Consider the following 72,089-nt stretch of genomic DNA (forward strand, 5'->3'; position numbering starts at 1 on the left):
TTTTCAGTACAGGTTGATCCAATCCTGTTTTTACTCCCCTGATTTCAGGTTCTTATAGTCTTGATTTTCTTAGGGAATACAATAGGTAAATCAGAATAATTCCCAGCACAAAATGAAGTAAAACCAGGACTGGATTAACCTGTCCTGAAAATCTGGAGCCAGTTGGCAACCCTAGTCTTTGTGTGTTAAAGCTACGTATAATTATCATCAGCAGGCTACAAGTATACACAAAAGAAAGCTTTGCAGAATTCTAGCCCATGCTGCCAACATCTGGGAAGCAGGAAGGAAACTAACCGGCTAACAAGTAGGGATGTGAATTGTTTTCCATATCGTCTTAACGATAGAAATCGTGTGGCAGGGCAAGAAAATCGTCTTAGGCACGATTTTTTAGTTAAAAAATCGTTAAAAATCGTTTTTTCCGATTAGTGCGCACTAACTGGGAGTTAGTGCGCACTAACTGAAAATGATACAATTTGACACTTTTCAGGTCAGTTAAGGTCAGTTTAGGAATGAATATGTATTCCTATTGGCTGCCCTCTTATTTATTCATGTTACCAAGTTTCCTACTGACAGTATATGGGGGATGGGAAATGGAAACAGTTGGTAGCTTGACAAAACAAGTAATGTGATCAGTCAATGTGACTAGAACTTGTGCCCTAACCCTGATACCAGGGGTATTGTGATCTTCCTGCACACAGTGCCCTATCCCTATTAATACCAGGAGTGTTGTGATCTTCTTGCACACATCCCGATATCAGGGATAGGGCACTGCATGCAGGAAGATCACAACACTCCTGGTATTAATAGGGATAGGGCACTGCATGCAGGAAGATCACAACACTCCTGGTATTAATAGGGATAGGGCACTGCATGCAGGAAGATCACAACACCCCTGGTATCAGGGATAGGGCACTGTGTGCAGGAAGATCACAATACCCAGGAGGAGTGAGGGTCAGGCAGCTCCCCCCTGTCTGTGAAGCCAGCCTCTCACTAGTAATGCAGGGAGGGAGCTGTCTCAGACTTCACCATCCCCCCCCCCCCCCCCTTACCCACACACCATTCACTAGCTGGGACATGGGGGAAGTCAGGAGTGAGGGTCAGGCAGCTCCCCCCTGTCTGTGAAGCCAGCCTCTCACTAGTAATGCAGGGAGGGAGCTGTCTCAGACTTCACCATCCACCCCCCCCCCCTCACCCACACACCATTCACTAGCTGGGACATGGGGGAAGTCAGGAGTGAGGGACAGGCAGCTCCCCCCTGTCTGTGAAGCCAGCCTCTCACTAGTAATGCAGGGAGGGAGCTGTCTCAGACTTCACCATCCTCCCCCCCCCCCCCCTCACCCACACACCATTCACTAGCTGGGACATGGGGGAAGTCAGGAGTGAGGGTCAGGCAGCTCCCCCCTGTCTGTGAAGCCAGCCTCTCACTAGTAATGCAGGGAGGGAGCTGTCTCCGACTTCACCATCCTCCCCCCCCCCCCTCACCCACACACCATTCACTAGCTGGGACATGGGGGAAGTCAGGAGTGAGGGACAGGCAGCTCCCCCCTGTCTGTGAAGCCAGCCTCTCACTAGTAATGCAGGGAGGGAGCTGTCTCAGACTTCACCATCCTCCCCCCCCCCCTCACCCACACACCATTCACTAGCTGGGACATGGGGGAAGTCAGGAGTGAGGGTCAGGCAGCCCCCCCCTGTCTGTGAAGCCAGCCTCTCACTAGTAATGCAGGGAGGGAGCTGTCTCAGACTTCACCATCCACCCCCCCCCCTCACCCACACACCATTCACTAGCTGGGACATGGGGGAAGTCAGGAGTAAGGGTCAGGCAGCTCCCCCCTGTCTGTGAAGCCAGCCTCTCACTAGTAATGCAGGGAGGGAGCTGTCTCAGACTTCACCATCCTCCCCCCCCCCCCCCCTCACCCACACACCATTCACTAGCTGGGACATGGGGGAAGTCAGGAGTGAGGGTCAGGCAGCTCCCCCCTGTCTGTGAAGCCAGCCTCTCACTAGTAATGCAGGGAGGGAGCTGTCTCAGACTTCACCATCCTCCCCCCCCCCCCCTCACCCACACACCATTCACTAGCTGGGACATGGGGGAAGTCAGGAGTGAGGGTCAGGCAGCTCCCCCCTGTCTGTGAAGCCAGCCTCTCACTAGTAATGCAGGGAGGGAGCTGTCTCAGACTGGTATCAGGGTTAGGGCACTGTGTGCAGGAAGATCACAACACTCCTGGTATTAATAGGGATAGGGCACTGTAAGAGATGACTGTAGTAGATTGAATAAAGATCTGATGTTTCTGCTCTCCTCACACCAAACAAAAACAACACACAAGCAGAGAAGCCCTTCTTACAAAGCTGAGCTAGTGAGTTAAGTAGGAGGAAAAGTAAACATACTGGTGCCAGTGTGGCTACTTAAAAAATACACTTACCAACAATCAATTACATATATTTGAACTGTGAACAGTTCCAGCCAGGACCACCTTTCTAAAATGCACAGTGATTGGCAAATTCAACATGCACTAGCATTTCAGGTGCCTGCTAACAAAAATAATAAACAAACAAGTTCTAGTCACGTGAGTGCTGATCATTACATTACTTTTTTTGTCAAGCTTCCAACTGTTTCCATTTCACATCCCCCCAACCATATTGGTAACATCAATAGATAAGAGCACAGCCAGCCAATAGGAATACATACATACATATTCATTCCTAAGTGACCTTTACTGACCTGGGAAGTGTGAACACTTTGTTTCATTTTCTGTTGGTGTTCGTTAGTTTCCAGTTCCATTTCCCATCCCCCCAACCATCACCTCAGTGGTAACCTTGGTAACATCAATAGATAAGAGGGCAGCCAGCCAATAGGAACACATATTCATTCCTAACTGACCTTCAGTGACCTGGAAAGTGTTTATTTGTATCATTTTCAGTTAGTGCGCACTAAATCGAGTTAGTGCGCACTAACGGGGAGTTAGTGCGCACTAACACGATTTAATGATTTTTAACAATAAATCGTTAGAATTTCTATTGTATCGTGTTCTATAACGATTTAAGACGATATAAACATTATCGGACGATAATTTTAATCGTTGAAAAACGATTCACATCCCTACTAACAAGTGAAAATGCACAGCTAACATTTAATGAGATGATAGTCAGATAAATTGGCACCACATATCCAGATAGTTTTTATCTGGTTATAAAATGAAATTGCCCTTGTCATTTATCCAGTTACAGAGCTTTACCTCGTTAAGCCAATTAGGTGGCTATATTTAAATCTTCTTCAGATAAGTATATAGAACAGCTGGTTTTGGAGTTTTGAATAGCTGTTCAGCTGGTAAAGAACAGAAAGGCCCATAGGCTCCATCCTAGACTCCCAGCTAGAGGTTAGGCACAGACTTTATACACTAGCCATCCTGGTGATGACTGAAATACTGACGATGTGATCTTGTACTTTCAGGCCCAGGTACCAGACAGGCAAGAGATGGAAGGGAATATGCTGGATGTGGAAAGAGCTATACTTGGTTGAACATTCTGAAAATCTCCAGACTATGTGATATCACAGGTGAAACCAGCATTGGCTGCCTCGCATGAAATTCAGAAGAAAGGAAGTTTTCATGTTTCATTGCCCTAGCACTTGGAAAACAGAACTACACAGGTGACTCAAGGTCATGCAGCATCTCATTGCTTATTATGCCGAAGCCTTAGTTCCCTTGCCCATGCCATCTTTAGAGGTGAAAAATCTAATAGAGACCGAATGAGAGGGACACTCTTTTTCTGCTTCTTGCTGCAATGCCTTGCAGCAGATAGGTGCTTGGTGAGCACAATGCAAAGTATCCAAAGGAGTAGTGCAAGAATACATTATTTGTTGGATAGCAGGTGATGAGCTTGACCCAAAAGGAGGTTGAGATTTAGAAGGCAGCCAAAAATAAGTATCATAGTCTTGATGGCCACTCCCTCCACAAAGTATCATTGGACAAATGGACAGTAGATAATGCCTTACTTATTCCTATTTGTTGGTCCTTTCATTGTGAGCAATGACCTTGTTGTGCTGGTAAGCCTATGTTCTTCATCCCTTGCATACATATATTTTTCCATTCCAGCATGTTGCCTATACACTTACATAATGCCATATATTCTTCAACTCAGCACATGTCCTGCGTGAACTAGCAGCTTTAAAAGCTTGTCCCTGTTAGCATGTGCCCCTCTTTTAAGCTCTATAGTTGCCTTATGCAAAGATAAAATATGAGGTGCCAGAGACATGTAGGCAGCATGCAGGGACTGCAGCTGACAAGGATCTGATATGTAAAGGGCCCTTACATGAAAAGATTGTCTTGACTTTGTAGCTACTCTGAAAGTAGCCACTCAGGGATATAAGTCAGAAACTGAACACTTGCAAACATTGCATTTTACTTGGTAGAGTGAGCGGCTGTGACGGAATTAAATCTTGGTGTCCTTTTATTTGCATAAATGTCCCCACCTAACAGTGCAATGGTATACAGGTTTAGCGATGTGCATTCATTTTTCACAAATTAGACAATTTCAACAAAATTGTCTAATTCATCATGGTTCAGGAGAACCAAAAAACGAATGTGCGCTAACCATGCTCAATTTAAAATATTACTGCGTGCTAACTATGGTTTCAGAGGGGGTACTGGGCTTCATAGGGGGCTACTTTTACAATCCTGTCTGCGGACCCCATCCTGTGGACAGGCCCTCACATTTCCTCCTCTGCCAGGCCCAGCACTGCCGTCTTCATCGCTGCCCGGACTGCAGCCGAGCCGTGCTTCTTCTCATCTTCGCAGCCTGCTGCCGCTCCTCTCCTGTACGGCTGGTGCCGCGCCGCCGACTCCTCCTTTGGGGGAATCCCCTCGCTGGGATTCCTCCTTGCTTCATGGCCCGAACACTGCCGTCGGAGTCCTTCTTCGCTCCAGAGAGCCACCGCCGACTTCTCCTCTTCATTGGAGCCGGACTCTGCCCCAGTGTGGCTCCTTTTCAGCGCCAGGTGCTGCCTCCAGCCTGCTCCTTCCTTCTCCTTGCGGCAGGACGCCACAACAGGCCTAGCTCCGCCCATCTTCCTTCAGGTCTCCCTATAGGGGCTGGCTGCGCAGTTTTCTTCCCTTCTTAAAGGGCCAGAGAAAGGAAGCACTCCTGTGCCTCCCAGATGACATCTTCAGGGCTCTTCCTGGTCCTGCCCTTTATAAAGGCCCTGCTTCAGTTCTGCAGTGCCTTTGGACGGAGTTATATACTCCATGGAGCTTCTCCTTCGTCCGTGGAGTTCCACTGCTTGGCTGTTCCAACCTTTGGCTTCCCTTCCCATAAGCCTCGGGGTTCCTCGTCCGTATCCAGATGTCCCAGACATTCCTGATGCCCAGATATCCAAATGTCCTATTCTTCAAGTGATCCAAATGTCCAGACATCCTTCGTCCTGATGTCCATCGTCCTCTCCTCTATGACCCTTTGACCTCTTCTCGTCCAGCAGTCCCCTCTTCCTGGGTCCATCTGTCCATATATCTAGAGACCCCAATGTCCAGTTGTACTCTGCTTCTGAGTTCTAGATGTCCAGAGGTCTAGATGTCCAGATGACCTGTGCTTGAGGCATCCCCTCTTGCGTACCCTCTTCTCCTTTCCATGCATGTCCCGCTCTCCACGTGGTCCGCGACCAGCCTTACAGGTTGTGTAGGGCGCGTAGTGGGACAGGATGGTCAGTGACCAGTCCACATCGGGCTGTGTAGGGCACCATGTGGGACAGCACTCTCCCTCATCTTCAAGAGTCCTGTCTTATCCAAGTCTTTGAGAGTCTCATCTAGTCCAAGTCTCCAAGAGTCTCATCTTGTCCAAGTCTTCAAGAGTTCCATCTTCTCCAATTCTTCAAGAGTCTCATCTTGTCCAAGTTAAGAGTCTCGCCTTTTCCAAGTCTCCAAGAGTTTTTATCTTGCCAAGTCTCCAAGAGTTTCATCTTGTCCAACTCTGAGAGTTCCGTCTCGTCTCATCCAGTTCAGGAGTCTTCTTCTCGTCCAAGTCCCAGGAGTCCTAGTTCCCCTATGTACTCTGACTCTTTTACTCTCTCAGATCTAGAATATCCTACTTTGGTACCTTGCCTTGTTATTTCCAGCCCTCTGCCTCCATCTATCCTCACTAGTACGTGTTGGTTCAACATAGGGTTGACCATCCTCCTCCTGTGTTCTTGCTCCGCCCTTGCCTCTACTTGCTCACCTCCCTCAGGGTGTGTCTTGGGATACTTCCCTGAGTCATCTTGTGGCCCAAGGGCTCACTTTCTCTCAGGAGCAAGCGATAGTGCCTCTAGCCCTTCCCAGAGCTCACTGGGTGCATTCGTAACAGATGCTCTTTGCTTCTCTTGTGCAGCTTTGTGGAGTTCATGCCACTGTTGTTGGTGCCTTTCGTTCCATTTTTACAGTCTTGGGGTATTCGTGCTAGTCTTGCTGCTTCTTTTCTCCTGTGACAGTGCCTACTGCCTTGGGGAATGTCTGCCACTGCTGGTACCATTTTTCTCCCTTGCAGTTCCTTGGGCTCTTTATGCCACTTTTGGTGCAATGTGACATAGTCTTGATGTGTTGGTCTGCCTTCCCTCTTCTGATGATGTCTACCTACCAGATTCATTAGAAATGGTTAGAAAACACCAATTTGGGAGCCCAAAATAGGCTGCTTTGCTTCCCTTATTGACTAGAATGGGAAATGAATGCACGAATAAATCAAGCAAAATCTTTTTGTTTGAAATGAACCAAACAATGACTCTGACCTACAAAACAAATACATGAACCGAAACAAAACTTTTCTCTCTGCAGATCCCTATTATGCACAGTATTGAAAATTACCCTTTCAGTGTCCTTTCTCTTTCCTAGGCTTACTGGTGTGGGTGTACATGAATAATGGGTCTAGATACAGAACTCTTGGGTTCATGTGTAGATCCATATTGTGTATATTTGTGAAAATGGTTTATTTATGTTTATTCTGCCTTTTGTGACATTTCAAAGAATCACATTCAGGTGCTGTATGCAGTTCCCTATCCCCAGAGAGTTTATAATCTAAGGGGAACATTAACTTTAGGTTTTCTTCCATTTTGTGTCGGAGGGAAAAATGCTTAGTAAATTGGACCCTGAGGTAGTGGAGGGTGAAGTGACATGGCCAAAGTCACAAAGAATGTCAGTAAGATTTGAAATGTGGATTCTGGGTTTACATCCCACTATGCTAACTACTAAGTTACTCCTGCAAGCCAGAGAATTTTGAAAAAGAGGTAAGACTTAGAGGATGGAGCAGAGGGAGGCAGGGAGACATGTGGAAGTTGTGCAGTAGATAGAGTCTATTTATTTGTAACAAATTTATGACCTGCTTTACTACCGAAGCATTCGAAGCGAGGTTCAACAGCAGATAAAACTTTTCAAGTAATAAAACATAGCAAAGTCAGTTTTAAACAGACAAGTGTCGCAATATGCTATTGACATCATAGCATTTTCTCTTCAAAAACAGCCCAAAGCAGTTTCAAACAGAATTATTTTGTAACATTTTTCCCAGTGAATAGGTTAGAATAAAATGATGTCTAACATGCCTCACCTCCATTGATATTCCATCGGAGAAAAAGAAAATACAAAAGATACTTTTCCTTGCAGGTAAAATAATGAGAGCTGAGTTGAGCACAAGGGAGTTTGGCTAGATTTACTCCCTCCTTAGCTACAATAGAAATATTCTGGATATAAAACCTAGGGAGTTTAATAAAAGCTATGCATCTATATGGGTGCATAACCCTTTTGTGGAGGGAGCAAAAACAGAAAAAAAGCCTAATAATTTAAAACAAAGGTGCTACAACCAACTTATGGAAGCTTGCAGTGATCGCTCCATATAGTATAATGCTGAGCAATCTAGTACAGAAAGAGTAGGAAGACAGGGAGGCATATGGCTATCTAGGAGTATACACATTATATATTGTTAGATAATTATGCTTAAGTAAATCATTTAAAGATGGACATAATATACCACTACCTATACTTTTTATTTTGATAGAACATTTTTGCAGTCTATATGATATGATGAACAATCAGCTATGTGAACTGGTATGTATTTTGCAAAGCCTCAGTCATGGATTTATTTCTACCTCTGTTGAGGTAAGTTACTGGACTATTAAAATGCAGGCATCATATGGTGGTCTTTATCACCTGACTGACCATGAAGGAGGCTGCAGGACTTTAGCTCCTGTTTATAGTCTAAACAACTCAATACAGCCCTAGGTAGGGATTTAGCAGGTCACAGTTTACAAACTGGCAGGGAAACACCATCAAAGCTTGCTGAGACCTGCTAAATCCCCAATAAAACTACTTTCCTCAACCAAACCATTTTCCAATAGCCCTTTTTTAGAGAGAATTGTTTCTGGATCTTTCATGTTTCATTTTTGGGGATTCAGTGTTCAAACCCCAATAACTTTCATATTATAGATGAGTACCCTATCATTTGTGGGGCTCCCTCCTGGCCTGGTCTTTTTGAAACATTGCCTAAGTCGGGGGACCATGAAATTACTGACATGAATGATTTTGCTTGATGCTGACAATTTGAATTTTTTGCTTGCCTTTACATACAATAAAATCTTGACCCTTATGGGCATTATTTTGAACCTTTGATGTCCTTCCTCTTCTCACTGGCCATTCTTATTTGATGGTTGGACTTTTGCCTGTTATCATTTTTGCTCAGGTTCTACACATTACATCTCCCTTTGGAATCCAGTATACATGCATGCTAAAACTCATCCAGAGTGTCCCTTCCTGAGATTTAAGAAAACTACCTTTACAGCATCCCCAACTCAAGTAAAAGAAGTCAAATTCAGGAATGGAAGCATGCAGAAGACAAGATTCTTAATTACATTTCTATACATGTACTTTTGACCTTTAACCAAAGTTTTAAGCATAGCCATTTTGGGTAAGGGTTCTGCATTCCTTTCTCCAAAATCTTTTCCTTGCATGCATTTTTATTTCCAGTGGAAATTAAATAATTGGGCAAAAGATGTGTTATTATACTATTGGTCTTATTTTGAATTATTGTTGCATTATTTTATTTGTTTTGTGCATTAAGTTCCCAGTTTTAATTTTGTAACTCATTCCAAGCAATATTGTTGTCAATGAAGTAAGTAATCAATTTTAATAAATTAATTAAATATTTATTTCAAAATTGTGCGAATCCACTTGTAATTGTTTTAATGCTTTTTTAATCTGGCAGGCCTAAAGCTGTTGGGCAAATTTTCAAAGGGCCATATGCATAAAAATTGTGACTTATGCATGTGGCTGGGCCCTGTGTGCTCCGCATGCATTTTCAAAGGGCCCAGCCATATCGCGTAAGTCCCGATACGTGCAGAAGTGCCGGGCCCTTAAAATGGGGCGGGCCGGGGTGTGTGGTCTGGGTGGGGAGGGGCAGGGCGGAGCGGGATGGAGGCTGGCAAGGACAGCGGCCATTAGCCGCTGTTCCAGGGAAGCACACGCCAGCACAGAAGTTGCTTCTGCTCCAACGGAGCAGTAAGCAAAAAAAAACAAAAAAATGGGAATAGTTAGGGTTAGGTTAGGGGTCGGGGAGAAGGGGGAAGAGATAGGAAGGTTAGGGTTAGGGATACGAAATTTCCCTCCCAGTCCGTTCCTTAATTGGAGCAGACTGGGAGGGAACTGGGAAAAGCCCAATTGCATCGCCATATGTAGTTTACTAAAATTCACCCCCCTTGTACACGCCACCTGCACATGAGATTTTATAACATGTGTGCACCGGCACGTGCATGTTATAAAATTGGCGCATCCATGTGCATGCACCAGGAACTGCACGCACATGGACGCGTGCATGCTCCTTTTAAAATCGACCCCTAAACCTTTAATAAATCTTAACTGGTTTAAGTGACTGGCTATTCTAAATATTATTAATCTCTATATCGAAAATCAAAAGTTAACGCACATTTTGAAAGATCTGTGTTCCTGCCTGTCCTGTCACTTAGGAGATAAAGATCAAAACACATTAAAAAAGGAGGCTTAAAACCCTAAGCAGGATTACTAAAATAACACTGAAAAAGTGAAGTGTCTCTTGCCCTGAAATTCAAATTTAATTTTAAGCAGGAAGGAAGGATAACTGAACTGGCAACTTAGAAACATTGTTTTGCTTTTTAATGCCCTGTCCACTTCTAATAGTGCCTGATCGCCTAGCTCACTTTATCAGAGAATTGATCCATTTTACCCATTTCCTTGTTTTACTTTTGTGCTGCTGTTGCTTGAATCCCAAAATGAACAGCAATACATCATCCTGCTTAAACATCTGCTAGAGCCCTCCTCTCCTCTTAATCTGCCCAGATCCCAAAAGCTTTTTCCCACCTGCTATAGCACCAAATGCTCATTAAAGTCCTGCATTGTCCTTTCTCCCAGATTCTCAAGGTTAACATGCATCAATGACCATTATGAAGCAGGGGTTTTAAGAAAGTAAAAGCAGCCAGGCTTGGGGAAGAGGAAGAGAAGGGAGAAGGGTAGGAGGAAGAGTAGTGGGAAGCATTGGGTGGCATGCCAAAAAGGACTGGCAATGAAGTCTGCTAGAAATCTGCGGCCAATTTTCCAGTCAATACATGACTCATGGGGCAGAGATGCACCCGAAATAAATAGCTTCCCTGTTCCATCCTCAGCAAAAGTGAGAACCACACCCTCCTGTGGTTTTGTGTAGGGGCATTGTGGGTAGTATCTCTATAGCTGTCTGGTGGAAAAGTGCAGATAAATCTGGCAACTGTAGGGGAACTGGTATTGCAGGGAGAGGGAAAGATTTGTTTATTATTTGAAATACTGCACATTGTAAGTTGGAAGCTTTTCCATCTCTTTTTTTTCTTTTATTTAATCAACCTGTTCATCCTGTTTGCATCCTCAGATTCAATGCCAAATTGCCAGTGAAACATTTGATGCAGATAAGTGTAGGCAGCATGGAAAAAAAATAAGTCGTGACACCTGTCAGATGGTAAAGCTACTGATGACTCTCTCATCGATGCTGTTGTTGCTTTTTTTTTTTTTTTAAGGAAAGGTTACAACAGGTATTAGCAAAATACAGGGATCTCTATTAAATGTAAACATGTAAGTGAAGGTCTGACCGTTCACATTATACCTCCACCCAGCCACCCACACACACACAGGAATGAAACCGAAGCATGCAAGCATTCATGCACATCATTCAACCAGTCATGCTTAAATAAATCAAGACATGTTTTCAAGATGAAACACCAGTGATCTTACATTTCCAGTTCTACTTTCTGTCTATAATGGAGATGTTGAAATTGACTTTCTTTGTTGCTGCATTCACTCAGGTCTGCATTCAGAGTTTATATAATTCAGAGCTTTCCTTCAGCTTCCAAACAAGATTTTTATTTATTTACTTTTTTTTTTTTGTGCTGGAGTGGAAAAGTATTAGTTGGACAGTGACTGACTGGCTTGGGATTTTCTTAACCATAAGGCTCCACAGCATCGCCTATCTGCAGGCAAACACTTTGAATGGGGTTATTCGCTGTATAATTTAAATGCTATTGCTATTATCATTTAACTTTAACATAATGTATTGTCCATTTGTGAGTCATGAATGCATATATTACACAATAATAATTTCATTTATTGCTCGCTACTATACATACTTGCAGTGATATCCAGAATTTCAACTGGTAATCAAATATATTACACCTGTAAAATAAATAATCAATCACAAATATAAAATATTCCCTTAAGGATGAAACAAAATTCCTAAATGCAGTAGATATTGGAGCTGGACAAGTCAGATTTTATATAGTTGCTGCCTTCAAAAATTATTTTCTGAACTCACAGTTAGACATAGCTTAGAAATCTTACCCTGTTGAGTACTAGAACTTAGGATCTTTGTTATTTTTTTAAATATAAATTTCTTTTACTTAGGAATTTTACATATTTGTGAATCAAAAATCATTCAGTTTTATGAATGCCAGGGGAAAACAACATGGGAATCACTTCCTTCTGACTCACCATGTCACTCGTGTCTCGGAGTTCGTGGGATGTTTTGAACATCATCTATCATTTTTTCCATATCCACTTACTACTTCCATTCTCATGTGGAATCTTTATTTTTTATTCACTGTGGGGTTCATTTCACCTTAACTTTATTTATACTATCTTACGAGGTTTCTTTTTACACTGTTTAAATGATAACAGAGTAACTTTATGTTTGTAAAATTTAGGAAGTACCACACTGCGTTTTGAACAGAGAAAGCATCCTGAGGCTGAGAGGGCAGGGGGAAGTCTACTTTAAAACTCTTTCAATATTGCTTTGAGTAAGAGCAACATCTGGAACCCCATCATTCATTGTGCCTATAAGCTCTGCTCCTGCAGAGTACTCAGTCCTAGTTAACTCAATCTGCAGGAGCTAACTTGGGTGTGAATTTGTAAATCTCCCATTTTTATGTTTTCTATGGCTGTTTCTGCTTGATGTATATTATGTATTTTTTTTATCATGTGATCTGCCACAAACAATGAATGTATGTGGAATATAAATCTTTCAAAATAAATGAACATGGAATTTTGGAAAGAATACTGTAAAGGAGGTTTGTATCTTTTTCTGTCTCTGTCCATCTGAGGGCAAAATAACTCTTCTTGCTGCTTGTATTAATTTAGAAAACACTATGCCTGGGTTTTCACTATAATTTTCCATCTCTCTTCTAAGATGTATGTCTCTCAAACAAACGTTTCCTGCAACATTGCTTTATGTTGCATGCACAGGTGGTATCCCAAGAAATTGCTTTCAATATTTTGTTTTGGAGGTTATATGCAAAATCACAAATGTTCTCTATTTTGAATTGTTTTTCTTTATCATAAAACTCTTTCAGGCATTCACTAAGAGATTGATATTGATATTCAGTGCCACTTAGCCAGATAAGTAATTGGCTAATTGGCAGTGGCTGAAAATCTGGCAGCGTTTAGTGGCTGCCACTGATCTGGATAAGTACTTAGCCAGCTAAATGGTGGGCAGGAAATGGGCAATTTGGGGAGGGGTTTCTTATGCCAATATTCTGACTTATCCAGTTACATTAACTAGGGATGTGCAGAGCAAAAGTTTATGTTCATAAGTCCATAAGTCGAAAGGGGGTCCCATTTGCGGTCAATATGGACATATGGAGAATTCCGTAAGTTGAGTCTATGTCCATATGTGCAAATAAAAATTTAAACCCGTCACCCTCCTTAATCCCCCCCCCAAGACTTACCAAAACTCCCTGGTGGTCCAGCGGGGTCAGGACGCCATTTCTGACCTCCTTTGCAAGGAGCACGTGACGTCGGCGTCACGTCGGAGTGACGCGGCGTCACGTGATTCCCCGTGGGTTCACTCCGGGACCCTCGTTTGACCCAAAAGGAACTTTTGGCCAGCTTGGGGGGGCCTCCTGACACCCCCAAGCTGGCCAAAAGTTCCTTTTGGGTCGAACGGAGGGTCCTGGAGCGATCGCGCGGGGAATCACGTGACGCCGCGTCACTCCGACGTGGCGCCGACGTCACGTGCTCCTCGCAAAGGAGTTCAGAAATGGCAGAAATGGCGTCCTGACTCCTCGCTGGACCACCAGGGAGTTGTGGTAAGTCTTTGGGGGGGATTAAGGAAGGTGAGGGGTTTAAATTTTTATTTTGGATCAACAATCGCGATTTCCAACGTATTCAACATAGCTATGTTGAATAAGTTGGAAATCCGATCGTTTTCGCCTCATCACTTTTTTAAGTTACAAAAAAAAAAAAAGTAGCGTTTTATATTTAAGTTCAAAACAAATGCACACCCCTAACATTAACCAGATAAGTTAGACCTGCTCAGGGTCCTAGGGGGGGCATCTCATCTGGCCCCATAGCTTTGTCCACTTTCAGTTTTGATAATTGCACACACACTCCTCAATAGATGATGTCATATCTACCCTGCTCTCATATGTACCCCTGACAGGGGTGCAGCATCCACAGTGCACTGTGGTGCACAGGCACCACCAACTCTTCAAATTCTGAGCAGAATTCCCCTACTGTGTAGGATTTGGAGATGCCCAGTAGGCTGCGAGTGAAGCCCATTCTTCTTGCAGCTGAAATCAAGAGAGGCTAGGTGGGCCACATGTGGAGCCCATTCCACTCACAGCTGAAATCGAGGGAGGCCCTGTAGACCACAAGCGGAGCCGATCCCATTCACAGCTGAAGTTGAGGGAGGCCTGGTCGGCCACAACCATACGGCATTCTGCTCGCAGCTGAAGTGGAGAGAGGCCCAGTAGGCCATGAGTGGAGCCCATCACGCTCATGGGTGAAGACAATGGAGGCCCTGGCTGTGTGTGTGTGTGTGTGTGCTTTGATTTGGAGCCTGAGTGAGAGTGTGTGTGAGGAAGGAATTTTGTGAGGGTGTATGTTTGTATGTAAGAGAAAGACCCCATGTTAAGGGGTGTGTGAGTGTGCAAGAGAAAGAAGGAGTGTGTGTAAGTGTGTGTTTGCAAGAGAGAGTGGAACTTGTATGAGGGTATATGTGAGAGAGAGAGAGGGAGCCTATGTGAAGGAGTGTGTGTACTTGAAACAACATGAGCCAGCGTGTATATGCATGCCTGAGAGTGCAAGCTAGCATTTGTGTGTGTGTGTGTGTGTATGCAATGCATGCATGACTGAGAGAGAGGAAGCCAGTATGTGTGTGTGCTTAAGAGAGACTGGGAGCCCATGTTTGTATGTGTGTGTGTGTGTGTGCCTAAAAGAGAGGGAGCCTGTGGATGTGTGTGTATGTGCCTGAGAAAAAAGGGAGCCCATGTGTGTATATGTTAGTGCCTGAGAGAGAGGGAGCCAGTGTGTTGTGTGTGTTGTGTCTGTGTCTGTATGCCTGAGAAAGAGTGAGCCAGTGTGTGCCTATATGTGCCTGAGAGAGAGGAATCCAGTGTCTGTGTCTGAAAGAGAAGAAGTAAGTATGGGTGTGTGAGTGTCTGAGAGAGAGAGGAAGGGAACCAGCATGTATATGTAGGTCTATGAGCATGTGTGAGTTTTGAAAGAGCAATTGTGTATGTCTATGTGAGCATGAGAATGAACGTGTCTATATGAGAGAGGAGAAAGTTTGTGCACCTCCCTTCTCCTCCCATTAATCCATGACAATCTCAAGGTGATCGGAAGCCAAAGGTTCCCAGGTATGGAGAGTGAGTGATTTATTTTTATTCTTATTGATTTTAATTAATCAGTTATTATTTAATCTATATGATGTTTTGAAATATTCTATTGGTGTTTGAGAATTTTAGAGACATATATTGTATGAGTTTTTAATTATTTGCTGTTATTCTATTCATCAACTGTTTTGAAATATTAATTATTTTTATGAATATGTTGTACTATAATGATTGATGATTTATATTTCTTGATTTTATTGCTTGATGTTTTCTGAGGAATGGTGATGTTTCTGTTTTCCATTGGATTACTTACAAAGTCTGACTTGTTGTGGTTTCCAGGTCAATTTTTGTATGCACTTTTCCATTTATACTTTAGTCACTTTATTTTTACTAATAATTCTGAAATTTCATTTTTTAGTTCTTTCAGAACCATGGTCCAGGTGATTTACTACTCTTCAGTTTGTTAATCAGGCCTACCACAGTTGATCAGAATCATCCCCCATGAAAACCTTCTCCGGAATAGGTATCTCTCCAACATCTTCTTCAGTAAACACTGAAGCAAAGAAATTGTTTAATCTTTCCGCAATGGCCTTATTTTCTCTAATTGCCCCTTTAACTCCTTGATCATCCAATGGTCCAACTGATTCCCTTACAGGCTTTCTGCTTCAGATATATTTTAAAAAGTTTTTATTGTGAGTTTTTGCCTCTATGGCCAAATTCTTCTCAAATGTTCTCTTAGCCTGTCTTATCAATGTTTTACATTTAATTAGCCAATGCTTATGCTTTATCCTATTTTCTTCTGAAGGATCCTTCCTCCAATATTTTAATGAAGATCTCTTGGCTAAAATAGCCTCTTTTACCTCACCAATTAACCATGCCAGTAATCATTTTGCCTTCCCTCCACCTTTCTTAAATCAGAATGAGAAAGGGCCAGCACAGTAATTGTTTACACAAGGCATCAAAAAAGCTAGCACTGGCCCTGTGCAGCAGCACCCTGTGGTGTTGCGCTAGAGGGGTTCCCATCCCTCCCCAGTGAGAAAAGACCCCATGTGGTGGGAGGGAGGAGTTGAGTGATTGAGAAGGAAGGGAAAGAGGGTGAGTGACTAAGAGGGAAGGTATGGGTGAGTGGCACTGAGGGGTGAGTGACTGAGAAGGAAGGAGAGGGGTGAGTGAATGAGAGGAAAGGGGGAATGAAGAAGTGGAAGATGGGAGTGAGATGAAGAGAGGGTAGATGGGTTTTGAATGTGTACATGAGAAAGGAGAAAGTTTGTATGTTCCCTGCTCCCCTCCACCTCTTCTCCACTAATCTATGCCAATCTCAGGGTGGCTGAAAATCAAAAGTTCCCAGGTGTTACTTCAAAATGTTTCTGGCTGTGAAAGGCATTTGCATGGCTGTTACTGAGTTGACAGAATACACATTTTCTTTTGTATGGTGAATTGGTGTGGGCTGTCTCTTAGAGAGTGCATCCCTTTTGGGTACCTTAGCAGGTGCGACAGCAGAGAATGGGGGGGGGGGGGGGGGGACATCTCATCCCATCCTTTTGGGATGAGATATCAAGCGGCAGATTGCTGTAAGCTGTTCTTAAATGCAGGCATCAGTTACCAATAAAGTAAAGCTCTGCTCCTGCTGTCAGCTGCCAACACTCTGAACTGCCTCCCACAGCCTGACATCAGCATCATCAAAGGCTGGCTCAATGTCGCACATGTTAGCATGTCACAGAAGACATTTTGAGCCTGGCTTTCATTGATGATATCAGGCTGGAGAGGCATCTCTGAGAGTTGGTCACGTAACAGCAGCAAATTTTCTGATGCAAACCAGCTTCACCGCAGTTACCCTATGTCCCTGACCCTTGACAACTTTCAGCAGTCCTTCTCCAACCCCTTCTCCAATGAAAACTGAACAGAAGTGTTTAGCATTTCGCTTTTTCCTCATCTCCCTCCACACATTGCTCCTCATCTCTTTTCAGTCTTACAGTTTCCCCTCTCACCTTCCTTCTTTCACAGACATGCCTGATAAGTTTTGTTAACTTTATCTCTTTTACTATCTTTTCCTCCATTCACCCTTCAGCCATCTTGACTTCTTTTCCTTCTTCTTTCAGCTTTACTAGATATTCTTTTTGGGGCAGTTTCTCCAAATGGGTTTATTTTGTGCATGAACCTCATTCCTAAACCATGGCATATTGGGGATTATCTCAATCTCTCAAATTTCCTGCTAATGCCCTCTTTAGTACTTGTATTGTGCTAAAGAGAGCCTCTTTCTGGAGTTCTTAGGGTGCAATTTTCACAGATAACATAGCAAGGTGCACTTGGAAATTCCTCTTAATCAGGCCTGGGTCACCGGGAATAACTGAGACTATTTCATTATACTTTGTCTCATTTTCTTGGTCTCCGGTTACACTTCTTGATACTTAAGAATCTTTGCTTTCTCCCTATGATCCACAGACTAATCGCTAGGTACTGACACATATCAGCAATGCTTTTCTTGTGTTCTTCACCTTCACCACAATATCTGGTTCTGCAATTTGTAATTCTTTCCACATTTTAAATGCTAATCTTTTGGCCCTTATTTTTTCAGCTGCCTTTTTGGAAAACCATACTTTCTTTTTCTGCTTACTTTAATTAACTTTCCTGATATAAAGATCTGTTGAACTCGTTATAGCTCCTTTTAGTTTGTTCCACTGTTCTACTTCAGTCACCTCTTCCTGCCAGAATCTCATTTAGGAACTTCCCCATTTTACTAAAGTCGGTATTTTTTAAATCAAGGATTTTTAGCTTTGTATGACTCTTCTCTGCCTTGGTGGTTATATCAAACCATATTATTTGACGGTCACTAGTGCTAAGGTTGGCACCTACCCAGACACTAGAGACACTGTCACCATTTGTAAGTTCCAGGTCCAGTATTGTACTTCCCTTGTGGATTCCATCACCATTTATTTGAGGAAAGCCCCTTGAAAGGAGTCCAGAATCTCTCTATTCCTGAGTGCCGTCAGGGTACTCCAATTAACATGTGGCAAGTTAAATATCTACCAGTATGAGCTCCCCCTTCTTGCCCACCTTTTAGATTTCTTAAGCCAGATCTCTGTCCAGTTCCTTCTCCTGAGTTGGAGATCTGTAGACCATCCTGATATAAATGAAAATGCTATCATCCCTCTCTAATACAACCCATAGTGCTTCCCCTTTTCCCCAAGCTCAGTATATTTCAGTCATTTTGATATTATTTTTTACATGAAGAGTTACTCCTCCCCCTTTTCTGCTAATCTTATCCTTCCTAAACAAATTGTAGCCCAAAATGGTTGTAATCCATTTAAAGGACTCATTGAAACACATCTCTGTAATGGCAACAATATCTAAGGGTTTGAAGATCAGAAATGTTATTGCTTAGATTATGGACATTTGTGCTCATGGGCTTCCATGTATTTCTTCTAGACTTGACGGTACTATGTGTAGCATCATACTTGATCCCTTCACCTTTCCTGTTGCTTACAAGTAGATTAGTGAGTTTCCCACTTCTATGAACTTCCCCCATAGGCTTCATTTGTTTGTGGGGAGTGACAGTGCAAATCCATTGGCTTCCATTTACCAACATCCTCTTCTTTAATTTAAACATGAGGCAACATATCTGAATTTTTACATAGAATTTTTTTCCTCTAACAGAAGGATATAGGCCATCATTACACTAAAGCCTCTTATTGTTCCAAATATGATCCCAGCTCTCAATATATCTAAAACCTTCCATCTTGTACTAGGTTTGAGTGACTCATTAAAGCTGGTGAATGGCCAAGCCTTTCATCTCCCTTAGCATGAACAGGCAATCCCTCTAAAAATGCTACTGTCCTTGCTCAATGCTTGATCCTGTTCCCTAAAGTCTGGAAAAATCTGTCTATCCTTTACTGACTTCATTTATTGCCAGGTTTTTGGTTCTCAAATGGATTATAAAATCAGTGTCAGGATTCCTGTCTTCTGTGATAGCATAAAAAAATCTGGTTTGTATTTCTGCTAGTTGAGGATCCCATTAGATATTTGACATTTTTGTTTCCTTCCAAGTTTGATCCCATGTTTTAATAATAGGGTCACCCAGGAGAAGGATTGTTTTCATTTTGGGATTGTGACAGAGTGTCCCTATCTTCCCCCTGAAACCTGAGCAGGACCAGGCTAGATGCCTGGTCCACCTTAATCCCCCTAAAGAGAGAGAGCTCTGTGGGCAGGACCCAGAAGAAGAGGAATAAGAGTTGGGACCTAGGTGGGTTAGGTCCAGGAGTAGGAGCTCCTGTCCTTCTCTGGGAAGTTAGAGTGGGAATATACTGCAAAATGTAGGCAGTTTATTGTGGATGTTGTTTACAATGTATAGAGACTAAAGTGAAATTGTATGAAAAAAGGCTGGAGTTAGTGTGCTTACTGCTCCAGGTCACAAGATAATGTTCAACTATCCTCACATATGGTGTCATGCCTGGGATTTTCTTTCTCTAAAACCTGCTAAAGAGAAAAGCCCAAAGCCTGCAGAAGGAAGGTAAAAGTTTGTTTGTTGTGTGGCCTGCCAGTAGCAGCTGAAAGTAAAAGTGTGTGGCTCACAGAACACATTGAAGCCAAGCAGGACTACAGAGCATAGAGAGAGATATATAAAGCCTTCAGAAGGAAGGAAAAGTGATTTGTTGTGGTACCTGCCAGAAGCCGCTGAAGGCAAAAGGTTGTGGCTCACAGAACACACCAAAGCTAAGCAGCACTGCTAGGTCCAAGGGAAAAAAACCCTAAACTGTCTGTGGGCTAAAGAGATGAGCTCAGTTCAGGTTAGAGCCTATAACACTGTAGTTAGAGCTGGTGAGTCAGGTTTTATTTTACTTTTCTTCCATTTTGAAAAAAAACAAAAGTGTAGTAGACAGAAAAGTCCACAGTTGTGCATTGGGCTGAAACAGGATGTAGTCCCTCTATAGACTGAAGAGATCATTGTGTGTGCACAGGGCCTGGCAGTATCAAAACCCTGGTCTGTTTCCAGTGGGTATACTGCAGTGGAGGCAAAGAGGAAAAAAGAAAAGAGAGGTCAGTGGGCTTAGAAGAAGAACAGCAATGGACTTCTCTGTAGTGGGAGTTCCCCAGTCCAAAGAGCCAGGTGAGAGAGAGAACCTGAGGCTTGAGGTGTAGCAGCTGGAAAGTCCAGACAGAGTAATGGAGCAAGGGAACCTGCTCCCTAGAGTCCAGGCCTGACAATAGAGTGGGTGCCTAGAGTGGCTGCACAGGGAGTGCCAACAGTTCCTGGAAGAGCTAGTTGACTTACTGGCAGAGATATCCGGGGAGCTGGCCAAGTTTTGGCAAAAGCCTGATGTTGGTGCTACAGGAGGTCCCGACGAAGACCCTGTAGGGTACCCAAATATCACCAAGAATCCAGAAATAGCTCCTTTGAGAAGCTCATAGATTAGGTCTGTGAAGAACCATGAGAGAAGAGTCTCAGAGAGCCCTGGGAAGGGCAACATGGACTGCCCAGGAGAAGGCAGTATTGCGAGGCTTGAGGAATGCAGCAGGGAAAAGCCTGAGCAGGAAGCTGCAAGGAGGCCTGAATTTGGCACTACTGGAGGCCCAGAGGAAGAATCTGAAGGATGCCCAAGAACTGAAGAGGAGTCAGCAGAGTTCCTAGCTAGAGGGAGCTCAGTGAAGCCAATGCTTGGAAGAAACGAAGAGCCAGTGACCTGCATGGGTAAGTGGCCAGTGTTAGGATATTTAGGTATGTGGGCCCTGGGCCGAGGTGAGAGATGGTACCGTCCACAGGGAGGAGCCCTGTGAGCCTCACTGTTGGGAGGCGAGGTCTCAGCGGACGTCAGACACAGCTGAGGAATAGAGTGTTTATTAGAGAGATAGAGAGGCACTGCCCATGACGCAGGGAGTGCAGGAGAAAGACACAGAGTCTTTGCGATGGGGTATACCCAAGGGGAATACCTCTGTAGTGAAGATACGGCAATGGTCTGCGGAGTGGGGTACACCGATGAGGCTCCTCAGTAGAGATGATACAGTAGTGGTCTGTGGAGCAGGGCACATCAGTGAAGGGTCCTCAGAAGAGATGATATGGAAGTGGTCCGCAGGCGGGGTAACCGATGAAGGATCCTCACTTAGAGATGACTCAGTAGTGGTCCGTAGAGCAGGGTACACTGATGAGGGTTCTTCACTTAGAGATGACAAGGTAGGGGTGTCCATTCGTTTGCAACGTATTGGCCATCCACAACGTATATGCCATATTTGTTGTATTCGTGGGGGTCATGAAACGTATGGCGAACCCCCATGAATTCAACATAAGAACATAAGAAATTGCCATGCTGGGTCAGACCAAGGGTCCATCAAGCCCAGCATCCTGTTTCCAACAGAGGCCAAACCAGGCCACAAGAACCTGGCAATTATCCAAACACTAAGAAGATCCCATGCTACTGATGCAATTAATAGCTGTGGCTATTCCCTAAGTAAACTTGATTAATAGCCATTAATGGACTTCTCCTCCAAGAACTTATCCAAACCTTTTTTTGAACCCAGCTACACTAACTGCACTAACCACATCCTCTGGCAACAAATTCCAGAGCTTTATTGTGCGTTGAGTGAAAAATAATTTTCTCCAATTAGTCTTAAATGTGCTACTTGCTAACTTCATCGAATGCCCCCTAGACCTTCTATTATTCAAAAGTGTAAATAACCGAGTCACATCTACTCGTTCAAGACCTCTCATGATCTTAAAGACCTCTATCATATCCCCTCTAAAAGCTTGACTAGTACAGGGTTTGCCACTCCTTTCAGCCAGAAGAGGTTTCTACTCCCTGCCACACAGGTTTCCCTGTGTGCACAAACCAAAGGGCTCATCTGGGAGTTGAACCCAGGACCTCTCACAATCAAAGCAAGAATCATACCACTGACCTTCTGAATCACAAATGAATAAACCTCCCATCCATTGCTCCTACCATGTGACAGGGGCCAACCAATTGCACCGGTAGCCCCTGTGACATAGTAAGGAACAAGGCTATCAGTGCCATTTTGAATACCAGCAGCCGACGGCCCGCTTGCAGGAGATCGTTCCAGGACTCCCGCTGGACCACCAGGGACCTTTGGCAAGTCTTGGGGGGACCAGGAGGGTGGGGGGCTGTAGTTAATTAAATTTAAACGGATGGGATGGGTTTTTTTTGGGAAACAAATACATATGTAACTAATGAACGGTTCGGAGTCCCCCAAGAACGGATGCAACGGATTTGGGTCCCGACGAATACGAATACCGAATGGGACAAATCTGTCCCTGCTGCACATCCATATGACACGGTAGTGGTCCATAGCACGGGATACACCGATGAGGGTTACTCACTAGAGATGGTACGGTAGTGGTCTGCAGCGCGGGATACACCGATGAGGGTTTCACACTAGAAATGGTATAGTAGTGGTCTGTAGAGCGGAGGTACTCACAGTAGCGAAGGTTCCAGGAGAAGCCCCAGGGAACGGGGCAAGCGGTAGTCCAAGGCAAAAGGCCCTCTGAGGAGTGGATAGCCAGCAATGAGGAAGGACCCCCGAGGAGCGGGTACCCAGAGCATCTCACGCCTAAGTAGCAGGAACTGGAATGGGAAGTCCGTAGTGAACGAAGCGGATTTGGCAATGAGGGAACTCGTTGCCAAGTCGTAGGTAGGCAGGGCCAGCCAGCTTACATGTCCTAGAAGGATGATGTCATCTGGAGGGGACACCCCCGAGGTTCCCACCATGATGTGCTTAAGACTGGCCCATGTGCGCACGTGCTTAGGGGATTCCGAGGGCAAGATGGCGGTTGGCAGCATCTGCGGCGTCCAGGGACTCCTGGGAATGGTAGATAGGCCAGCGATAGCTGGCGAAGGTCACAACAGAGTCAAAGCTGCAAAGAAGGAGATGAGCAAGAGCGGTCGCAGCCATCTGCGATCAACAGGCATAACAGCCAGGAAGCATTGAGAGGAATGCCGGAGAGGAGGCACCAGACACTAGGAAGCACTCACAACTGATACTAGAGAAACCAGCACTTGATGTCCTCTAGCCAGTCCAAAAAGCTCCATTGGGGTGGAATTTGAATCTATAGCCAGGAAGGAACTTGGTTAAAGAACTGAAGGTGCACACTGTACAGTGGGTGGTGACTTTAGTGCTGTCTAGGATAACTCTACTACTTGGGGGTGAGCAGGATCTTAGAACCCTGACACCAAGCCTAACTGACAGGAGGCCAGATAAGAGGGAGTGGGAATGTGAGGCACTCCCTGGATGGGATCCAGGGGGAGTGAAAATGCTCAGATCAATAGGCCCAAGATGAGGGTGGGGGGAGGGGTATGTGATTAGAGTGCCCCTTAAATCTGTGCAGGACCAGGCTAGATGCCTGGTCCATCTTAATTCTCCTAAAGAGAGAGCTCTGTGTGTGTGGCCCATCAGGGAAGGATTAAGAATAGGGACCCAGGTAGGTTAGATCAGATCCCAGGTCTCCAGGAGTAGGAGCTCCTATTCATTTATGGCAAGTTAGAGTAGGAATATACTGCAAGAGGTAGAGAGTTTATTGTGTATAGAGAATAAAGTGAAATTGTATGAGAAAAGGCTGGAGTCAGCATGCTTAATGCTCCAGCTCACAAGACATTGTCCATCCATTCTTACAGGGATCTTTTAACAGTACCTTTAGGTTTCCTTGGACAGTGGGTGTCTTTTCAACTCATCTACCACTTGAGATACTTTTCTACATATCCTTCCCACCCTTCTCCTTATCTGTTTCTAATGCTGTGAAGGCAATTTGTTGTGGGTATGATTTGATAAAAATGGCTGTGTCTCATGGGTCTTGTCCTACCAAACTCCAATTTGATCTATCTAGCTCTGTTCTTTTTTTAATATTATTATTAATCTTTGTAGGAATGGTGGCAGATTTTCTGGATTTTGAGTATTAGTGGATGTATCCTTAATTTTAGACAATTCTTCTCTAAGGTCAGCCAACTCCTTTTTTAGTACAGAGCATTGCAGACAGATGGTGCATGCTCTAACTTTCCAGATGGTCAGCCTTTGAACAAGAGATCCACAATTATTGCATTGAATAAGATTCATTATGTTAATTTGACTCTGTGGAACACCTGTATTTTTATTGTTAAGTATCCAAGTTACTTAGAGTATTAATTAATCAATTAATTTATTTGTACATCAGAGCTATGTATGGCTATTTAAGAAAACATAATGTGAGGTGAGTGAGTTAGAGGAAGAGTGGGAATAATAACTAGAAAAGTAGAGAAAGTCATTTTGTCCACCCTTTCTCTGCTAAGTTAAATCAGCCACCTCAAAAAGGCACACAAATACCTGGAACAAACAAACTTTATACTTGGCCCATTATAATTTGAAAAAGCAAAGATTTAGACTTAGCATCAGTCCATTCAAAGCTCAGTCACTCACAGAAGCCTGGAATCCAATGAAGCCAGATTAGCTAGCAATCACTGGTCAAATGCATTTTTCAGTTTTTGTACCTAAACACTCCCTGAGGTCCAGCAACACATTTTTTTTTAATATCCGCAGAAAACAATGGGTTTACAGCCAAAAAAAACCCCCATACAGTTTAAAATCCAGCCTGTTTAGGTTTTCTTAGGATAGTCATTACATCCCCTTTATCACTTTTGTTGTCCTCTGTACCTTTTCTAAGTTCCTGTTGTGTGTGCCAGCCGCGGCAGACCCGCAGCCCAGCCCCCTCACCTATCTTTGCCAAATCCAGCATCTAGTTCCACATCTCTGGCGGTGGTGGGCCACCGGCTCCATCCTCGGGCCACCCCCGGTGCTCCAGCTACTGCTACAGGCCTTTGTGCTCCACGACGGGCCTCTCCGCATGGCCCGTGGAGAGACGCCGCCATTCAGCGCCACACCCCCCCTAGGGAGCGCACATCACTGTCGCTTATGAAGAGCCCGCTGTGGGAACTTGGCCACAGCCCCGGATGATGACGTCACCGAAGCTCCGGTACTTAAGGCAGGGCTTGGCTCCTGATAGTTGCCTTTGCAACAGGTCTCCACACTGGTCATGTACTTCGTTGCCTCCTGGTGATTCTCCTGCGTTCCTGGTTCCTGATCCCTGCATGTTCCAGTTCCTGTATTCCTGATTCCTAGCCCTTCTTCGGATTGACTTCTTGGACATGACCTATGCATTGCCTAACCATGCTACCAATCTTCTCCAAGCCCTGACCTCTGCTTTGCCCGACTACGCTACTGATCTTCTCCAAGCCCAGATCTCTGCTTTGCCCGATTACGCTACTGATCTTCTCCAAGCCTGGACTCTGCATTGCCTGACTACGCTACTGATCCTCTCCAAGCCTGGACCTCTGCTTTGCCTGACTATGCTACTGATCTTCTCCTCATTCAGACCTCAGTCTTGCCTTGCCACTGCTCCTTGATTGCCGCTGTCCCTGACTCCAGTTTACTGTACGACGCCTCTTCAGTCTACGTCCTGGATTTGGCCTATTCAGGCTTCGGCCTGTTCTTGCTCAGGCGCCCCCTGTCTGACTTTGGTTGTATTGGCACCCGGGTCTCTGGGACTCCGCTCCATCCAGTAAATACTTCCCAGCTTTGCTGTTGCTGCCTCTGGGCTGACCTTTCTACCTTTCCATCGACGATGACATACAGAGGCCCACCTAAGCCCAGCTGGCCCTGGTACCCAAAGGCTCAACCCACGGGGAAAGAGGGCTGATATTGGTGAAGCGCCAGCTGACCTCCGTCCATCAGCCCACTCCGCCTGCTAATGGTGGGGTCCTGTAGGATCATTTAAAGCACAGATTAGATCTGTAATTAAACTAGGTTTTTTTAAGTTGAGGCTTTTGGCTGCTTTACGACACTTCTTGTATGAATCTGATTTTCTGATGGTCATTTTCCCACATATTGATTATTGCAACAGTCTCTATGTCTGTTGTTTACCCAAGAACTCAATTCGTTCAGTTTTTGTTGAATGCAGCAGCTAGATTAGTTTCCTTTTCTAAGCGTTTTGATTGTATTACTCCTGTTTTATGTCAACTTCAGTGGTTGCCTGTGATTGAGTGTATATTCTTTAAGGGGGGATTGTTGATTTGAATTTAAATAAATAAATAAAGTTATTTTTATTGAGGGCGATATTCAGCGCTATTTAGCCAAATGTCTGGTCCTGCTTAACAGCTGCCGCTCATTTATGTATTTATTTATTTATATATTGAAAAACTGTATTTCTCATATTCCAGAATTCATGGCAAATTCCACCAAAGATAATACATAATAAATAGCCCACATTACATAAAACACTGAAAATATACCAGATAAAGAGATTATCCCAGCACCCAGCACACACTATATATATAAAAACTAAAAACATACCACATAACGAGGCAATAAACAGAAATCAAAGGTAATAAATAACTCATAAAAGTAAATAAAAATAATTACATATCTAAAATCAATAAAACAAATAAAAAACTGTGTTAAAAGATTAAAAATGAAACAAAAAAAAATCAGACAAGTACTGTCATCATATTACCTCCACCCCATATGCTTTCTGAAAGAGAAGGTGCAGCTCTTCTGGGAGCGTATTCCAAGATTTCAGTTCCACAACAGAAAAAGCATGTCCTCAGACCTGCGTCAAATGAACCAGTCTAAATGAGGGTATCTCAAGTAATCCTGTGGTAACCCTGTTTTCAGGTACTGGCCTAACACTGATGGGGCCATAAAGGAATTTAATATCTCTTTAGGGGCTGGATCACTCAGGCTAGCTTGCACACGTTTCTTTCCCCAGGGCCAGAGCGCTTTGCTGGTGGGGCAAAAGAAAATCCCTTTCAGGGCCTGGAGTGACAGGGGTGTTAGGGTATTCTTTTCCCTGAGGAGGTACGCTGAATTTTCCAACTGTGCGTGATTGAAGTGCCAATAACCACATGGAGGGCTTTGGTTTAGTGCCACAAAGTAAAGTCTTTACTGAGGGAATCAGCTTGAATAATGGCAAAATTAAGGTCCTCAGCACCACAGATGGTCTTTTCTTTCTTACAGTCTCTCTTCTCTGTCTGTGTGTATGTTTCATTTATCAGAACATGGGACACAGTCTCCCTCCAGGGTTGGCTAATTGAGGTCCCCAAGTGGCCAGGGTATCCTTTGTTGGAACAGAAAACCCCCTCCAGTGCTGGTAAAAAGGTCACCCATAGTTACTGCACATCACTGCAGACGAGAAGACTCCAACTAGGGGTCCTCTGATGTCCAGATGGTTTTTATTCAGAATTTTCTGCTTCTTTTTCCCCAGGATGGCAGGGATCCAAGTGAATCATGCAGCTCTTGATGTTCCTTCCAGGTCTTCTAACCAAAAAGTCCTTTTCCTTAAAAAAAACAATTCAAAACACCAGAAAATGCTGCAGCAGGTCACCTGCAAAGGTCACAGCAGGGCACATCTTCCCTATCCAGGGCCTCTCATGAACAGGTTGCCCCAAAACCTCTTCACGAGCAAACACCCTGGGGGTTTCACAGTTTTCGTATAAATAAACATCTTCAAAATTCCCAAAACAACCCAGGACAAACCCCCTACACTGAAGGAGTAGGATACAGGAGTGGAGTCCCCTACCCAGCATAAGGACTACAGGCAAGATGGTGCCCAAGCCCCCAGGTAGGCCAAAAATCCAAACAAGTGAAAAATCTCCAACTTCTTCCTAACTTCCAGATTTAACTATACTGCCCCCAGAGCTCTAAGGAGAAAGCTGCTTAAGCATCCTCTCTAAGGAAATGGCCATCCTAGCTCCCTCAAAGGGAGGGCTATAATGGTGCCTCCACACTTTTCTAATATACACTGCACTAGCTGAACCAAGGGAATTACCCAAAGCTTAATGGTAATGTGCCCTGGGAAAGGGGGGTGTCATTACACTGTACTGGCTGAATGTAGTGCATGCAAAGGAACACACACCCGAAGAAGGACAATGATCCATGGGGAAACTTGATTATTCACCATCAATTTGCAGATTAACATAGCCACTTCTTTTGGAAGCCACTGGAGTATATTCAATACTGGGGCTATATGTTCAAAGAGCTTAGTACCTGTGAGAAGCCTACCTGCTGCATTTTGAATGATTTCAATGGCTCTTAAAGTAGATGCCTATATACCTAGCAGCAAAAGTAAGTTGCAATAATCAAGCCCACCCAGCACAAGTGGTTATAATACTAATTAGTAGGGATGTGAATCGGGCTTCGGACGATTGAAAATATCATCGATATTTTCAAAATCGTCAGAAATTGGGGGCTCCCCCAAAACGATAGGAAAACCCCACATTATTGATCGTGGGCGTTCCCTTATTGTTTTGGGGGAGGGCGGGAAAAATGGCACACAAAAATAACCCCTAAACCCACCCCGACCATTTAAAAGTAACCCCTTAGCTTCCCCCACCCTCCCGACCTGCCCAAAACCTTTTTGCAGGTACCTGGTGGTCCAGTGGGGGTCCCGGGAGCGATCTCCCGTGATCTCCCACTCCGGACTGTCCTCCTGCTCCCGGGCCGTCGGCTGCCACTAATCAAAATGGTGCCAATGGCCCTTTGCCCTTACCATGTGACAGGGTATCCGTGCCATTGGCCAGATCCTGTCACATGGTAGGAACACTGGATGGCCAGCGCCATCTTGTGCTCCTACCATGTGACAGGGGCTGACCAATGGCACCGGTAGCCCCTGTGACATAGTAAGGGCAAAGGCTATCGGCGCCATTTTGATTACTGGCAGCCGATGGCCCGAATGCAGGAGATCGCTTCTGGACCCCCGCTGGACCACCAGGGTGTTTGGCAAGTTTTGGGGGACCCTCCTGACCCCTACAAGACTTGCCAAATGTCCAGCAGCAATGCTAGTAATTTTTTTCATCTCTGTCTGGACACCAGTGAGGAAAGTACTATGCATGCTCAGAGAATGAAGAGAAGAGTGTAATCAGGATGCCATTATTTTTGGTTGGCATTTAACAGTTTTTATTTATATAGAGTCTGTTAGCACTAATGTATGGCACTGCATACAGCACAGCACACATGTATTGCATTATCTGTATAAGTGACAGACAGATCTCCATACACACAGTAAAGTGGTACTCTAAGTGGAGGTATAGTTACAGTATCAATCAATACAAAATTCATTGTAATATCCCAGTAGGCAGTGCACTAAATTCTATTATGTTGTGAAAAGGGAGATGAGGGAATGTTGACAGGGTTGGCAGCCTTTGCAGGAGTAGCAATAAAAAAGGCAGCCCCATACCTAAACTGAAGAGGGACTTTTTTTAGATCCATAATGGCAGGAGAGGAAGGAAGACAGAAGAAATTGAAATATGTAAAGGATGTGCCACTGCCACCATTTCTTCTCCCTGTTGTTTTGCAGCAGAGGGAAAAGGTAGGAGAGCCATCCAACACAGACAGTAGCAGAGCAGAAAGGGTAGCAGAAGCACAATGCCCCAAACCATCAGCAAACTGTTCTTTAGTTACTGCTGCTGAGGCAGTAAAGGTGGTATTTACATCAATTGATTCAAAAGAAGAATATTGTATGGGATTCCCAGAATTAGAAGATATTGAAGAGCTACTAGCTGAAGAAATTTTGGGAGGATTAATTATCAGCATATTAGCCTCCACTGCAGTGATGTGGGAGATAAATGAAATTTAGAATGGTGAGGAAGAACAGGTAACACAGATAGAGAGCATGAGTGACATCTCAGCATTGTTTCTCAGGGTCCACTGTCTACCTCAACTCTAGTGCCAGCATCAACCCCCAAGGATGTAGAGAAGGAATCATGAAAGAAATCCTGACTGGAGGCACTTCAAAGTGAGGTAGGACTCATGTTTTTTGCAGTATATTAACTGCACAAAGGATATCATCCAAGGAAGAAAACGGGTCATCTCACAAATACTAGTATGCAGCATCACCTGGAGAATTAGCACTTGCTATAATTGGCATCAGAAGTGGTCATCAATATTAGCTTGGAGATCCTTTTGCCACTCCATGTAAAAGCCAGTGGAAAAGGGTTGAAAAGGGAAAGACTTCATCTCAATCTGATCCCAAGGCCTGTTCCACCAGTCAGGTGTCAGGTGAGCAGCCTTCTGCCATGAATCTGAAGTGGCAACCCATAATGGAGGCAATGGGGTGGTGTTCTGAGGCACTATACCAAGGCAAGAGGCAGGCAGCATCTAAAGTAGTAACGATAAGCAAGGGTTTTAAGTGTTTGTGGCATGTGTTAGCCCCCCAATTACAAAGTTCCCTCCAGGACTACATTTAATAGGAAGTAGGGATGTGCAGAGGGACACCATACGTTACATTCGGGATTTGTATTCTTCGGAGGGCAGATGTGTTGCATTTGGCAAGGGGGGGCCACTGATACCTACATGCATTAATTCTTATTTGTTTCCCAGCTAAAATTGAATTAAGTACAACCCCCACCTTCCTGACCCCCCCAAGACTTACCAAAACTCCCTGGTGGTCCAGCGGAGGGTACGGGAGCCATCTCCTGCACTCACACCCTCGGCTGCCGGTATTCAAAATGGCGCCGATAGCCTTTGACCTACTATGTCACAGGGGCTACCAGTGCCATTGGTCAGCCCCTGTCACATGGTATGAGCAATGGATAGGCCGACGAGAATACTGGCAGCCGATAGCCTTTGCCCTCACTATGTCACAGGGGCCGACAGTCAGCCCCTGTGACCCAGGTACCCGCTCCTTGGGGGCCTTGCTATGTTCCTGTTTTACCCTTTGGGGTCAGCTTGTTCCAGCTAGGATACCCTTGGTACCCGCTCCTCAGGGGCCTTGCCTCGTCCTGGGCCTCCGCTCCACGGAGGTCCCTATCTTCATCAGCCTATCTCTACAGAGTGAGTACCCCAGCTTTCCAGCTTGTCTCTCTCTCTACAGCGTGGATACATGGCGTACCCCGCTCTGTGGACCACTACCAGATCTACCTCACAGGCTTACCATCTACAACATGGATTCACGGCATACCCCGCTCTACAGACCTCTACCAGATCTACCTTACAGGCCTGCCATCTACAATGTGGATTCACGGCGTACTCCACTCTGCAGACCACTACCGGATCTACAATCTATTGGTGAGAGTTCATCTCCACGGGTCACGCTGCGGAGTATCAGCAAGATCACGCCTCTGGGACTACCCTTCTCTGTGCAAAGGCACTCTGCCCGCTTCTTGGGTTATTTCCATCATCGGCTGTATAATAAAGACTCTCTCGACTTCTGTGTGTGTTCCATTAGAGCCAGCCTATCACAGCAAGTCATCACAGGACTCCTCCCTGTGGGAGGTTTCATCTCTTGCTACGACCAAGGGCCCACAACACCACCAAATCATAACAGCTCTACCTACCTGCCATGCCTATTATGTACAACATGGGAGTTTTGTTGCCTCTGCATTATTTTCTGTTGTTACTTTGTTGGTTATATTGGGGTGTTTGTTTTGTCACCAGAAAAATATGTGAAAAAAGAAAAAACAAAGTTTCTCCTCCCACCACACTCTTTTCTGGTTCTTCATTTTTTGCACCTCTCTACAATCCCAGCCTGGTTCTCCCACCATGTTTTTTGTTGGTTGGTTAGTTATACTGGGCTGTTTCGTCCCTAGGTGTTATGCAGTGATTAGCTCCAATAAAGTAGATTTTAAAAGGAGTGCCCCTGCGACCATGTGTTTCCGGCGTACACACTTGGATGTGGCTATTTTATAACGTGTGCATCAGCATGCGCATGTTATAAAATACGGGTCTCGTGTGTGCATGCGTGCCAGATTTTCATGTCCACATGTGCATGTGCAGGTGGGTGGCCTGCTCTGCGCGCAGGGGGGGATTTTAGAAAAATACGCGAGGAGACGCGAATAGGGCTTCCCCAATTCCCTCCCAGTCCCCTCAAATTAAGGAGCGTACTGGGAGGGAACTTCCCTATACCCCTACCTAACTACCTTTTCCCCTCTCCTCTCCTCTCCTCCCCACCCCCTAACCCTTTCCTAGCTATAATAATTTGTTTTGTTTTTTACCTTGCTGCTCCTTCAGAGCTCCTTCAGAGCAGCAGTAGAATCTGCGAGCCGGCTGGCTACCGGCGTGCGCAGTCCTGGCCCGCCCCCGGCCCCTCCCCTCCCCACCCAGACCATGTCCCACCGGCCACCCCTTTCAGCAGGCCTGGCACTTGTGCATATATTGGGGGTTACACGCATGTCCGGGCCCATTGTAAAATGTATGCAGTGCGTGCAAGGCCCGGCCATGTGCCTAGCCCCCAAAATGTACATGCGCACAGCTTTTAAAATCTGGCCTTATGTGTAAGATCTTGAGAAAGAAATTGAAGTCTGAGAGTTGTACTTTGGAGGGTTAAGATCAAAGGTGGTTTTTAAGTTTTGTTTTGTTTTGCCTATTTTAAATTATGAGTGTAATATTGTAAACCACTTTTCTTTGCTTTACTGATCATATTTTATGTAAATTTTATAAATAAATACATATGCCACATCCATGTTACCCCCACATAACTAGAGCAGCTTGCAGTTGAAACCCTTGACTTCCACACCCCACACCCTGCAGAAATGTCTGTGACACATGATCTGGCAAAGCTCATTGAAATCTTGCTAGAAAAGCTTTCACTTAGATATTCAAATAGCTGGTGTTTAATTGTATTAAAATAAATTCCTTGTACCCAGGGGAGGAAAAGACCTCAGACATGTATGTGTACTAACAATGATGCTATGATAGGATTTATTGAAAAATGATATTCTTCTTTATGTTTTTATGTTTTTAAATTTATTTAAACGTCTTATCTTTAGAAGACAATCTCTATGAGATTGCAAAACTGTAAGCTGTTTAATATGTATGAAGACAAATCGTAAAAACAATTGTCTGCCTACTGATGTTGGCCAGCGTTTTGTGTTAGCTGCTTCAGGGCTTAACCTAAACTCACAGCAGAAAGAATATGTCATACATGATGAATGAACTTCCGAATTATGAACAAATTTAATATATATACTTACAGCACTACATAATTTCAGAACGCATTTTTAAACAGAGCATGGCTCTGATTCATAACTTCACTGCATAAAAAAGGCTAAAGAACTCGCAGTGGATTAAATCTCAACCCGAACTCAGACATGAGTAATGATTTCAGTTTAAAAACACCAGAAATTTATGTCAGTTACTTGTTCAAATGGTTGGGTGTTGAAGCACTTTCTAATCAGATTTTGTTTTCATTATTTATTTATTGCATTTCAATATACATTCCCAAGAATACACTTGAATTGATAAACTTTGAGACAGTTATAAGAAAATAACATAACACTGCCATAATACAATAGTTGGAAATAATAATTTAACAAAAGAGAGAGAAAAAACAAGTCTCATCTAATCCTAGCCCTTAAACTGAGGAGATCCAAGGAACACAACCTCAGGAAAGCATTAAAATAAATTTCAACAGGTAATATTGGTATACATGTGGAGACTTAATATTCTATTCATTGAGCTATAACAGGAGAAGATGTGAGTATAGCGATCAATTTCTAATCAAATTTTTTAATCCATAACTGTAACCCTTACAATCACAAGAACCAATAACAGGGTCCATGATATTAATTCAAATTATCTATTTTTATGCTAACTGGATTAATAATTAGTCTCAATCACCGCTTCTTGAATCTTGCTAAATTTTGTCAGTTATATACATTAGTCAATCAATGATTAAATCCTTTCAAACCAGATTATTTAACCAAAAAATAAAGCCCATTCAATGGCAGTGTGTTCTGCTCCCACGGCCGTCCGCGGGCGCACCCCCCTACCTGACCGCGACGGCGACCCTCCATGGCAAACACCTGGTGAGGAGCCCTGGTCTGTTTCCCGTGCGTTTCCCGTGCTGTTTCCCGTGCGTTGGCACGGGCCCCCGGGGTGTCCACACGGCTGGGAGCCGTTCCTGCTCCCCCTGCGCGGCAGCTACAGCTTCTCCCCCGTGGCCGGAATCCAAGATGGCCGCCGCCATCTTAGGCACGAGGCCGCGCCTCCTCACTAGAATTAAAGAGACCTATGCGCTTTAATTATCTACAGCTGCTTCCAATGATCCACAGCAGAGGAAGTATAAAAGGAGGCTTCCTCTGCTCATTCCTTGACTTCCTTGGCAACTTTTGGGTTAGTCAGGTCTGCTTGCTTCGGTGAGTTCTTGTGCTTTGGATCCTTGTTCCTATTCCATCTTGGTATTCCTGGTTCCTGACTTCGGATCGGCTAGCGGTGATTCCTGGTGTTTAACTTCGGATTGGCAAGCGGTGATTCTCTGGTGTGTGACTTCGGACTGGCAAGTGGTGATCCCTCGGTGTGTGACCTCGGACTGGTAAGCGACGAGACCTCTAGCACTTGACCTTGGACTTCCTCTTGACCATCATCTCCAAGGGCCCACCTAAGTCCCAGCGGCCCGGGTCCCTATGGGTTCCTCCCGGGGGGGGGACTGTGGGCTTCCAGGGGTGAAGCTTCAGTCAGCCCTTGCACCGAACCTCTTGACCTCTCAAAGGTCCACCTAAGTCCCAGCGGTCTGGGTCCCTACGGACTTCTCCTGGGGGGACCGCGGACTTCCAGTGGCGAAGACACACTTCCTTTCCTCGACGTCTTGACTCTTCGTCTGCCTCCACAGTCGCCTCTGTCTCCAGTGCCGAGGGTCAGCTGGTCACGTCTTCTGTTCCTGCCTCGCCACCCGATGGGAGAACCTACGGATCTTCCTCCTAAGGTATACCACTCTCCCGTCGGCCCAAGGGTTCACAAGCCTGAGCATAACAGGCAGAGTTTAAACTAAAAGGTTCCATAGTGTTAAAATGAAAAATCCATCTATGTTTTAATTGCGTTAATCATTTACCTCTGTCATCCTTTGCTTCTATCATGTGACCAAGGCTACTATTACCATTGGGTAGCTCCTGTCACATGATAGGGGAAAAACACCAGGGCGGCATAATTTTAAAAAATGGTGCCATCTGTGCTTTGTCCCTATCATGAGCCAGGGCAGCCCCAGGATGACTGGATGTGTGGATCATTTTAACACAAAGAAGGACTTCTCCTCCTCGTGGAGAGTGCCCACGGTAAGACGGACAGCCACTGTTCGATGGGTGATGAGCCCTGGAAGATGTTCTCCTTGAATGGAGGCAATGTGGAGGCTCACATTTAATGGCTGGAGAGGAATGTTCAGAAGCTTGAAAATGTCATCCATGATGAAGCTGCCACTTCATCCTGTATCAACAAGAGCAGTGGTGGTGAAGGAGTGGGCCTCGATGCTAAGAGAGACAGGAAGCAGGAGTTGGGGGCCGGTGACAGTAACACCTAAGCTCAGGACCCCCGCCGGGCTCGGGCGATGCAGTTTTCCGGACGGACCGGACAGGACTGCCGAAGATGTCCGGAAGCATCACAGTAAAGGCAAAGACCCTTCTTCCTCCAACGGAGATGTTTGGTCGGAGACAGTTGCCCATGGTTTACTTCCATGGGTTTCACCGCGGGAGGAGGTGGCGGTGATGAAGTCTTGGCTGGAGGACTCTGGACATGCATGGGACACGGTGTAGGAGAACGGGAAGCCTTTACTTCTAGACACCTTTGCCGGAATCGATGGTCGATCTTCCTGTAGGGAAATCAGGTCCTCTAGAGACGTGGGAGTCTCACGGACAGAGAGTTCATCTTTGAGAGCGCTGGAGAGTCCATCTAGGAAGATGGCTTGCAGACAATCTTCTTGCCACCTGAGCTCAGTAGCCAGGGTCCTGAATTCCACCGTATTCTCAGAGAAGGTCCATGACCCTTGACAGAGGTGGAGTAGATTATGGCTGGCTACAGCTTGGTGGCCTGGGTCTCTGAAGGTCTGCTTGAAGAAAGCATGGGATCAGAGCATTCCCACAATGGAGAGGCCCATGCAAGAGCCTTCCCTTCTAGGCGGGAAAGGATGAAAGTCAATTTAGTGGTTTCCTTCAGGAATAAGGAGGGTTGCAGTGCAAATTGCATGAAACACTGGTTGAGAAAGCCACGACAGGAGCGTGGGTCACCGTTGTATCGAGGAGGTGCAGGGAGCGCCAATGATGCTTTGGGTAGCATAGAGGCCGATAGGCCCACAGGATTGGCCAGAGCTGTATCTCACAGCTGGGAATGAAGCTCTTCCACCGAAGAGGCTAGTAATTCCAAAGCCCTGCGATGTTCTTGGACTTTGGCAGCCAAACCCGGTAGGGCCCTGGAGACGGGAGACTCTGCTGTCCATGGCCTTGGCAACCTGTTGCGCTTGGAGGTGGACCCTTGTCCTGGAGCAGTGTAGAACAGCTCCCTGGTAGGGACCAGGAAGCACCTGCCCCCAGGAGGCGGAGCACTGAAGGAGACAGAGGCTAGGATGAGCTTCACCACTGGAAGCCCGCAGTCTCCCTGGGTGGAGCCTGTAGGGACCCGGGCCGCTTGGACTTAGGTGGGCCTCACAGGATCTCCTGGAGAGGTAATAGAGAGGCATGTCCATGAGAAGCAAGGGAGTGTGGTCGGTCACTAGGCTGTAGGTCTGGAGAACCAAGGAAGGCCAGTACAGTGTAGGTGATGACAAGGTAAGGGACAAAGCCAGAATCAGGAGGTGTGGTCAATGGCAGTTGGGGTTAGAATCCGAGGATCAGTCTGAGGAGTAGTCAACGAAGCAAGGGTCAGGTTCCAGAGGTCAGACGAGGTCACAAGGCAGGCAGAGATCAGCATCCAGGCAGCAAGCAGAATGGTCAAGGATCAGGCTGAGGTCAGTACCAGAGAGACAGTCTGAGGGTACTACCTGGGGAGTCAGGACAGACATACGCTGGAACAGACGGACGCTGGAACAGAAGGATGCTGGACAAGGCTGGAACATTAGGAACTTGGAACAGTAGGATGCTGGAACAAGACTGGAACAAGACTGAAATAAGACTGGAACAAGATTGTGAACGCGGAGGCAAACTAGTACACTTACAGTGCCGACCCAATTGCCAAGGCAAGGAAGTGCAGGCAGGGACTTCCTTATATCATACATTCAATCAGGGTGTGCCACGTAGCTAGGACCTGCCCCTGGCCCTTCAAGAGGCCGGGCGATCCTCGTGCGTGAGTGTAGGGGCATGGCCAATGCCACTGAGGATGTCGAACTCCGGCGTGAGGCCTGGTGTGTAGTGGAAGTCCAGCGACCACTGCCGCGGGACGCCGAGGCCTGGAGGTGCTCTCGGCTGCCGCTGGGGTGGCCGACCCGTGACCTGCAGGGAAGCTAGCAAGGTGAGCAGGCCCGTGCACGTGCCGGATGCAGATGGGGCGCGCAACATCATTTCCTCTGAAACCACCTGCAAAGAATGGTTAAGGAATGAATGTTTTTCAACATTATTAAAGCAAAAAATTAATTTTGTCAATCGGCTATACCCTTATCTTTCCTGAGTATTCCTTTTACCCTTGGCCATCAAATGGCACAATTGACTGCCTTGTAGGTTTATTGTTTTAATATACTTGAAAACATTTTTATTATTAACTATTTATTCTTTGGAAAGTCTCTCTTCAAATTCTGTTTTGGCCTGCATTATTAATGGTTTACATCTAATTTGACAGCATTTCTCTGCCTTCTTATTGTCCTCATTAGGTGATGACCTTTTTCATAGCACTATTTAACTATACTGGTGGATGCTTGTTGATCTTTATTTTTTTGGTAATTGAAAATGTTCATTGACAGAAACAATTATGAAGCTGCATATTTATGTCCCTATTGCATATGTTGCTTGTTGATCTTTTGACCTATTTTAATTTGTGCAAAACATTTTATTTGTTTATAATTTTACATGTTATTTGAATACTTGTTGTGTTCAGTTTAAAAATGTGTTTCATTTATTTATGATTGTTTATTTTGTACATCGCCTTTTTTAAAGGCAATTAACAAATCTTAATAAGGTTAAAAGATACTTATATTCATTTAGTGTCATACACTCTGACTACCCCATCCTATTTTCTTAGACTTCTGGCATTTACTACAGATGCCTAAGTGTATTCTTTTTCACACCTTTCTTACTTGCAGTCACTTCAGCTAATTTGAAATCAGCTTTCTCTATATCCTTATTGCCAGGACAATATAATTTCCCCTTTTTAATGACATCCATGTGATTCTGAGTGACTGTCAGCTTTCCTTCATGATCTATTTTAAAAGCTGCTATCACTTACTTAGTGCCAGCAATAAGGTTTCCTTTAGCTTTAGGAGAAGCCCCTCCCTCTAGAATAAGCTCTTCCCCTCTCAAAAATGTCCCCCATTCCTAAAGTCCTCCATCCTGAAATTTTGTTTCATCCATGCACTGAGACTCTGGAGTTAAGCCTGTCTCAGTGGTCCTGCACATGGAATGAGGAGCATTTCTGAGCATACTTCCATAGAAATTCTAGATTTTGATTTACTATAGAAACATAATTTTAGCATTCAGAACATCCATCCTTCACCCATAACCACATAGACCATGATGGCCACATCCTTCAAATCTGTTATGGTTATGAGGTGTTGAAGTGGATTCTTGGGTACTGCGGTGATGGCCACTCCCACGGGGAGGAGCCCCGTGAGGAACCACAGTACTAGGCTAGGCTCTATACACGCAGACCCAGAGAAGTAATATTTATTGTACAGCTTGATGGTACTGCCCGGGGCGGACAGCAGTGAAGGTAGTCCAGTGAAATAGTCCAGGGGTCCTCAGCAGAGGAGACCAGTCTCACATTTAAGTTGGTGATAGGCAGCGCAGCGTAGCAGGGACAGGTTCAGGTTGTAAACCCTGAGCGCTGAAGCTGAAGATAAAATAGACTGAAGTATTACTCCTCACTGAGCTGAAGCTGTATTGTAGAAGGTCCTGGCAGGCAGAAGTTGTTCAGTGGCAGGCACCAGTTTAGGGATAGCAGGCCCTCAAGGAGAGAGTACCCGGTATCCCAGGATAGTTACCTGAAATAGAGTAGAAGTGCCCCCGAGGTACCCAAGTTAGCGAAGAATACCCCGAAGTGCAGAGAGAGCTTCCTGCGGCAGCTGAAAGTGGCAGAGCAGCTTAGACTGGACGCATTCCAATCCTTGCTAACTCACAGGCCGATACAGTAAAGTCCGCGGGAGAGCGGACAAACGCCCACTCGCCAGTGCGCGCGATGCGGTATTTAAATTAGGTCCGGCAGTAGATCCGGGCAAAAGGAGGCGCTAGGGACACTAGCGCATCCCTAGCGTCTCCTTTTTGACAGGAACGGCGGCTGTCAGTGGGTTTGATAGCCGACGCTCAATTTTGCCGGCGTCGGTTCTCGAGCCCGCTGACAGCCACGGGCTCAGAAACCGGACGCCGGCAAAATTGAGCGCCCAAATTTCAGCCCGACAGCCACGGGCCGAATTCAATTTTTTTTTTTAAACTTTTTTTACTCTTCGGGACCTCCGACTTAATATCGCCATGATATTAAGTCGGAGGGTGCACAGAAAAGCAGTTTTTACTGCTTTTCTGTGCACTTTCCCGGTGCCGGAAGAAATTAGCACCGACCTTTGGGTTGACGCTAATTTTTAAAAGTAAAATGTGCGGCTTGGCTGCACATTTTACTTTCTGTATCCCGCGCGCACACCTAATAGGGCCATCAACATGCATTTGCATGTTGAGGGCGCTATTAGGTGCCGCGGGTTGGACATGTGTTTTCCTCCCCTTACTGAATAAGGGGTAAGGGAAAATGCACGTCCAAGAGGAGGCTAACAGTGCGCTCCGTCAGAGCGCACTGTACTGTATCGGCCTGCCAGTTTGTTAGCAAACGAAGGGCAGGCTAAATACCAGGATGTGATGACATCACGGAGGGGATGCCCCCGAGGTTCCTGCCATGACGTGGATATAGACATGGATGGTTTGCACACGTGCATCCTAGGATGCCCTCAGGAGAATCATGGTGAACACCGTCACCGTTGCCAATCCGGGGACACCGGAGAGAGCGGCATGAAGATGCAGCAGCAGTCATCTTCCCAAGGTATGAGGAGAGAGAAGGAAGAAAGGTGAGGCACAGAGGTCGAAGCCGTCTGAGACTGACGGACACAACAGTAGCCCCCTTCAATGGGCCCCCTCCAGACCCCCTACCTGTTCTAGTTTATTGAGGATGCGATCGATGAAATTGACGAAGCATCTCTTTGTCCATGATATTAGCCAATGGTTCCCAAGAGTTTTCTTCAGGTCCATATCCCTCCCATGACAGGAGGTATTCCCAAACTCTGCCTCTCTTTCTTACATCAAGGATAGCATCAACCTTGTACTCGATGTCTTCTTCTGAATCGACAGGAGTAGGTTCAGGTGACTTGGTGGAAAACTCACTAAGAACAAGCGATTTCAGCAGCGAGACATGGAATGCATTGTGAATTCTCATAGCTGGAGGGAGTTTTAGACTGTGGGTGACTGAGCCCAACCATCGGAGAATAGGAAAAGGTCCGACAAAGTGAGGAGCAAATCGAGCAGATGGAAGCTTAAGTCTCAGATGTTTGGTAGACAGCCAAACTATCTCCAGGCTGGAATTCAGGAGCCTTGCTTTGGTGAGCATCATAGCCTTTCTTTGTTCTTTGTCCTGCTTTATGGAGCATCTTTTTAGTCTTTCTCCTGAGCTGCTGTATATCTTTGGCAGTAGATTGAGCTGCCGGGGATGACATGGATAGTGGAAGTGGTAAAGGTGGTAAAGTTTGTCATCCATAGACCACTTCAAATGGAGTAGATCCAGTAGATGATGCTGGATGGAAATTGATGGCAAATTCAGCCCGGGGCAGCAGTTCAGCCCAGTCATTCTGTCGTTAACTGACATAGGCGCGGAGGAACTGTTTGAGAGTTCTGTTCATTCTCTCAGTTTGGCCATTCGACTGAGGATGATACACAGAGGTGAAATCAAGTGTGATGTCGAATTTCTTACACAAAGCTTTCCAGAACTTTGCTGTAAATTGAGCTCCTCTGTCAGAAACAATATGTTTAGGCATGCCATGTAGGCAAAAGATGTGACTGATGAATAACTTAGCAAGTTCCATGACTGATGGCAAACCAGGGAGAGCCACGAAGTGAGCCATCTTTGAAAATCGATCCACTGTAACCCAAATGGTATTGTTACCTCCAGAAAGTGGCAGGTCCACCACAAACTCTGTTGCAATATGGGTCCAGGGTTCATCCTGTGCTGCCAAGGGTTGAAGCAGGCTCCAAGGATGTCCAGGTGGAGGTTTCTGTCTGGCACAATTGGAACAGGAGGCTACATAAGCTAGAGTGTCTTCTTTCATGGTGGGCCACCAATAATACTTTTGTAGCTTGGCCAGTGTATGCCATTGCCAGGGTGTCCTGCAGTTTCGAATCATGATACCATCATAGCAATTTCTTTCTTAGATTGCAGGGTAACATGGTCTTGCCCGGAGGTACCAAATATGTAGCTGTGAGAATCACTCTCTTCGGGTCAATAGTATGCTGAGGTTCATCAGGTACATCCTCTGAGAGGAAAGAGCGAGATAATGCGTCTGCTATGACATTGTTGTCACCAGGGCGATATTTCAGCAAGAAGTCAAATCTGTTGAAGAACAGGGTCCATCTCACCTGTCTATGGTTGAGGCGTAGAGCGTGATGGAGGTACTCCATATTTTTGTGATCAGTGTAAACAATAATCTGATGTTGTGCACCTTCAAGGCAGGGGCTCCATTCTTCAAATACCATTTTTATTGCCAAAAGTTCTTTATCCCCAATGCCGTAGTTCTTCTCTTCTGGTGAGACGCATCAGGAAAAGAATGAACAGGGGTGCAATATCTTTGAATCACCGGTCTGGCTTAGCTGGCCCCTACACTCACATCAGAGACATCGACTTCCACAATAAAGGGTCGAGTAGGGTCTGGATGGCGTAGACATGGTTTGCTTTGAAAGGCATCATTTACCTTCTGGAACGCAGTGACAGCTTCCATAGACCAAGTAGCATCGTTGGCTCCCTTCTTAGTCATTGCTGTTAATGGAACAGTCAAAGAAGAGAAATTTTAAATAAAGGTCCGGTAATAATTGGTAAATCCCAAAAATCATCTTAGAGCTTTTAGGCCTGTGGGCTGTGGCCATTTTTGAATTGTTCAGTTCGGAGTTAACAGTCTGCTTGGGATTAGCAATCTGTTGTTATTTAGGAGAGTTGTGGGTGGATCCATGGACTGGTGGCAGATGACCATGCCCCAGGGGGAAGATCCCAAGAGGAACCACTGGTCAGGCTCAGAGTATGGAGACAGACACACACGAGTTATTTTATTAGACAGTATACTGAACCACCAGAGGTGGCAGTAGTGAGCTGGAATGCCTGGCTGGGCTGTAGTCCCTCAGATACTGGAACAGCGATCCCTGAAGGCTGAGCTGTAGAGAAACTGAAATATAGTGAGTAGGCAAGGTATGCAGAGTTTATGTACTGAACCAGATGGTCTGAAGAAACAGCAAGGAAGGCTATCTAACAAAGCCGTGAGGGCAGCAAAACAGGATTAGCAGCCAGATGTCCAAACTGGATTTCTTTATTGAGCAGTAACACGAATATGTGAACAAGCCCGACTCTGGCCGAGTTTCACCCTCTTTCAATGGGGCTACATCAGGGGCTAAAACATACAATAAATAACACATACTCTTAAATAATAAAAATCATAAAAAATGTCTAAAACATACAAATAAAATGGTAACATAAATATATGTGGTGTAACATAAAACATACAGAATGTGATGAACTTACATTAAAAAGCATATACATAGGGCACATCATTAAAACAAATCAACGGATATATTGCCTATTACCTCAACTTGTGTCGTGTTTTGATTAATAAATATCCAGGTCTTAAATAAGACTCTATAACAGCTGATCTGTAATATTAAAAAATAAATAAATAAATAAATAATGTATTTACATTTTATAATAAGATTAAGATTAAGGGGCATCCTCAAATATTCCACTAGACTTCTGAGAATGAAGTTGCCTCCTGCACCCGAGTCCACCAGGGCAGGAGTCTGAACCGTGACTGGTCCGTAGTCAAGGAGACTGGCAGAGAGAGCATAAGAGAGGGCGCAGTAAGGCCTAAGAATAGTCCTCCTGTAGGACTTTGGCCCGTCTGTGCTTTCAGATGAGTGGAGCATATAAAGAGATCATGGCCGGGCTGACCACAGTACATGCAAAGGTTGCGCTTCTTCCGAAATCTTCTCTCCTTGGAAGTCAAGTGTCCATGACCAATTTGCATAGGTTCATCTGTATCGGCAGCAGAGATTATTAGAACCATCCGAGGTTGTTGTGGGTGGATCCTTGGACCGGTGGCAGATGACCATACCTCTGGGGGAAGATCCCGAGAGCGACCACCGGTCAGGCTCAGAGTATGGAGACAGACACACACTCGTTCTTTTATTAGGCAGTATACTGAACAACCAGAGGTGGCAGTAGTGAGCTGGAATGCCCGGCTGGGCTTTAGTCCCTTAGATACTGGAACAGCGATCCCTGGAGGCTGAGCTGTAGAGAAACTGAAATATAGTGAGTAGAAAGGGTATGCAGAGTTCATGTACTGAACCAGATGGTAGCACTCACACAATGTCTCATAGAAGACCAGGAGCTGGAATGTATAGGCCCTCGAGGAGCGAGTACCTGGTTCCAGGGAAAGCTCTGAGAGAGCAATGGTAACTCACTGATGTAGTTGGCAGTGATGACTTCCAGGCAGAAGAGAATACCAAGTAAGTATGGAAACGAGGGCCCTTGAGGAGCGAGTACCAGTTCCAGACTGTCACCTGAAAAAAAAAGGAGAGAGTGAGGCCCCTGAGGAGCGTGTACCCCTAGTAAGTCCGAGGAGGCAGAGTAGCTTGGAAAGTCGAAGCGAATCCGTAGTCATTCCTTGCTAACTTGATGTGTTAACAAATTTTAAGACCTTATATAATTCGTCGCGGGTGATGTCATTTTCGAGGGACGCCCCCGAGGTTCGCGCCATCGCCGGTACTTCAGTCGGGGATGTGCCGCGTGTGTGCCCCTAGGCCTCCAGGAAACATGGCGGGTTGCAATGTATAGCCAGTCCGGGGATGCCGGAGGACCTTGGCAGAAGGACGCCAAGGCAGCCAATCTTTCCACGGATGAAGAGGGAGGCGCCAAAGAGGTAAGGAGGGCGGAGAGATGGCGACGGGAATAGAAGGACACAACATGAATACCCTCAAGCTTCTGAAGGTCCATTTGGAAACCATTGTTTGAGACAATGTAACCTAATAAGGGCACGGATTCTTTATGAAATTCACATTTAGATAATTTGGCGTACAAGCGGTTCTTGTGAAGTCTCTGCAGAACTCTTTTGACATCTTCTTGATGGGATTGCAGGTCCTGAGAAAATATCAAGATGTCGTCTAAGTAGACAACAACACATTGTAGAGTAAATCATGCAGAATATCATTCATTATGTTTTGGAAGACAGCCAGGGCGTTGCACAAGCCAAAGGGCATCACCAGGTATTCAAAGTGTCCATCCCAGGTATTAAAAGCCGTCTTCCATTCATCACCAGAGCGGATGCAAACTAAATTATATGCTCCTTTGAGGTCAAGCTTGGATAAAATCTTGGCTCCCTGTAGCCTATCAAATAGCTCCGAGATGAGTGGTAACGGGTAGCGGTCCTTTATGGTGATCTCATTCAGACCTCTGTAGTCTATACACGGACGTAACGTTCCATCCTTTTCCCCCACGAAGAAAAATCCTGCACTGGCAGGAGACTTGGAAGGTCTTATGAAGCCTTTCTGGAGATTCTCCTGGATGTACTCTGACATCGCCTTATTCTCCACTACGGAGAGGGGGTAGACCCTTCCTTTGGGTGGTTCCATATTTGGCTTCAAATTGATAGCACATTCGTATGATCTGTAAGGAGGAGAATACATCTTGATAAGTTGCATATAGAGGCGGCAACCCAGGCAACAACAGGGTAGTTGGCATGCATGGCATTGGAGAGGCTTCCATTAAGCATTTGCCATGACAGTATGGACCCCAACGTGAAAGCTCCAAAGTGGTCCCATTGAATTGTGGCATGTGTTTCTGCAGCCAAGGTAGCCCAAGTACCATAAGGTGCATGGCCTTCTCTAGCACAAAGAAGGAAATAGTCTCTGTATGAAGAGCACTGGTATGCAAGCTCACTGGTTCTGTAAGCAGGGTTACTTCACCCGGTAAGGGCTCTCCAAGAATAGAGGATAATAGTAATGGAGGCGTCATAGTAGTGGTAGGTATCCGCAAATGTTCCACTAGACGCTTCAAAATGAAATTTCCCCCTGCCCCAGAGTCTACTAAGGGAAGAGTTTGATATTCCAAAGGTCCGCAGATTAAAGATACTGGAAGAGAGAGTGGAAGAGAGGGTGCAGTTAGACCTAAGAAGAGTTCTCCCACAGGACTTAGATCTGTCAGTTTCCCGGACATATAGGGCATGTTTGTACAGCATGACCAGCTTGTCCACAATACGGGGCGGATTTTAAGAGCCCTGCTTGCGTAAATTCGCTCGGATTTACGCGAGCAGGGCCCTGCGCGCCGGTGCGCCTATTTTACATAGCCCTACCGGCGCGCGCAGAGCCCCGGGACTTGCTTAAGTCCCAGGGTTTTCCGAGGGGGACATGTCGGGGCATTTTGGAGGGCGGGCCTGATCCGCGCGGCGTTTACGGGGCGGGACGTAGCGTTTCGGAGGCGGGTCCGGGGCGTGGTTACGGCCCGGGGCGGTCCGGGGGCGTGGCCGTGCCCACCGGACCCGCCCCCAGGACACGTCCCGGCGCGCTAGCGGCCCGCTGGCGCGCGGGGATTTACGTCTCCCTCCGGGAGGCGTAAATCCCCCGACAAAGGTAAGGGGGGGTTTTAGACAGGGCCGGGGGGTGGGTTAGGTAGGGGAAGGGAGGGGAAGGTGAGGGGAGGGCAAAAGAAAGTTCCCTTTGAGGCCGCTCCGATTTCGGAGCGGCCTCGGAGGGAACGGAGGTAGGCTGCGCGGCTTGGCGCGCGCCGGCTATACGGAATCGGTAGCCTTGCGCGCGCCGATCCAGGATTTTAGTGGATACGCGTGGCTACGCGCGTATCTACTAAAATCCAGCGTACATTTGTTGGCACCTGATGCGCCAACAAAAGTACGCCAAATCGCGCTTTTTGAAAATCTACCCCTACATGCATAGTCCCAACCTCTTTCGGAATCGTCTTTCTTTGGAAGTCAAAAGACTGCGGCCCAATTGCATTGGTTCTTCTTTGCTAGCCAAATATGGAACCGTAGGCTTGTGTACAGACTTGGCATGAATCTCTCCCTGGAGTGGTCTTCTGGGACTCTTGACCTCTTTAACTTTGTCATGAATTCGGCAATCACTTTGCTAAGGTCTTGGGCATCTCACGAGTCACCAGTTCATCTTTCAACCGGGAGTTCAGGCCTTCAAAAAATAGGGTTTTCAGGCACCTAGGGTCCCAATGTAATTCAGAAGCCAACTTCTTGAATTCAATGGAGAAGTCTGGTAAAGGTTTATTACCTTGTTTTAGATGAACCAAAGCTGATCCTGCTATCGAGTACCGGGCAGGGTTGTCAAATACAGACTTAAACAGTTCAAGAAACCCGGCAAGATCATTCAGGATAGGGTCATTGTGCTCCCACAGTGGTGAGGCCCAAGCCAGTGCTCTGCCATCCAGATATGAAAGGATATAGGTGGTCTTGGCATTCGCTGTAGGGAAATAGTTAGGTTGCAGAGAAAAGTGCATGCAACGTTGATTAATAAATTATCTACACTTCCAAACTTCACCCACGAAGCATGTCGGAGCAGAGAGAGGTACTGTAGACTTCACTGTCTCTTCTGGCAGTGTAACTTCTTTACCTGCAGAAGCCGGTGTATTCATCGTGTGTAGCTGATTAAAGGCAACAGTCAAGTTGTCTAGCGAATTCTGTTGTTCGGAGATTCGCTGGGCGAGGCCCAGAATGGCCTGCAAAGCAGTGAGCTGAGCCGAATCCATGGAGTTAGCAATTTGTTATGGTTATGAGGTGTTGAAGTGGATTCTTCGGTACTGCGGTGATGGCCACTCCCACAGGGAGGAGCCCCATGAGGAACCCCAGTACTAGGCTAGACTCTATACTAGAGATGTGGTTCATTTTTCGCCCTATTTAGGAAATTTAACGAAATTTCCTAATTCGTTTCTGTTTCGGAGTATCCGAAACACGACATAAACGCCGTTATTTCGGAGCCCCCGAAACCGGAAACGAAATTTTCCCCGCAATTCGGGGGAAAATTCGTTTTCGGGTTTGCCTGGGGAGAGGGGGCACAAATTTTTTTTTTTATTAAAACCCACCCCAAACATTTAAATTCACTATAATACACCACCCCCCCCGATCCCTCCCCAAGACTTACGAAGATCCCTGGTGGTCCAGCGGGGTCCCGGGGTCCATTTTCCCTCCGTGCCCTCCGTGCCCGGTGTGCTGTGCTGCAAGCCGTGCGCCTCAAAATGGTGCCGAATAGCCCGAACTACCATGTCACAGGGGCTTTCGGCGCTATTGGTCAGCCCCTGTCACATGACCATCGGCGCCATCTTGTGCTCCTATCATGTGACAGGAGCTGACCAATGGCGCTGAAAGCCTCTGTGACATAGTATGGGCAAAGGCTATCGGCGCCATTTTGGTTACTGGCAGCCGAAAACGAAATCGCTTTCGGACCCTTGCTGGACCCCCAGGGATTATTGGCAAGCCTTGGGGCTTGGGGCTTGGGGCTTGCCAATAATCCCTGGGGGTCCAGCAAGGGTCCGAAAGCGATTTTGTTTTCGGCTGCCAGTAACCAAAATGGCGCCGATAGCCTTTGCCCATACTATGTCACAGAGGCTTTCGGCGCCATTGGTCAGCTCCTGTCACATGATAGGAGCACAAGATGGCGCCGATGGCCATGTGACAGGGGCTGACCAATAGCGCCGAAAGCCCCTGTGACATGGTAGTTCGGGCTATTCGGCACCATTTTGAGGCGCACGGCTTGCAGCACAGCACACCGGGCACGGAGGGCACGGAGGGAAAATGGACCCCGGGACCCCGCTGGACCACCAGGGATCTTCGTAAGTCTTGGGGAGGGATCGGGATGGGGGGGGGTTGTTATATATGTACGAAAATGCTTAAAAATGTTTTTAAATGCTTGGGGTGGTTTTTTTTTTTTCGCTTCGTTACTGATTCGTTTTTCGGCCCGGTTTCGGGTTTCTCGTTTTGTTTTCGGGCAAACGACCCGAAAACAAAACGAGAAGACCCGAATTATACCACGAAGTATTCGAACCGAAAAATGACCCGGTAGAAAAAAACGAAGCACATCTCTACTCTATACACGCAGACACAGAGTAGTATTTATTGTACAGCTTGATGGTACTGCCCGGGGCGGACAGCAGTGAAGGTAATCCAGTGAAGTAGTCCAGGGGTCCTCAACAGAGGAGACAAGTCTCACATTCGAGTAGGTGATAGGCAGCGTGGCATAGCAGGGATAGATCCCGGATGTAAACCCTGAGCGCTGAAGCTGAAGATGAGACAGACTGAAGTATTACTCACTGAGCTGAAGCTGTATTGTAGAAGGTCCTGGCAGGGAGAAGTAGTTCAGTGGCAGGCACCAGATTAGGGAGAGCAGGCCTTTAAGGAGCAAGTACCGGTATCCCAGGATAGGTACCTGAAATAGAGTAGAAGAGCCCCCAAGGAAAGGGTACCCAGTTTAGTGAAGAATACCCCGAAGGGCAGAGAGAGCTTCCTATGGCAGCTGGAATCGGCAGAGCAGCTTAGACCGGAGGCATTCCAATCCCTGCTAGCTCAGTTTGTTAGTAAACGAAGGGCAGGCTAAATACCAGGATGTGATGTTGTAACTCGGAGGGGAAGCCTCAAGGTTCCCGCCATGACGTGGATATAGACGTGGGTGGTAGGGATGTGGAGAGGGATGTCATACGTTGCATTCATGATTCGGATTCGTCAGGGAGCAAATACGATGCATTCGACCGTATGGCGCCCCGATGCGTTAATACGGAGATTTCTATTCGTGTGCCAGCTAAAATTCAAATTAATTACACACCCCCCACCCTCCTGACCCCCCCAAGACTTACCAAAACTCCCTGGTGGTCCAGCGGGGGGTCCGGGAGCCATCCCCTGCACGCACACCCTCGGTGCCCATTTCATCATGGCGCCGATAGCCTTTGTCACAGGGGCTACCGGTGCCATTGGTCAGCACCTGTCACATGGCCATTGGCGCCATCTTGTGCTCCTACCATGTGACAGGGGCTGACCAATGGCACCGGTAGCCCCTGTGACATAGTATGGGCAAAGGCTATTGGCGCCATTTTGAGTAGTGGCATAGGACGGCCGGTGTGCAGGAGTTCGCTCCGAGACCCCCAGGGACTTTTGGCCAGCTTGGGGGGGCCTCCTGACCCCCACAAGACTTGCCAAATGTCCAGCGGGAGTCCGGGAGCGACCTCCTGCACGCCGGCCGTCTGATGCCAGTACTCAAAATGGCGCCGATCGCCTTTGCCCTCACTATGTCACAGGTACCGACGGTCGGCCTCTGTGACATAGTGAGGGCAAAAGCAATCTGATGCCAGTATTCAAAATGGCGCCGATCACCTTTACCCTCACTATGTCACAGGGGCCAACCGTCGGTACCTGTGACATAGTAAGTGCAAAGGCGATCAGCGCCATTTTGAGTACTGGCATCGGACGGACTGCATGCAGGAGGTCGCTCCTGGACCCCCGTTGGACTTTTGGCAAGTCTTGTGGGGGTCAGGAGGCCCCCCCAAGCTGGCCAAAAGTCCCTGGGGGTCCGTCGGGGGTCCCGGAGCGACCTCCTGCACTCCAGCCATCCGATGCCACTACTCAAAATGGCGCCAATAGCCTTTGCCCATACTATGTCACAGGGGCTACCGGTGCCATTAGTCAGCCTCTGTCACATGGCACAAGGTGGCGCTGATGGCCATGTGACAGGGGCTGACCAATGGCACCGGTAGCCCCTGTGACAAAGGCTATCGGTGCCATGATGAAACGGGCACCGAGGGTGTCAGTGCAGGGGATGGTTCCCGGACCCCCCGCTGGACCACCAGGGAGTTTTGGTAAGACTTGGGGGGGTTCAGGAGGTTGGGGGGTTTGTTTAAATTTTATTTAGGTAGCCGTATAATTAGGGGGAGATTCGTGTATTCGTGGGAAATCGCGATACGTTTCGCTTCTCCACGAATATTACGAATAGTGCAATATATGTTGCGGATCGCCAATACGGCAAAAACGAATACACACCCCTAGTGGGTGGCGTGCGCGCGCGCACCCTAGGATGCCCTCAGGTGAATCATGGCAAACACTGTCGCTGTTGCCGATCCAGAGATGCCGGAGAGAGCGGCATGAAGACGCAGCAGCAGCCATCTTCCCAAGGCTTGAGGAGAGAGAAGGAAGAAGCATGAGGCACAGAGGTCGAAGCCGACTAAGACCGACGGATGCAACAAAATCATTCTCTAAAATCCTACCTAGATGATGCATGAGGTTTGCCACCTTTACACCAGGCAGGCAAGTTACCAAGAAATACTCATCACCACCAGCTGCCCAGTTATCTATATTCCTGTAGAAACTCATTGGAATCTATATTAGTCAAAGATCTGGGTAGTGGGTAGAGGAATATAGGAGTGGAGCTAACCACTTGCTATAGGACCCCTTTGTGGTGGCTGCAGTGGTAGGCTCCAGCCTGATCAACTGCAGACTATGTCATAGATCTGTGTGGCATTTTTGGTTAGCAGTCAGAGGAGAAGAAGCTGTTTTTGTTTCTTATTTTCCTTATCCTTGGTGAATCAGGATAGTAGCTAAAAAAGTAAGGAAGAAAAGGTGAGAGTTAGATTTTCAAAGAAGTGCGCATGTCCATGTACGTGTGCTATTCAGTGCACACACATGGACACCCGATTTTATAACATGCGTGCAGGTGCGAGCATGTTATAAAATTGGGGAGTGGCGCGCGCATGGGGGTGCACACTTGTGCACTTTGCATGCGCCGATGCCCATGACCTTACTCAGTTCCTTCTCAGTCCGCTCCAGTTTCGGAGTGGACTGGGAGGGAACTTCCCAACCCCCTACACTAATCCCCCTTCCCCTTGCCCTAACCTACCCGCCCCCTAGCCCTAACCTAGCCCCTGAAAAAACTTTATTTTTCCTTTTGCGCCTGCCTTGGGGCAGGTGCAGGATGCACGCACCGGCACCCTGCCGACACATGATCCCCTGGCACAGCGGCAAATGGCCGCTGTGCCAGGGACCTCTAGCCACGCCCCACCCTGCCCCTTTCCCAAAGCCCCAGGACTTACACGCATCCCGGGGCTTTACGTATGTAACCGAGCCTTTGAAAATAGGCCCAGTGCGCATAAGGCCACCTACACATGTAAAACCCCGGGATTTACACACGTAGGCCTTTTAAAATCTACTCCTTAGTGTTCATAAACAACAAGAAATCACAGAAAGAGGAGGTTAAGCAACAATATCTGGAAAAGCCAGGAGAAGCTGGAAAATCAGGAGAATGAAGATGCAAATGGAGGAAAAAATAGCAAATGTAGTAAAACAGTGGGCAAGACTTTTAAATATATGTTAGTTGTTGTTGGAGGAAGTGCAAAATTCACATTGCAACATTCAGAGGTGAACAAGAGTGATAGACATTTCTGTTCAATGTTCAATGTTCACTGAGGAAGAGGTATAGGACCTCGGAAAATGGAATCAAATAGGATTGGAGGTAAACCTCTAATATTGTCATATGCCTGTGATTGTGAGAAGCTAGCTAAACTAAAAGTAGATAATAGAGATGTGAATCGTGTCCTCGATCGTCTTAACAATCGATTTCGGCTGGGAGGGGGAGGGAATCGTATTGTTGCCGTTTGGGTGTGTAAAGTATCGTGAAAATCGTTAAAATCATGAGCCGGCACACTAAAACCCCTAAAACCCACCCCTGACCCTTTAAATTAAATCCCCCCCCCTCCCGAACCCCCCCCCCCCAAATGCTTTAAATTACCCTGGGGTCCAGCGGCGGTCCGTAGCTAAATCGGGGGAAGGGGGAGGGCAGGAAAACCGGCACACTAAAACCCCCTAAAACCCACCCCCGACCCTTTAAATTAAATCCCCCCCCCAAATGCCTTAAATTACCCTGGGGTAGAGCGGCGGTCCGAAACGGCCTCCTGCTATTGAATCGCGTCGTCTTCAGCCGGCGCCATTTTGCAAAATGGCCACCGCAAAATGGCGGAGGCCATAGACCAACACGATTCGACTGCTGGAGGTCGTTCCGGACCCCCGCTGGACTTTTGGCAAGTCTTGTGGGGGTCAGGAGGCCCCCCCAAGCTGGACAAAAGTTCCTGGGGGTCCAGCGGAGGTCCGTGAGCGATTTCCTGCCGCAAATCGTTTTCCGTACGGATAATGGCGCCGGCCATACGCGTATGGCTGGCGCCATTTTCCGTATGGAAAATGGCGCCGGCAGGAGATCGACTGCAGGAGGTCGTTCAGCGAGGGTTCCTGGAGTTGCCAAATTGAAACAATAAAACACTTTATGTTTTACATTACCTTCAGAGTATTCCATCAGGATTGAACATTTTTCTGCACTGTGTGTACTTTCCGATATCGCTTGAGGTGCAGTACTTGCTCATATTTGCTGTTTGGTCTTAGATTTCAATTACCCCAATATTGATTGGGTAAATGTAATATCAGGACTTGCTTGAGACATAAAGTTCCTGGATGTAATAAATGACTGCATCATGGAGCAATTGGTTCAGGAACCAACAAGAGAGTGAGCTATTTTAGATTTATTTCTTAGTGGCACGCAGGATTTGGTGAGTGAGGTAACGGTGGTGGGGCCACTTGGCAATAGTGATCATAACATGATCAAATTTAAACTAATAACTGGAAGGGGGACAATATGTAAATCTATAGCTCTAACACTAAACTTTCAAAAGGGAAACTTTGATAAAATGAGGAAAATATTTAGAAAATAAATGAAAAGTGCAGCTGCAAAGGTTAAAAGTATTCAACAGGCATGGACATTGTTTAAAAATATAATCCTAGAGGTGCAGTCCAGATGTATTCCATACATTAAGAAAGATGGATGGAAGGCAAAACGATTACCATCATGGTTAAAAGGTGAGGTGAAAGAGGCTATTTTATCCAAAAAAACATCCTTCAAAATTTGGAAGAAGGATCCATCTGAAGAAAAGAGGATAAAACATAAGCATTGTCAAGTTAAGTGTAAAACATTGATAAGACAGGCAAAGGGAGAATTTGAAATGAAGTTGGCCATAGAGGCAAGAACTCATAATAAAAAATATAACCGAAGGAAGAAACCTGTGAGGGAGTTGGTTGGACCATTAGATGACCGAGAGGTTAAAGGGGCTCTTAGGGAAGATAAGGCCATTGCAGAAAGACTAAATGAATTATTTGCTTCCATGTTTACTAATGAAAGTGTTGGGGAGATACCAATTCCAGAGATAGTTTTCAAGGGTGATGAGTCAGACAAACTGAACCCAATCATTGTGAACCGTGAAGATGTAGTAGGCCAGATTGACAAACTAAAGAGTAGCAAATCACCTGGACCAGATGGTATGCATCCTAGGGTACTAAAAGAAATAAAAAATGAAATTTCTGATCTATTAGTTAAAATTTGTAACCTATCATTAAAATCATCCATTGTACCTGAGGACTGGAGCGTGGCCAATGTAACCCCAATCTTTAAAAAGGGCTCCAGGGGTGATCTGGATAATTATAGACCAGTGAGCCTGACTTCAGTGCCAAGAAAAATAGTGGAAACTATTCTAAAGATCAAAATCATAGAGAATATAGAAAGACCTGGTTTAAAGGAACACAGTCAACAAGGATTTACCAAAGGGAAGTCTTGCCTAACAAATCTGATTCATTTTTTTGAAGGGGTTAATAAACATGTGGCTAAAGGTGAATCGGTAGTTATAGTGTATTTGGATTTTCAGAAGGCATTTGAAAAAATCCCTTATGAAAGGCTTCTAGAAAAACTAAAAAGTCATGGGATAGGAGGCAATGTACTTTCATGGATTACACACTGGTTAAAAGACAGGAAACAGAGAGTAGGATTAAATGGTCAATTTTCTCAGTGGAAAAGGGTAAACAATGGAGTGCCTCAGAGATCTGTACTTGGACTGGTGTTTATATATATATATATATATATATATATATATATATATATATAAATGATCTGGAAAGGAATACGATGAGTGAGGTTTTCAAATTTGCGGACAATAAAAAATTATTCAGAGTAGTTAAATCACAAGCGGATTGTAATACATTACAGGAGGACCTTGCAAGACTGGAAGATTGGGCATCCAAATGGCAGATGAAATTTAATGTGGACAAGTGCAAGGTGTTGCACATAGGGAAAAATAACCCTTGCTGTAGTTACATGGTGTTAGGTTCCATATTAGGAACTACCATCCAGGAAAAAGATCTAGGCATTATAGTGGATAATTCTTTAAAATTGTTGGCTCAGTGTGCTGCAGCAGTCAAAAAAGCAAACAGAATGTTAGGAATTATTAGGAAGGAAATGGTTAATAAAATGGAAAATGTCATAATGCCTTTATATCACACCATGGTGAGACTGCACCTTGAATACTGTGTACAATTCTGGTCGCTGCATCTCAAAAAAGATATAGTTGCAATGGAGAAGATACAGAGAAGGGCAACCAAAATGATAAAGGGATGGAACAGTTCCCCTATGAGGATAGGCTGAAGAGGTTAGGGCTGTTCAGCTTGGAGGAGAGTCGGCTGAGGGGGGATATGATAGAGGTCTTTAAGATCATGAGAGGTCTTGAGTGAGTAGATGTGAATCAGTTATTTACACTTTTGGATAATAGAAGGTCTAGGGAGCATTCCATGAAGTTAGCAAGAAGCACATTTAAGACTAATCGGAGAAAATTATTTTTCACTCAACGCACAATTAAGCTCTGGAATTTGTGGCAAGAGGATGTGGTTAGTGCAGTTAGTATAGCTAGGTTCAAAAACGTTTTGGATAAGTTCTTGGAGGAGAAGTCCATTAACTGCTATTAATGAAGTTTACTTAGGGAATAGCCACTGCGATTAATTGCATCAGTAGCATGGGATCTTCTTGGTGTTTGGGTAATTGCCAGGTTCTTGTGGCCTGGTTTGGCCTCTGTTGGAAACAGGATGCTGGGCTTCATGGACCCTTGGTCTGACGCAGCATGGCAATTTCTTATGTTCATATGTTCTTAAGGTATAGAAATTATGAGGAAGGATAAGGCAAAGTTTGAGGAATTGTCTGGAGTCTTGGAGCTAAGATGTAATGATAAAAAATGCAGTCATGCATTTGTACATAGAGATGAATTATTCTACACATGAAACAAGGGCAGGATCTGGGCGTGATCACAACTGATTCTCTTTAAGGTGACCAAACAGGCAGGGCAATGGCAAAATCCAGAAAGTTAGCAGAACAAAAGAGCTGAGGTTGAACCTCCATAGGGCCCTGGTGAGAGCTCATTTGGAATATTGTTTACAATTCTGGACACTGTACTTTCAAAAGGGTATAAAGCAGATGGAGTTACTACTAAAATGGACAGCGATTTTCATTGTTAAGTCGACAGACTTAAAGATCTAAAAATCTATTCCCTAGAGGATGTGGGATAGGGGAGATTTATTTTTTATTTATTTATTTAGAGTTTTTATATACCGGCAATCATGAAAACATATCTTGCTGGTTTACATAGAACGGGGGTGCAATAAATACAAAAAATGATAATAAATACATGGAACTAGAACTGTGGTGACAGAAGGTACAGTTACATTTAACAAGGGAAGCCGAACTTGGAAGGAAGAAGAGAGGAGAGACTAGTTAACAAAATACAATATAAATGTAGTATAGAATAAATATTAAATACAAACGGCAAGGTGTTTTATGAGTCATTGGATTGTGTCATTAGGTTGTGTCCGGAAAAGCTTGCTTGAATAACCAAGTCTTAAGTTTTTTCCTAAATGTTGGGAGGCATGGCTCCTGTCTGAGGTCTGTAGGAATGGAATTCCACAGTAGAGGGCCAGCTGTGGAGGTGGCGCGATCTCTTAGGGTGATGTGTTTGGTCGTTTTCGCTGGGGGGAACTAGTAGGGAGCCTCTATAAGCATCTCTGGTAGGTCTAGTAGAATTATGTAATTGGAGAGGGAATTGGAGATTGAGAGTGGTGAGTTGATGTATAGTTTTATAGATGATGGTTAAGGCCTTATACATGATGCGGAAGTATATGGGTAACCAATGTAGCTCTTTCAAGACGGGGGAGATGTGGTCTCTTTTCCTTGTGCCTGTCAGAATACGGGCTGCTGAATTTTGCACCATCTGGAGTGGTTTGGAGTAGGATGAAGGTAGACCTAGCAATAGGGAATTGCAGTAGTCCAGTTTCGAGAAAATGACTGCTTGGATGATCGTTCTGAAATCGTGAGCGTGGAAAAGAGGTCTTATCCTTTTTAGGACCTGGAGTTTATAGAAGCAGTCTTTAGTTGTTTTATTGATGTGTGCCTTGAAGTTTAGCCGGTTATCTATTATCACTCCTAGGTCTCTGGTTTGTGTGGTAAGAAGATTGGAAGGAAGAGTACTGTTGTTTGTGTTTTCAGGCGAGATGAGTAGGATCTCAGTCTTGGAGGAATTTAAGATGAGGTGTAGGCTGTTGAGTAGTTGTTTGATTTTTTGGTGGCATGATTCCCAGTAGTCAAGAGCATTAGAGTAAGTGTCTTTAATAGGGATGATGATTTGAATATCATCTGCGTATAGGAAAAACTTTAGATTGAGGTCAGTGAGAAGTTGGCATAGAGGAAGAAGGTAAATATTGAATAGAGTCGGGGATAGTGAAGATCCTTGTGGGACTCCTATAGCAGAGTCAAATCTTGAGGATTCCTTGTTTTGGAGTTTAACTTTGTAACCTCTATTGTTGAGAAAGGTTTTAAACCAGGAGAAGACGGTGCCGCTGATTCCTATGGATGACAATAGGTTTAGGAGGATGGCATGGTTGACCGTATCAAACGCTGCGGATAGGTCTAGCAAGATTAGTAGGAACGAGTTTCCTTTGTCAAGGCCCAATAGTATATGGTCTGTCAAAGAGATGAGGAGAGATTCTGTGCCTCGATTTTTTCGAAATCCGTGTTGTGGGGCGAAGAGGAGATTGTTGTCTTCTATGTAGTTTGAGAGTTGAGTGTTAACAAGTTTTTCCATGATCTTGGCGATGAATGGGAGGTTAGCTATGGGGCGGAAGTTGATGGGGTCCTTTGGGTCAAGGTTGGGTTTCTTTAGGAGGGGTGAGATTGAGGCCATTTTGAGATCGTCTGGGAAGGATCCTTGGGCTAGAGAGCAGTTGATGATGTTTGTCAATGATGTAGCTATTGTGTCTGGAATGGATAGAAGTAGTATAGTGGGGATGTGGTCTGCAGGATGAGATGAAGGTTTCATTCTTCTCAGGATGGTTTGTATCTCAGTGGAAGAGACGGGCTCAAAAGTGTTAAGGCTGGAGTTTAAGAAGGTCGGGTGTTGGTATGTTGGGAGGGCGTCTACTGTATTGGAAGGCAGTTGGGTTAAAAGATTGTCGATTTTATTTTGGAAAAATTGGGCCAGTTCTTCAGCTTTGGATTGTGCCATGTCGCTGGGGATTTCTCGCGGTATGGTTTGCGTGAGGCTGGATACATAAGCGAAGAGGGCTTTAGCATCAAAGACCAGGTTGTGAATCTTAGATGCAAAATAATCTTTTTTTGATTTTGAGGTGAGGGCTTTGTACTGGTATAGTGTAGATTTGTATGATGAGATGGTGATGTCACTAGGAGTTTTACGCCAAGTCGCTTCTTTCTTTCTTAAGCTTTGTTTTAGTTTTCTGAGTTCATTGGTGAACCAAGGTTGTCTGTTGGAGGCATTGGTGTGAGATTTTTTTATAGTTGAAGGGCAGAGCTTGTTAGCTATATTTTCTGTTATATTGTTCCAGGAACGAATGGCAGTGTTCGGGTCGGTGAGATCTAATAGAGGGAGCTGTGACTCCATCTGGATGTTAAGATCATCTGGGGAGCATCGCCTCCTGTATTGGAATGAAGGTGAAGGAATATTAGGGGTGTTGGTCTCTTTCAAGGCGAAAGAGGTAGAGATGAGAGTGTGGTCCGACCATGGTACTTTTTTGATCTTCACATTGGATGTAGTCGTAATGCCTTTGTTGCTGAAAATCAAGTCCAGAGTGTGACCCGCTTTGTGAGTGGGTTCGTTGACTAATTGTTGGAATCCCATTGCTGATAGGGCTGTGAGGAGGGTTACGCAACTATTAGATGGTGAAGGGTTGTCTATGTGAAGATTGAAGTCTCCTAAGATGATTGCTGGAGAATCCAGGTCAATGAGTGTAGTGGTGATTTCGAGGATTGGGGAGACGTCTGCTTCTAGGAGCCCTGGGGGGGCGTAGACGAGAAGGATTTGAAGATGTTGTGATGTGAAGAAGCCGACTTCCAGTTTTGTGTTTGAAGTGAATGGGTGTTGGGTGAAATTGAGGCTTTTTTTGGTGGCTAGAAGGATGCCACCTCCTCTTTTTTTCAGTCTCGTGAGAGAGAAGAAGTCGTAGGTCGGCGTAGGGAGTTGGTTTATTAAGGCTGTATCTGAGGGCTTGAGCCATGTTTCAGTTACAGCGCAAATATCTGGTTTGGCGTCGGTGAGATAATCATTGAAGATTAGGGATTTTTTTGTTAGGGATTGTGCATTGAAAAGTGAGAGTGAAAAAAGGGTGAGGCCTAAAAGCTGGGTGATTGGTGCAATCAGAATAGGGGTGAGGGTTTTTAAGTTATTGTGAATGGCTTGTCTGGTGGATGGTCTTTTTGGTAGGAGGCGGTGTTGTAAAGTTGGTATTGGAAGAGCTGGAGACATGATGGATGGTTGGCTGACTGTCATGGAGGGTAGATGGGGGGCCGATGGGGGCCGGCTGGGGTGAGGGGATAATTAGTTATTTGGTTAGGGCTCTGGCTGAACGCTGGTTAGTTGCTTGCTGGAAGAGATCCGGAAGAGCGCTGGAAGGTTGTTTGCTGGATGAGCGCTGGAAGGTTGTTTGCTGGGTGAGCGCTGGAAGGTTGTTTGCTGGGTGAGCGCTGGAAGGTTGTTTGCTGGGTGAGCGCTGGAAGGTTGTTTGCTGGATGAGCGCTGGAAGGTTGTTTGCTGGGTGAGCGCTGGAAGGTTGTTTGCTGGGTGAGCGCTGGAAGGTTGTTTGCTGGATGAGCGCTGGAAGGTTGTTTGCTGGGTGAGCGCTGGAAGGTTGTTTGCTGGGTGAGCGCTAGCCGGTAGAGAGAAGGATGAGTGCTGGAGCGGTGCTAGTGAAGTACTGCTCGGGGATAGCGAGGGGCGAACCGAAGGGGCGAAACAAAGGGGCAGGCCCCTTTGTCGCGCTCCTTCGTGCGCGCGACGCCCGGCGCGCGACGCCAAGGAGAGTGGTCGTTTAAAATACCCCGCCGGTCGGTCGCGCCTCTGACGTCACCGCCGCGACGATTTGGCTCCGGGCGTTTCCAATTAGTGTAATGGCGGTTCTGGGCGAGGGATCGCGGCTCGGGTCGAGGCCGGCAGGAAGCGAGAGCTCGCAGCCCTGGTCGAGGAGCTCGGATGTTGCGGCCTTCCAGGTAAGAGAACTGCTGCAGAGAGAGGGCCGGCGATCGGCGCGGGAGCCCGAACGGGGTGAGCGGAACAAGAGGCCTTACCCCGACGGGCTTCAGCGCCGACCGCGCAGGCCAAGTTCACCGCTGGACCCCGGAGGAAGCAAAGGACTTGGTAGGAGAGAGCGGCGGTTTAAATACCCCGCCGGTCGGTCGCGCCTCTGACGTCACCGCCGCGACGATTTGGCTCCGGGCGTTTCCAATTAGTGTAATGGCGGTTCTGGGCGAGGGATCGCGGCTCGGGTCGAGGCCGGCAGGAAGCGAGGGCTCGCAGCCCTGGTCGAGGAGCTCGGATGTTGCGGCCTTCCAGGTAAGAGAACTGCTGCAGAGAGAGGGCCGGCGATCGGCGCGGGAGCCCGAACGGGGTGAGCGGAACAAGAGGCCTTACCCCGACGGGCTTCAGCGCCGACCGCGCAGGCCAAGTTCACCGCTGGACCCCGGAGGAAGCAAAGATATGACACAAACCTTTAAATACCTCTAAGGTGGCAATTCACAACAAAAAGAAAATTGTGGATTGCAGGCTTTGTGATGAGAGTGAAAAAGGGTAGACTCAGGTGTCATTTAAGGAAGGATTTCTTTATAGATAGGATGGTGTCTTAAGACTTCTAAGGACATGCTATACAGGGTTAGACCAAGGGTCCATCAAGCCCAGCATCTTGTTTGCAACAGTGGCCAATCCAGGCCATAAGTTAGCATGAGAGAAGGACTGGAAATCTTTGAGCGAGTGATAGGGATCATAGAGCTGAGCAGTTGATATGGATGAGCAGAAAAGATAAGCCACGTGGTCTCTTTCTGCTTTTCGTTTCTTTGTTCCTATGTTGAATGTGCTTTTGTAGACAGACCTGTAGAAAACAATGCAATACAAATGATAAACTAAATTGTTATGAACAGCAACGTTTTCATCTGCAGTTCTACCAGCAAGAAAATGCTTTCAGGATCATAACCTTGTAGACAGTTTAGATATTTTACAAAGGCAGTATGTTGTGAAAGTTTATATAAATGAAATATTTTATAATTAGATGACAAAAGAACTTCTCTACTTTACAAACTTGACAGTTCAATTAAATCTAATTAGGTTTTACTTGGACTGCCCTTAGACATGTTGTATGAATTTTTGCTGACCCTTTGTGCATGATATTGTATTTATTTCTTCACAAACTACATATTAGGCTGTGATTGTTTGGCTTGCCATGCCAATAATCCTCAATCCCAGGCTGAAATATGTTTCTGTTATTAATAACATGATGAGTTATTCAAAACATCTCACAAATGCATTGAATTATTAGAGCCACTCCATCTCTTTTACAATAGGCTGATCCAGTCCTGACTTTGCCTCAACACATACATGGAAATGTATTTCTCTATGTCCCCCCAGAGGAGCTTGACTACATCTCTGTGCATGCATTGGAATAAACGGAGATGCATTGATTTGATCCACTTGATAGTCCTAAAAATGCTTTTGAACAGTGAACACCAGTAGAAGCCAACCTTGCATTGCACTTAACCTAACAACTTGTTATCACTGTATGTGTAATCATATGAAAGTACTCAATGGAAGAAGCAAAAAATGAAAGAGACAATCACATCTACTCATGCCTACCCTACCATGCAAAATTCAGTGCTGATTTTCTGCCCTCAAATTAATGAAACAATTCGCAAATCACCAAATCTGTGTAAAACTACATTATAGTAACATTATAGTAACAACTCAAAGACACATGAAGGTTAAAACCATTCAAAGAAAAAAAAGATTGTAAATGACTTGACTCATACCCTATGTTCTTCAAAACTAACAGAGGCAGACAGAAAACAATATGTTTGTTTATTCGTTCATTCATTCATTCATTCATTCATTCATTCATTCATCATCACAGAATGACTACCATCCTTTTATCAGCTGAAGAAACAAACACGGTGTAGAACTGTCAAGATTGAGGTCATGGCTGTCACTGTGTTCGTGCGGTTTGGTATATTTTAGTATGCATTCATTACAGGGTGCAGTGTACAGTTAAGAAACATGCATGTGGCGCCAGCATGTGATTATGGCAAGACAGGCTGACCACTGGGAAATTGCTGAGCTAACAGGGCTAGGAGTCGGGCTGAACCTTTCCAGAGCCAAGTTTACAAACAGCCACCACACCAACACACCTTCTAATGACATATCTGAAGCACTCTGTGCTCAGGATGCTCATCTGACCGACAGAATGTTATTACAAGCCAAAGGTAGTGTATGTTTTGAAAGAGACTGTTTATAAATTCTCCTGCTGATCTATTTTTGAATCTTGTTATTATTTTTTTTAATTGTCACTTATATTTTACAGCTTTTCATCAGGCTCTTTTTTTTCAAGGAAAAAAAAAATGAAAGATTGACCACAAGGTGAAAAACAAATCTGCTGCATACTTAGTGGTCAACTGGCTGCCAACATTTGCTTCTGAATAACTATTATGTTAAACAGGTATAGGTTAAAAACCTAAAATTGAGTTAATTTGTGGGCATTGTACAAAGTCTGTTTTTTAGATGCCTCTGCACCTTGCTAGCAGAGTTTCTAGTAAACTTGTTATGGAGACTCAAAGAGCATAATGAAAGATACCACACCCAGTTTATTTAGGCAAAATGGTAAAACTTAAATATATTATTCTGCTCACTTATAGTTACATATAAAGAAGGACTTTATATGTATATATATAGTGAGCACGGGGAAAATTTCTCATGCATGGCAAATGATCAAAGAGAATATGCTATATATCTAGCATAAACCCATTATAAATTCCTATTATGCAATATATAAGCAGTAACTTCTTTTACTGTAAATATAGTGAACTATTTACTGAATATTGTGAAATAATTACTATTCAAACTTGTTTGATTTGCATGTACTAATAGCTCATTTGCCTTTTTTATATGATGGTTATTAAATTCCATATACAATACATTTATATGATGCCATGAGAATACAATTTCTAAGCTAAAACTAGCTATACTCGCTCACTGCTGTTTTTCTACTTTTGTATAACACTGGATTCTACATTTATATATCTCAGCAGCCTTTTACACAGTCAGTAATAATATTCTCTTTGCCATTCTCTCATCATTGGGTATCACTGGGTTAAGGTTTCTCTGGGTTTCCTTTGCCTGTTTTTCCTCATACTGCCCTAATTGCTCTTTTAGAGTTTTGGTTAATAACTTTTCCTCTGGACATTCCATCCTCTTTGTTAGTGTCTCCGAAGAGTCTGTACTATGGTCACTACTTTTCTCTGTTTACATCAGTTGAAGGGAGCCTTAATCTGTTTATTTGGGTGTTCCTATCCCTCACTGGATGATGACACATATAGATCTTTCTTATTTTTTATGACTCTTCTCCTACAGTTTTTCCCCAGTTACCCTACTGTTCTGCTGCACTTTCATGGATTATGGTTACACAATCTTATGTTGAAACTCTCTAAAACATAGGGCCTGTTTTTCTGTGTTTCATCTTTATTGCTTCTCCCCCTGTTTTTCTTATAGTTGATGCGATTCCTTTTTGGTTTGGTTAGAAATTTGCAAATAATCATTGACCCTGGTGTCTCTTTAAACATCCATATTTCCAACCTTTGTTTCAGTCTTCATTTTCAACTCCTCAAAATCTACAAACTACAGTCCTCTTTTATTTCAAAGTGTGGCATCATCTTTTTCACAGTGTCTTCTTCTCTTTGCTAGATCAATGCTTCCCAATCTTTTCAAGGCATGGCACATCCACATTAAAAAAATTGTTAGCAGGCATGCTAACCTATGTGGAGCAGGCAGTGTGAACATGGAAAGAACTCACATGGCCAAAAGAAGAGACAAGGAAGTAGTGAAAGCATCACCAGTCTCCCTTCCAAATTATAAAACAAAGGGAGAGATGGAGCAGAAATGTTGCGAGGAGCGCTGGAGAGCGATCCCACTGTCGGGGAGATGAAGTGTACCCTTGGGCCATGACACGCCCACAGAGGAGCTCCGAGAAGTGCCGAGGCAGGCAAGGAGTGCCCAAGCATGAGCAGACAGGCTGGAGATGAAGGACCCTGGCCTCTGCCGAACCTGACGCATCAGAGAGACTCATCAATGCAATGTTGGTCTCTGAAGTAGCCCTCCAGCCACTCAATAGCCCTTTTGGACCAGATGCAACTGTAAACAACAGGACGGACAGAGGCTGATGGCAGAACAAATGGACTCAGACGAGGTTTCAGATGAAGACTCAGCCAAGGTTTCAGGATGTGAAGAGTGTTGCTTGAAGATTCAGATGCAGTTCAGAATGAAGAAGAATAATGAAGGAGTGCTGCCACGCCACACACCATACACAGCCGGTCAAGGCAGGTCGCAGACCACGTTGAAGGTGAAGCAGATTCTAAACTCTGACATCGACTCAAATTACAAAGAGTTCAAGATGACGGTGAGTACTGAATGAGTGCTGCCTCACTTCGCACCCTACACAGCCATTCAAGGCTGGTCGCGGACCCTGCTAATGGCAAATCAGGCTCCAGGCAAAGCAATGGACTTCAAATCCGAACATGACGAAGATTCAGATGAGGCCTGCACCGAGGCACGCCCTCCACAGCCAGTCAAGGCAAGGTACGGCCACGCAGGAATGGAGCAGGTTCAGGCAGGATCTCAGGCATGGACCAAAGCAGGAACAAGGAACTCCGGAGACCAGATCAGGATAATAACAGAGCCTCAGAATCTAAGGCTTGGAGCACAGAACTCGGAGCGACAGCTTGAGAAAAAGAAGCTTGGAGTGAGGAACCTGAAGCTTGAGGATAAAAATGAAGGTCCCGGAGGCTTGAGCTGCCAAAAAGAAGATGCATCTGGATGTGAAGATCAGGAACATCAGGACATCATAGTAAAGACACAGATCAGACAAGAGATCATGTTGAAAACACAGGATGAGACCATGATGAAGACACAGGATCCCACGAAGAAAACAGAATGCCTAGGAGAAGCTGGGATTTGAGAAGTCCTGAGGAGTACTAGCTCCTTGCAAAGGCAAAGAAGAACTGAAGACAGAGCCCTTTTATAAGGCTGACGAGGAACTCCTATGATGAGGTCATCAGGAGGAGCCAGGACTGGCCCTTTAAATCCAATGAAGAGGCGCAGCCTGACGCCTAAGCAGGCAGGAAGCAGGACCCTGGAGAGTGGTGTCCATGCCGCAGAGAAGGAGGAGAAGCAGGATCAGGCTGCAAACCAGGCCCAGCATCGGAGATGGCTTCCAGCCACGAGAAGGAAGACTGAGAGTGGCTCTAGCCACAAGGAAACACCGGCGGCAGCCTCTGGACTGCAAAGAGGAGCTTCAGGGTGGCCTCACAGCAGCAAGAAGAGGAGCTGAAGATGTCGGCGGCCACTAGGCCGCATGGAAGATATGGCGGTGGCTCCCCAGTCTGCTTAAAAGGAGGCTGAAGGGCGGCTCCATGCTGCAAGATGGACAGGCGGTGGCGGTGGGCTCGCCACAGACCACGGAAGCTCCCAGCCACAAAGCGGGGAGGAGCAGGAACATCAGCGGCCTCCTGGTTGCAAGGACAGGCAGCAGCTCTGTGGCCTCCGGGCCACTGAAGAAATTGAAAAAAAGAGGTGAGAGGCTGCCCGTGGCTCTAGCCACAGGCAGAATCATAACAAGAAATACACATGGTAACCCTCTTTGCAGAGGGTTACCACTTTACAGAGGGTTACCACTGAGGCCAGATCTCTCCACAGGGAAGGTCCAAATTAACTGATGTGTCATTGGTGGAAGGCTTTGGCAGATTGTCCACATCACCAGGATGGTGCCATGTGTGTGTGTGTGTGTGTGTGTGTGTGTGTTGATGTATTAGGTATGCTTGTACATGTGTAAGGGGACCCCAAAATTGTCTCTTTATTAATAGGATTGCCCTTTTCTTTAATGGTGACAGTAGTCTTAACAGACCTAGAGTGGCAGTAGGATAGGTGGGAAAGTGTTAGGAAGATGCACACTGCTCAGTGGGAGGGGTCAGTCATAACAAAACTCCTGCATCCATGTGATGCAGTAATAGTATGAGGGAGTAAGTTGCAGAGCTACTAAGAGATTGGAAACAAAGGGAGTCTGTCTCTATTCTAAGGATATCCATCTCTTTACAGAGGGTTACCACTGAGGCCAGATCTCTCCACAGGGAAGGTCCAAGGGACTGTTTTCTCCCAAAGGAGGAGTGCTGAGAATGTTTTAATTATTCTTGTTTGGAGAGAGAGTGGCTGGGGCCATGACTGGATTTAAAATGTTGGCACCCATAGGCAAACCCATAAATCGGGGAGGGGGGAAGATGGTCGATATGCCATGGTGGATCTCTTTTGAAGCAGCACCATTACACAGCCCTAAAGCAAGAGGGAGTCAGCACGTCAATCCAAGTATTTGGTGGTGCCATCAAAATTTGGCATTCTAGGCAGTTGCCTGTGTTGCCAATGCCTAAATCTGGGCCTGTTTGGGATCCAAGATCAGGGTGCTCAAGCTTTCAAGAGATACAAGGAAGAAGAAGAGATCTTGTCCAGTAAAGGTAGCTGGGGCCAGGTTGGGGTACCCAGGTCTTTGATTGGAAGGAATAATTCTTGGGAACAGAGGTCAATGGATATACCTCATATACTTCCTGAGAGAGTGCTTGGTGAATGTATGAAGAGACACTTTATCCATGGTAGGAGCTTGCAAGGAGAAGGGATACTCAACTGAGGAAGGATTCCAAAGATATTCCTGACTATCAGAAGAGACAGCCAGCAGCTAGCTAGAGTGAGAAGAAGTACAAAAAGACATAAGGAGAGCTTCTCTACAGAAAATGATCTTGGAAGACTCAAGGGAGAAGGGTTCCTTCCCCATAGAGGTGACTTGCCTGTGAGTGCAGCATAGTGCTGTTGAAAGAGAATGAAATTTGACTTTTGTACATTTTTTATTTTTCTTGCTGTTTGGAGTGGTATTTAGATGTTTTTTTTGTTTCTTTAGTCACTGCCAGTAAACATTTTTAGTTTTAACAAACATTTGGTATGCAGGTGGGTTATTGTTTAGCTTTATTAGGCTACTACGAAGAAGAGCTCCATAGAGGTGAAATCCTAAAGGCCCTGAAATGAAGAACTTTCCCCGCTATGCAGGAACCCTTGAGAGGTCAAGGGCCTGTCCTTGGCAGTATGCCTTCTGCAAGCCCCCTGTGCCCAGGACCAGATTGGGGCAAGGACTACATATCTATCTATCTATAAATACATATGTGTATATATACATACACAAAGACAGACAACTGTTGCTGTTTTGTTCCTCCAATAGTTACCTGTTAATTTTTGCCTGCCATCTTGATATCAGCACTGTCACTGGAAGATGATGTACAAGTTGTATTTGTAAGCAATCCACAGCTTTGCCACATTTTTCAGTAGTACTTCCTTGTGCTTCCATCACAATTTGGCCTCACTGTTGCCCAAACTCCTGGGTCATTTATGCAATTACAGTTAGAAAATGTATCTCTTCCCTTTTTTCTCAAAGTTTGAAATACTGGTGTTGTAATTTATTTCAAGCCTTAAATGAAAGCTCAAATTAAAGCTGTTATATAAACAGATTTTTGAAAAGTTGAAATTAGTACAAAGGCTGAAACCCGGATTGGGGGGATCCAAGATTTCCACTCTGGGTTAGAAGTATGTAAGCTGCTCTCTGATGTTGCCACTTTCTTTTAGCACTTTTTCTTAGTTTTTCTTTTGACAATATGGTGAAGCATATTGCATAACGGCTATGTGAGAGGAAAATCCTTAGAATGCCTGGAACTCAGCTATGCTAGATCTCTACCTTGGAACATGCTCACACCTTACCTTTGAGCCCATTAGATTCTGGCGGTGCCTGTGGTGCTAGTGCTGGATGTTTTATTAAGCCACCACAGCAGAGCAACCCTGATGCCTTTGGCATGAGATGCTGTCCCCTGGTCAAAGGAGCCAAAACTTGAAGAAAGTGTTTAGACCATATCATCTGAGGCTGACTGAGCATCGTGTATCACAAAATTTTGAGGTGCATGGAGAAGGACAGTACATAGACTAGAGTCTGGTGGAGGAGGAGAGATATGAAGTAGGAAAATATCCCATGAAATGTGGGGTAGCACTAAATGGGACTCTTGTATAGTCTCTGTTGGAGAAAAAATTAATGACCCCCTGGAGCTATTGTGGGGGATTATTTTCCAACTCGCATTATGACTTTTTCACAAGCGAAAAGCACCATAATGCATGGTGTGATTTTAATTTGGAAAAGGGGGAGGAGTTAGGGGTGGGATGTCTGGCAAAGTGGGCTGGCTTCGCAAAGTCATATCATACAGTTTTAACACCAGAAATAACTACACCTTTTTCATTGACGTTAAGCTGTGCAATACGGCTATATCATACTTTGCACAAATAGCATTTTGGGTATTTCAAGCTGGAGAGAGAGAGAGAGAGAGAGAGAGAACACCTAGCTATAAGGTCCTTCTAGTAGTTAGGTATTTATACATATATAGGAGGCCCACCAAGTATCTCAAGGTGAAGTTTAGGTAGTAGTGTAGGAGTTAGGGGCCACTTTGACATGCAGAGTGAGATGTACGAACATAATAGTGCACTCTTGTCAAGATTTGATGACCTTCAGAGTGAGGAAACTCACACAAAGATGATATTTGTACAATGTTCTCTCAACCTAGCTAGGTTCTCTCTCTCTCTCTCTCTCTCTCTCTCTTTCCCTCCAGTGGTTGTAGGTAGGAATTGCAATAATTGTGGAATTACCACAAGTTGTGAAAAAGTTATTACACTCTGTGGTAATCCCTTTGTGATAGTTTGATGAATCTAGCCCATGGTTCAAAGGCAAGAACTCAACTAGTTAAACCATCTAAGATAACTTTAGAATGTTATGGCAAACTTGGAACAGACTGTTTCCTTGTTGGTCTTTCTTACTGTGGATAATCATTCTCGATTTCAGACTCAAGAGACCTGGATGGCTTTCCAAGCAGAAAGAATTGGGAAGTTATCCAGTCTTGCATAAATGTGTTCAGTCCAGATGGGCTTGATTCAGGAGAAGAAAATTGCTCAACGCAGGCTGGAAAACTGCCAGATTTCTGAACTAATGTGTTTTGAACTTCCCTTTAATTCCTCTTTTTCTCCAAGGGAGCTTTTCAAGAGCTATCATAGAGAAGGTTTGAACATTCTGTTGCGATGCTGCTCGTGGGCCTAGCCATGAGAAGCCTCTAACCTCCGCTGCCAATCTCCCTGACGCCGTCTCTGTGGCCTGGAGGCCGCCGCCTGTCTTCCGTGGTGGTAGGAGTCGCCGCCGTTCACCCTTTTGGCCTGGAGACCGCCCACGCCTTCCTCCTGCACAGAGGGCTGTGCCGCCATGCCTCCATGTGGCCTAGTGGCCACTGATGTCATCCTCTTCCCTGCACTGGCGGGGCCTCAACTTCCGGCTTCCTCTTCATGGCCTAGTGGCTGCCACCATCATTCCTCTAGAGACCTGGGAGCCGCTGATGCCGGGACCTGCCATTCAGCTTAGTGCCTCTCCTTCTCCTCTTTGCAGCATGGATGTCGCTCTCCAGGGTCCTGCGTCCTGGGCACGTGGTTATGCCTCTTCTGCTTAAAGGGCCTGTGGTGGGAAAGGCCCTGTGGCCCTAATTGATGATGTCATCTGGGTGTCTCTACTTCTGCCCTATATAAGGGCCCTTTGCCAGTCCTTTAATGCCATCGCAAGGAGCTAGTCAGCTCCTGAATTCTCCATTCCAGCTCTTCAATCCAGGAGACCTCCATGATCCTTCCTCTCTTCTTCAAGGCACTCTGTTCATCATGGGAATTCCCTTGTCTTCATCTGTGGCTCCTGATCCTTCGTCTTCATCTTCGTTCCAAGTCCTGGTCTCTCATCAGATCCTGCGTTCTCATCTGTCCTGTTCTCTAGATGTTACTGTCTTCAGAGCTCCAGTCTCTGGAAGTTCCTAGTCCTGATCTCCGCGGTCCAGAAGTACCTGATGTTCCATGCTTCATGTTTCAGATGTTCCTGATGTCCTCTTCTCCCAATGTCCCTGATGTCCTGATGTCCTAGATGTCCAGATACCCTGATGTCCTGGTGTCCAGAAGTACTGGTGTCCTGATGTTCTTGGTGTCCTATGTTCTAGTCCTGATCCTGGGTTCAAGACGCCTCATCCACTGGACCTCACCTCCAGCCGAACTTCATGGAGTAAATCCATATTGATCCAGTGTCCATTTCCAGTCACTGGAGTCCTCTTCCATCTGGATTCTTCTTCAAGCGCTGCCCAGATTCCTTCTTTGTCCTGAGCCTCAGTCCTGCACATGTCCCGCTCTACGCATGGTCCGTGACCAGCCTCTTTAGGTTGTGTAGGGCACGCAGTGGGAGAGGGTGGTCCGTGACCAGCCCACAGGGGTTATGTAGGGCACCCTGAGGGGGCAGTGCCTACCTAAGTCTCCAAGTATCCTTGTCTTATCCAAGTTCCAAGCATCTTCATCTCATCCAAGTTCCAAGCATCTTTGTCTCATCCAAGTCTCCAAGGTTTCTTGTCTTGTTCCAAGTTCCAGTACCATCGCCTGTCCTCGACCTCTGTCTGTCCTGTCGCATCTGCCGTTTCCAGGTGGCAGGTCCAAAACACAGCGCGACTGCAGAGAAGTTCCGAGGAAGCTGGAAACATCTTTCTTGCCCTAGCGCTTCCTCGGAGCTTCTCTGCAGTTGCGCCGTGTTCCAAGGGCACATTAACCTCCCCGGAATTGGGACAACTCCCTAGCACTCCCGCAACCAATTTCTTTGTGCCTTTTTTCTTATTATGCCTATGTGTCCCTAAGGCTTATTTTTTTCTTGGATCTCCTCTAATTATAGTCCCAACTGAAGCATGTATATGATATTATCAATGCTGATTTATATTTTTTTGCTTCTTCTTTTTATTACACATACTGTTTTGCTTTGCTCAAATATTTTTGTATTTAGCTAATACTAAAGGCAAATAAACTGAAATATTAAAAAAAAATACCAACAGGTGAATATTACTTCCAGTAATGTTCTTTACCCAGATTGACTATTGTAACTCTACCTTGGATTTCCTGTCCATTTGCTTTAAATTCTGCAACTTGTTCAGAAAGTGGCAGCTCGTCTCTGGTTATTCCTAACATGACCATATTACTCTGTTGAAAGCTTTCATTGGTTACCAATGAATGACCTGATATATGAAGCTTAGGATATTAAATCTAGTTTTTAAAACATTGAAGCATGATGCCCCTAGCTATTTAAAATCCAGTCTTTCAGAGTATATTTTTAGTCATTTGTTAGATCATCTAGCCAATTCTTTGTTATGTGTGCCATTAATTAATCTTGCTCTTTTAGTTGATCCAAAGTGTTATAATCTGCTCAGGCTTAGTTTCCAAGGTCAGAGGAAAATAAGTGATTTTAAATGATCTCACTTCTCAGCATGGGTACATTGCCCATCTGCCCCAGATTTTCACTGTTTCATCCTCTCCTCACTCACTGCCGACTCCTGGTCCTTCTCTACCCTCAGCTCATCATCCTTTTTTCTCTAATCCATCCCCTCAGAGTAAACAAATCTCCCCACTCCTGATCTCCAGCTGTCTCTATACAAAGGAGAAAGAAGATGTTCATGTTGAGAAAGTAGCTGGCTTAGACCTAGATTCATCATTTTGCATGAACAGCAGCAAGCTGAGAAGTGCTTAGACAGGCTGCTCATGGGAAAAGAGAGAGAGAGAGAGAGAGACTGTGCATGCAAAACTGCCCCCACTAGACCACCACCAAAACCTCACCTCGAGTTTCTAGTTGACCCTCCTTTAGTGGTATAAATAGTTGATAGGGATGAGCATTCATTGTGAACGAATCCGCAATCCGCAATGTATAGGTCCCTATTTGTTGCATTCGTGGGTTCGCAAAACATATGGTGAACCCCCATGAATGCAATGAATCCTGAACAAATAAACCCTCCACCCTCCTGCACCCCCCAAGACTTGCCTAAAGTCCCTGGTGGTCCAGCGGGGGTCCTGGATCATCTCCTGCACTCGTGCCGTCGGCTGCCAGTATTCAAAATGTCGCCGATAGCCTTTGACCTTACTATGTCACAGGGGCTACCGGTGCCATTGGTTGGCCCCTGTCATATGGTAGGAGCAATGGACAGCTGGCACCACCCTGTGCTCCTACCATGTGACAGGGGCCAACCAATGGCACCAGTAGCCCCTGTGACATAGTAAGGTCAAAGGCTATCGGTGACATTTTGAATACCGGCAGCCGATGGCACGAGTGCAGGAGATGATCCAACGACCCCGCTGGACCACCAGAGACCTTAGGCAAGTCTTGGGGGGATCAGAAGGGTGGGGGGTTGTAGTTAATTACATTTAAAGTGAACAAATGCCGAATTCAACATATTAACTGATCTGGCTTTCCCCCCCTTGACCGAATGCAACGTATCTGGGCCCCAACAAATACGTATCCCAAATCCAACGTATACTTTCCGGCTGCACA

Source organism: Rhinatrema bivittatum, chromosome 1 (assembly GCF_901001135.1).
Source record: "Rhinatrema bivittatum chromosome 1, aRhiBiv1.1, whole genome shotgun sequence".
Taxonomy (NCBI): Eukaryota; Metazoa; Chordata; class Amphibia; order Gymnophiona; family Rhinatrematidae; genus Rhinatrema; species Rhinatrema bivittatum.